We start from the raw sequence: 72,089 nt of genomic DNA, 5'->3' as shown, positions 1-72,089 counted from the left end.
CATCAAATGCTGAAGTGTTAACATATGTGATACGACCATGCAATCAAGTAAGGACCGATTTGTTGACTAATTAAACCAACACAACAAGCTCTTTAGCACCTACAAGTGACAAGTTTAGAGCAGGCAAGTGGAAACTCTCAATTGAGTCCTCTTTTATGAGACTATCATGCCAAATTCAATTCTGACTGAGTAGCGTTTGAATGTACTTGACTTCCACTATGTGCTGACATGCTTACAATAATTCATCATGTGTGACAATAGCCCAATATTAGAGATTTATGATATATACAAAACAGTTACAAATGAAATGTTGTCCTAACATGTGTCTGCTTTGCTTATCTACAGTCTATTGATATTATAATTAATGGTCAATTACTCAAAATGGGTGTGTGAGCACACATACATGATGGTGGGAGAAAACAGTCATTACTGGTTTGAATCATCGACTTCTCTTTCCCGCTCGCAAATTTTGGAAGTTGATAAACTCATTTTGTAACATTTGGCACTTCCTAGACGTAAAGAATCATTTATCACGGCATAAATAAAAAGAGGCAGTTCTGTAAATGTTGCATTGATAACATGGCACGTGAAGCTCAGCTTCTTTTCAGGAGTACAGGATACATTTACCGCTGCTGATTTCTTTCGGGCGAACATGGTGCAAGGGACCCTGCAGAACACTGGTCACTGCCCAGGACGCTAAGTCTGAAGATCTGCAAAACGGCAAGAAGGGTGAGTGAATGGAAGCAAGCTCCTTCTCTGGCTGATGGATGGGACCAAATTGCCCTCCCCCTTTCCATGATGTCATTTCTGAGAGGCAGGAGGAGGAGCCTCCGAGTGGTCCAAGGTTGCCTGACTCAGGGCAGAGAGTTCCCTTCCTAGAGCAGGGTTCCCCACTGAACCAGGCAGAGGGCCTTCTCGGTAGTGGCGCCTGACCTGTGGAACGCCCTCCCATCAGATGTCAAGGAAATAAACAACTATCTGACTTTTAGAAGACATCTGATGGCAGCCCTGTTTAGGGAAGATTTTAATGTTTGATCATATTTTTAATATTCCGTTGGGAGCTGCCCAGAGTCTGGGGAAACCCAGCCAGATGGATGGGGTATAAATAAATTATTATTATTATTATTATTACCCCTTCATGCAGTAATCTGAAGTCCCCCAAGCAGTTTTTTTGTGGTGCAAGGGGGCTCCAATAGGAAGCAGTAGTGCACATCAATTTTCCTCCCCCTGTCTTCCATCTGCAGGAGCCAAGAGCACCTCATTCCAGGAGCTGTGGCTCTCTGGATCCTGAAATCAGTAGGTATAACTTCTCGGCAGTTGCTTTAAAATGTTACAGGAGAAATTGTGGTGGGTAATCAAAACCAGACCTGGAAGAAAGCAAAAGAGTTGTTTCAAGTCAACATGCTTGAAGGAGACAACAGCTGCAGTAGGCAAATGTCCCTCTGATATCTTTCAGTGTCAGATCAAAATTAATTGATTATTAATTCCTTACTAAAGGGAAGTCACTGGAACATTCAGGTAATTGGGCTATAAATATGCATATTCAGTAGCTTTTGAGCCCTTCAAGTATTTGATTACAATGTTGTAAGAATGCTAGCTGAGGCTGGAAAGCCCAAAGGCTCAAATGCCGGCATTGCTTCACTTCAAAGAAAGTGGGAAAGAATCCAGTTCTCAGATTGTAAATTAATTTCACTTCGTTAAATCAAAAGGGGATACATGGTCTCATCTGATGGCAATTGGCCAGTGACACCGACTCCGTGTATATTGTCTGGAATACTCGAGACCAGTGAAGAGACGCAGTTAGATTGCCATTTTGAAGTATTAAATACCTTTTTGGCGAATGACAAATGAATTTGCAGAAGTAGGCGGTGGGGAGACATTTTGATACAGAAACGCATGCCTGAGTTTTCTAAACTATTTTTTTGAAATAAACCTTTGAGGTCAAAACTGGGTGACCATAGGGAAGGCAGGCAAGCAGGTTGATGAATGATCAGAAGAAGGACTATATCATGGCTTGAGTGCCGTCCATCGAAAGCAAGTGCTGATCCCCTCAGGCAAATAATATTGCTCCAACGCAGGGTGGTCCAACCTCTCAGGCCAAGTGGGCCGCAGGAATTCTTTGACACAGAACTTGCAGGCCACGCACTGAAATAAATTGCCATATCCTAAATTAAAGTGTTTGCAACTTTGTTAATATTATTTAATATACACAATTAATATATTTAATTAAATACACAACCAACAATTTAAACATATTTATTTATTAAACGGATCAGAACCATTCATTTCTAAAAAAGAAGTGATCAAAACAGATCCAAAAAGAGAGAAGGAAGCCGCTGGGTGTCAGGGGAGTTGCTGGATGCAGGCAGGACTCTGGGCAGGAAAGAAAAACAGGAGAGGGGGAACGCAAGGGAGTTCTTACCAGCTTTCTGCAGTGCTGGGCAGAATGTCATGGGCCAGGAGTTAGCTGAAGGGGGAGAAAGCAGAATAATTCCAGCTGCAGCTGATCAGTCTTCAAGGACAGAAGTTGTTGTTGTTTAGTCATTTAGTCATGTCCGACTCCGTGACCCCATGGACCAGAGCACGCCAGGCACTCCCATCTTCCACTGCCTCCCGCAGTTTGGTCAAACTCATGTTCGTAGCTTCGAGAACACTGTCCAATCATCTCATCCTCTGTCGTCCCCTTCTCCTTGTGCCCTCCATCTTTCCCAACATCAGGGTCTTTTCCAGGGAGTCTTCTCTTCTCATGAGGTGGCCAAAGTACTGGAGCCTCAGCTTCATGATCTGTCCTTCCAGTGTGAGCACTCAGGGCTGATTTCCTTCAGAATGGAGAGGTTTGATCTTCTTGCAGTCCATGGGACTCCCAAGAGTCTCCTCCAGCACCATTATTCAAAAGCATCAATTCTTCGGTGATCAGCCTTCTTTATGGTCCAGCTCTCATTTCCATACATCACTACTGGGAAAACCATAGCTTTAACTATACGGACCTTTGTTATTATGTGCAAAAGGACTTCAGATTTATTGCTGAATTTTTAAATAAAAACTCATTTACATGTCCCAATGCGTAGATCTCCAAGTGCTATAGCATTTGCCGTGCTTCCATTATACCACATAGATGACCAAAGGGAGGGGAAAAGAATACATCCATTAGTTCTCCCCACCAACTTCACCTCCAACCCACCAGCCACTTTCACAGATTGTGTGGAAAATCAGGACCCATCTTTGCATGCAGTTCACTCCTGATGCCTTCAGTTTGTGATCCACCAAGCTGAACATACTTTGCCAACCATTTGACAGACATACACCCATGACTATTTTTGCAGATCCAGGCAGTCAGAGCCCCTTGAGTCCAATTATTTTAAGATTAATTAACACGCTCATTTCTAACGTGTTAGCCAAGACATGCTAACATATTAAGTATACCTGTTAATTGGTCTTATGATAGCTTGGCCCAACGCAAATCACCATATCCTGAAGGATCTTCAAAAGCAGATTGATGAGGATGTGGTGAATTATGGTCTCAATGACCATTGGACCATTCTGAAAATCAGCTCAACACACACAATATGGGTGGGGTTCAGCTTTTTTGGGGTGGGGTTCAGCTTATTTGGCTCTCAACGCTGATTTTATTACTACATTTCTGTTCCACCTTTCCTTCAAGGAGACGAACATGGTTCTTGTCTCCTTATTTTATCCACACAACAATCCTATATGGCAGGTTAAGCTAAGAAGTCTGTTATTGGCCCAAGGTCACCCAGTGAGCTTCTGGAAATGGGGATTTCAACCCTTGTCTCACTCCAAAATTCTGACCAATGTAAGACACAACTTCATGAACCATCCCTTTCCTTTACTGATTTAGAGACTAAACTGGCTTCAATCCAAGCTCTTGGTTATTAAAGAGAATAGCATTATCACATTATTGTCTCCAGGGTTCACTTAACTTTGTCAAATGGAATCTTGAAGACGGAAACACAACAGCTAATTATGTTGTCAACACAGCAGATATCGAAAAGTGAAATGAAGTTAAAAGCTTTTCACCTCTGAGAGCTTGAGTTGATTTCTTGTTTATATCATGAGTGAAAACAAGTAGTTATGTCTGAACCTGCACACTTTCAGGCTCCCATTACAATTCATCCATCAAATAAACAAATACTTACTTCTAACAGGAAATGCCAGTTAAGTTGTTTAAGGAACACCGTTAACATTACTATAGGGTCAAATCATGTCAAATGTTACACCTGAGTTTCTTACACGGACACTTCAGTGAACATTGAATGCATAATATACCATCAACTGTGTTCACATAGTCACTTTGTACAGCTATATTTCAAAAACACATACTCTCAAGTTGCTAAACTTAAAACTCAAGTAGTTATTATAATAACTGTATAATGATATAGCGTAGTGGCTAAGGTTTATTACATGTTTATCATCTTTCTCCAAGGGGCAAAATAAGATCTACGTAACTCCCTACTCCCTTAGCCTCATAACAGCCCTTTGCTGTAGATAAGGTAGAGAGGGCATGGATTTGAACCTGTTTTTCTCCCTTTCAAATCCCTATGTTGAATATGAATCATATAATGGAGGAGACACATGAAGAAGGGCCTCAGAAGATGATCTCACGGTCCGGGTAGGTTCTTATGGGGAGAGGCAGTCCTTGAGGTATTGTGGTCCTCAGCTGTTTAAGGCTTTATACTTCAAAACTAGCACTTCGAATTGGACTGGGAAACTAATTAGTAGCCAGGATTGGTGTAATACGTTCAAACTGTCTTGCCCCAGTAAGCAACATGGCTGCTGAATTCTGCACTAGCTGAGGTTTCCATTTTCAGAGGCAGCCCTATGTATAACACATTGCAGTAATCTAACTGCAAGTGAGGTTACCAGAGCATAGACAACAGTAGTTATGCTATCCCTGTGCAGATAAAGGTGCAGCTGGGCCACCAGCTGAAGCTGATGAAAGGCACTCCACATCACTGTGACAGCAAAGGACCCAGGCAACCTCCCAGCCATCAGGTCTAGGGAACAGTGCCTCAGTCTTATCTGTGTTGAGTTTCAGTTTGTTGGCTCTCGTCAAGTCCAAAACCAGGAGCTATGTTTGGCTCTTTCCATGTACGTTAAGGAACACACAACCCTGGTGATGAAGAAGTTTGATTTACCACATATCTGAAAATGACAATCTAGCATAGCTTCTAATATCCCATTAGGGTTTAGAGCAAGGAGGCTGCAACCTATGAACATTTTATGTTTTAAAGATAATTGAAATGTTAGCCTCTAAGGAGCTACTATCTGACTAACTCTCCCTTTCTCCATAAGAGTTGTAGCCTTGAGTCCCATTCTCACCTTCACATCAAAATAGATCGAGCACTTGGAGGGGAGACCAAGATTGTGCCCAGTGAGCTCACTTCCTGCCAGAGGCATAGCATGGGGATGTTTCTGAGGTGATGGCTCTACCCGCATTTGGGGGGGAGAGCGCTACTCATGCTACCCTGCCAGTCCTGTGCCACTATGTGATGCTGGGATCTGATCTGAATGATTCTTCGTGAATCATGCAGCTCAGATCCCAGCATTGCAAAGTGGCTCAGGGTTGGTGTCGGTCTGGCAGTGTTGGTGGTGGGGGCTGGGCCATTCACCCTCTATGACCCATGCTTGCCCTGGGTGCCAGCAAACCACGCTATGCTGCTATTTTCTGCTTCCATATTTTCAGTGGAAAAGATGAAGTGATTTCTGAATGCACAGGTGTACATATATGAGTTCTGTTCATGCGTATAACCCTATCTTCAACCTCCAAAGAATGTGCAGAAGACATAGCTGTCAACTTTTCCCTTTTCTTGCGAGGAATCCTATTCGGAATAAGGGAATTTCCCTTTTAAAAAAGGGAAACGTTGACAGCTATGGCAGAAGATATGGGTGGTATTAGCAAGCATTATCGCACCCTCCTAAGTCATGTGTTGAGCCAACATTGTTGTGAAACTGAAACTAGGGATTCTGCTGTGGAGAACTGGAGGTGAATAAGTGTGACCTGATTTAGACTCAGCCGCTAAATTCAACAAAAGATTGAGGTATCCTGTGCTGAAAACTGCAAAAGAAGAAGAAGGGAAAAAAGAATCACAGGCAGTTCTGAAAAAAGCCACATAGGTTCTGATCTTCTCATTAATTTCATATGGGACCAAATCCCTGAAAGTGTTTGGGCAGAGGGCCAGAGGCACACATAATATCATGATGGCAGGGATAGCAAATAACAGAGCAGAAAAAGTTCCTTTTATCATACTTCAACACTGAACAATACCAGGACCAAAACACGGCTGGACAAACAGCTTTAGAGTTTTGTGTCTGTGTGTTTTCTTGGATGGATTTCCAATGTCTGAATAATGTCTGGGTTTGGATGGATTTCCAATGTCTGAATAAATTTGAGGGCAGTACAATTTACAGTGCGAAAAATGCAAAATTTCTTATTTAACTTCACATATTAATGTCGATTCCTATGCATCATCAAGACAGATCTGTAAATGTGAGAATACATCATTGATTTTATGATGGTTTGGGAGGGCGCCTTAAAAAAAAAAAGGTTAACTTTTCAGCTTGATATTATTTTAGTATTTACCAGTCTGCATTGTCTTAGATGTCATCTTGGCAAAGGGCTCCTAAACAACTGCCACTTTTAGCACTGCTGCCAAAAGGCCCCCTTTCACAATAAAGCATGCTGAGCTTTGGCAGGAAATCAATAAAGTGAAAATCTGTTCTCATCATCCATACATTTACCATCACAATCAACAATCAAAGGCAAGACCTGGGTTCTTTATCCACAGGCTCCAGCCTCCCAATTTTCTCCTATGAAAGGCAGCATAAATTAGAACCCTTGGTTCCTGTTAGCTGGGCTTAATGGGTATGATTTATGAACCCATTAAATGAGGTTATGTAAATTGATCCTTAAGCAGAATGCTAGCACACAGGTGACAGGTGCAGTACATATGAATGATGAGTCCACAAGGGTTCTGCACAAATCAAATTTCAGAGACATTCTCTTTTAAGAAGGAGAAATATGTTGTCAACAAGGAAGTGATTTAAATACTGCCCTGGGTTTGACAGCAATTATGCTTTTTATCTTAATTGCGGCAAACCATATAAATTCTAATAGGAAATAAATTAGTCATTTGCCCATTAATGACAAGGGGTGAAGACAAGAATGGCTGCAATCCTTTAAAAGGCATTTTACTGGTAGGATTTAGGCTTCCATCAGGAGTTCACATAGGCAAACAAATACAAACTTTAACTTGAGAGTAGTAAGACTAGATTATAGCAGTGCAGGAGAAAGCCAATTTGTGGTAAAAGAAGCATTTCTGGAAAGGATCAAATAACATTTCCTGAAGGAAATGTGGACATTTTTTTGTTTACTCAACCTTCGTGTTTTGATCTCAGTAGCATGTTCTAAAATGAAGGCAACATTTGGTAGAGCAGTTAGGTGAAAGTTAGACCACTTTAGCAAGATTTAATTGATAATGAAAACCATCCAAATGAATTAAATTGCAGATTGTCTCCACTTCCATTTTTTTTCATGGGGCAGAGTGAGAGAAATAAGAGAAGTGACACAGGTTCCTCTGAAGCAAATTCTGCTTGTGCTGAAGTTTTGATAGCACAGATTTTGATCTCTAGCTGTGAAAACAAAGAGTCACTATTAAATGGTAAATATTAATTATCGGATTCTGAACTGTTTGTTGTAATTCTAGCAGGGGAAGTCTCAATCCTGTTTGCTTATCACATTGGACCCTCTTATTAGTTTTCTGTATACCCACTACAACTGTACAGCATTCTGGGATATTAAAGTTGCAGTCCAGTGTTCTGGAGGGGCAGGACGGCGAGTAGAATAAGAATGCAGCTCCATGACTTTGTTGTTGTTGTTGTTCAGAAACAACGATATAATCTACAGCACTGAAGAGGCATCAGCTTCCCCTTCGGAAAGTGGGTTTGGGAATGAAGACTTCTGCTTGGGAATATTATTTGGAACTGTGAGGATAATGGTGTGGTTGCAATTTATTGCAAAACGGTACGAGACAAAGAGTTGTAAGATGTTAGGAGAATCGTAGCCCATAGTTAGGGAATTGTGGGTGAGAGAAAGAGCAAGTCATTTGGAAGACCTGGTGGTTGAAAAGCAAGATACAAAACAAACATTTGGTCATGCCACCATGATGTGCTGAAAGCAATTAAGAGGAATTTGCTACACCAGAAATATATCATCTGTATAGTTAACCACAGGCTGATAATATGAACTCATCTCTATAATAAATGCCACCTGGAGAAGCAGGTTCTTCCTTTCCTAGATTATAAGCATCTCATCTGCTCAGAATTCTGGAAAGAACTCACAGGGCAAAGGATGGACATTGCTGTTCACCATCATCTCACTACAGGGCTGAATAAATGTTCTCTCTCAAAAAGATTGTCCTTGGAGCTCTTGACTTAGGCTGTATATACATCATTGTTGTTGTTTAGTTGTTCAGTCGTGTCCGACTCTTCGTGACCCCATGGACCAGAGCACGCCAGGCTCTGGTCCATACATCATACTGTACCTTTATAGCACATTCAAAGCACATTTTCCCTGCAAAGAATTCTGGGCACCGTAGTTTACCTAGGATTGCCATATTTCAAACACCGAAAATCTGGACAGAAAAGTTGTTGAGCTTTTTGGCAAAAGAGCCGTTCTTGACCCATTTTTATGGAAAATCAGCAAAAACGACACTGCCGACATGGGTTTACATACATCTGGATTTTCCCAGACATTTCGCCAATTTCCGCCCAGGAAATTCCAGACATATGGCAACCCTAAGTTTACCCCTCACAGAGTTTCAGTTCTCAGCAATCCTTAACAAACTACAGTGTCCAGAATTCTCCTTGGTAGTGGTGCCCTCCCTGTGGAACACCTTCCATTCAGATGTCAAGGAGATGAAGAAATGCACAACTTTTAGAAGACATCTGAAGGCAGCCCTGTATTGGGAGGTTTTAAACCCTTGATGTTTTATGTTTTTAGATATGCTGTAAGCTGCCCAGAGTGGCTGGGGTATAAATAAAATTGTTGTTGTTGTTGTTAGAGAAGAAGAATGTGCTTCAAATGTGGTTTAAAAGTATAATGTGTGCCCTGCATTGCGTGGCAATACCCGCCCCCTCCCACAGGTGTAGAAATAACGACTCAGACACAAGAATTAAGGTTAATGGGCGTAAATGGCCACAACTTTATTGATTACAGGTAAGAGAGGTATTGGCTTTAGGCATTGGCCCTAACATTCTAACCGGTCTAACCGGGAAGGGTTAAGCACCAACAGGGGGGGCCCCCGAGATGCACATCCGTAGGCGCTCCCCCAGGGGTTACCGCTCGGGGGCGCGCTTTAGGCCCTAGCCTCCGTAGGTTTCGGACGAGGCGACGCCCCTCGGAGTCCTTTAACGAACTACCCTTCGTGATGTGGGGGAGGTGATGGCGCTCCTCCCCCCCGTCCTCATATGCATAACAATACCCCTGCCAATGCCTAACCGCCAAAACCAGGGAGTTGTGACGTTTTGCTACGAGGTAGGCGAAAAAACCAAGAGGCTTCGAAATCATAGCCAATTAGCCAAATGGAAAAATTCCTACCAGGCCCCTTGCGGCGACCAGCCGAAGCCCATAGCAAAGTCCGAGGCAAGCCTAAAGGGAGGGTGGGTGGGAAAAGCGAACTGGAGCCGGTGCGAGGGAAAAAGGGGCGAGCCAGGGCAGCCCTGACCTTAAATTGCCCTGGCAGGCCCCGCCCCCTCGCCAGCCGATTGGCTGGCCCGGGGGAGGTGCATAATAATAAGGCTGGGGAATCCCTGACCTTCCCGCGGGGCTTCCCAGCCCCGCGAGACTGTAGTCACGGGACGAGAGCCCGCAACCCCACCCCCTCTCGAGATTGGGAGTGGCTTTATTGTCACATGGTGCAATGCCTGTGACTAAGTTCTCTCTTCGCTTTTTCACCCGTTAAAAAGGAATCCTTCCACTACTCTGGTAAGGGGGGGAGCTCCTAGGTACCTAGTGTACAGCTCAGAGAGAATTTTCAGCTTGCACCAAGCTGTACCAGTTTCGTTTCACATCTGGCCTATGTTAGCTTTACTTGCTATGACCTGCTATGGGGAAGCGTGTGGTGGGAGAATGAGCTTGCAGAATTATATTAGCCCTTCTGTGAGCATCTTTGGCAGTGCATGGTTTAAAGTAAGAGAACCGTGTGATTCCTCTGCCACCTTATGATACTCTTCTTTTGCAGAACAAAATGGCAGATGGGTGAGAAGAAACTTGCTTCCAATAATGCATCTGCCTGCTTTGAGTATGGCACGTGATATTTAGATATTTAGACATTTCAGGGCATCTCACGATATTCTAAAAAGGAGTAAAATGATTGATTCAGTTGCAAGAATGTTCAAAGATGAAAATAGCTAGCCTTTAAGGCAGGTGCGAGCAAACTTTGTTCCTGTCAAAGGTCACATTCTTTGATGGGCCCTCAGGCAAAAGTGGGTAGACAAGCACTCTCTTTCTTTCTTTCTTTCTTTCTTTCTTTCTTTCTTTCTTTCTTTCTTTCTACTCCCTAATGGGAGTAGCCAGGGGGACAGGGGAGCACCTGCCCCCCAAATCAATAGAAATACATAACTAACTGAGGTTCTGCCCCCCCCCCAACAAAAATCCTGGCTACGCCTCTGTACTTCCTTCCTCTGCCACCCTCTTTCCCTCATTTTCCATTCTTTGACATCCACGTGAAAGAAGGCTAACTTGTTGCTGGACTCTGACTCCCATAAGTCCCATACATTCAATGGTCAGGGATGATGGGAGTTGTAGTCCAACAGCATCTGGAAGGCCACAGGTTTCCCACCCTGTTTTAGAGTATTGCAATTTGATGAACACAACATCAAGACGCCCATCAAGTTCTCCATTCCTGAATTAGGCCCAGGGCTGCATGAAGTTCAGCCAGGGCCCACAGTTGCCCGCCTCCGCTTTAAGGTAACACAGCGTATATTGTATAATTATGGAAGTGGAATGGCAAAGAGTCTATGACTCAGGAGTCATGAAATCCTTCTACACAACTCAAGGACTCAAATGAGAATTTTGATAAAGTAAGCTAAACAGGCCTTAGACGTTGTTCCACATTATAAAAAATATGTATCTGTACAGGTTAAAACTTCTTATCTCCTCAACCTGTTCAGCGGCTTTTCATTTCCTGCTTGCACAAAAAAAACAGTTTAACTTTGTTCAAGTATCAGGCATCAATTGCTAATTGAATTAGCCTCTGCTATTGTATTTGAGTTCAATAGCGATTCCCTTCAAGGTTCAGCTACTTGTTTGGGCATTGTTCTCACATGTAGCTCACTGCAGCATTTCCTCCTTCACAGGAGCTGTCATTTTTATTTCTGGGGAGAGGACCAACAAGAGTGGGCCTTGGAGTGCCTACTCTGGTTTGGAAGGACTGGAATGCAAAAGAGAGGCAGTGAGAGAGGGCTGGATGTGCGGTGCTGCTTGAGAGCAAATATTGCTTCTGTTCTATTCTTCAACACAATGAATAGCTTAATATGAATTTACTATAGGAAGAAAAACAGTGGCCATTTCATTTTAAATCTAGGTGCTTTGAGGAGTAGATTATTCTTGTTGATGGGAAAAACTGTAAAACTACTGAAGGAGTGAAATAATACATTGAAAACAGAAGGATCTCAGCCAAACTGCACGTGATCCTAACAGTGAACTCTTATCCGTGGCTACTCAATGACACAGAGTTCTTTCTGTCAGCTTCAGCTGGTGGCCAAGCTGTGCCCCTATCTGGATAGGGATGGCCTAACTTCTGCTATGCTGAAGCCAGCTTGGAAATTGCAGCTGGTGCCCAGTTTGGTGGCCCGATTGTTGACTGGGACAGGACGGTCTGAATATATATATTGGCATGATTGCACTGGCTCCCAATTAGCTTTGGGGCTGAAATCACAGTACTGGTTTTGACCTACAAAGCCATATGCGACTTAGGACATCAGTACTTCAAAGACCGTGTCTCCTCACATGAACCAAACCAGAACCTGTGATCATCATCTGAGTTCCTTCTTTATGGTCTCCCTCCATGGGATGTTTGGAGGCTGGCAACACAAGAACTGGTCTTTTTGGTGTTGGCTCCTGCTTGTGGATTGCCAGGGGGCATGTGTGATGCCATCTTTATCCATTTTCAAGCACCAGGCCAACATTTTTATCTTTACCCCGGCTTTTGGTCCTTAATTTGAAAAGTGGCATTGTGGCTTCTTTTAGTGGGGTGGGACCTGAAGTCCTGCCTTTTACTCATACAGCCGTGCTTTTAGTTTTTTTTATTTTTACTGTTGTTCTTAATGGGTTTTAATGTTTGTTGCTATGGGTTACTCTGTAAGAAAAGTGACTAACAAATATTATTACATCAACCAACCGCGCTGTGAGCAGGAGGGTTCAGTCTTGCTGGGTGCTGCTTTGCAAATCAGAATCCTGCACACGCAACATTGAATCCTCCTGCTCACGAGTAGAGAATTCAATCCTGCTGTGATCTGCTTCCCCAGCTTGTTCCCTGCAGGACAATGCAATGTTCAGGATGAACATCTGTTTCCCCCCACAAAGGCGCCTAAATTTTCAGCAAATGCCCAGTCAAGAAATGGGTAGTCTTGGTTTTGCTTCAGTGCTCTCCCCACAGCCACCAGGCAAGTTTCCACAGTGCTACAAGCCCTCCAGCAGAATTGTGGCATCTCATATGATAACAAGAATGCTCTCCAAAGATACATTATACTCTCTTCAAAACTGTGCATATGCATTTATGTCCCCCCTTTTTTTGTGCCACTGAGTGCATGCTTTAAACCAATTTCCAGATTTCTGAAGACCTTGAAAGACCTTTGCATCAACCCCCATTATTTAAGATAGGGTTTCGTCTTGTTTTATGAAAACTGCATTGGAAGGGCAAGGAATCCACTTAAGGGACTGTGTGTGGCTGCATAGGGGGAGGTTACACCTGTTTGAGCCAAATGGGTTTTGCTCTGTGTGCATTCAGGGGTGTGTATGTGTGTTTCTGCAGTGGGGTCTCGTCCATTGAGGCAAATAGGCAAAGCCCCACCAACATCATCCTGTCTTCAGTCAACCCCCACCTGCCTGCCTTCTTACTTACAGCCGCTCCAGGGGGAGTGGCAAAGCCTGTCAGCTTCCTATTTAATTCCAGGGTGGTCCTTGTGGAACTGAGCAGGGAAGAAGCTGAGAACAAAACTAGAATAAGTTGGTTTTACCTGTCACTTACTGCTGGTCTCTCTGCCTGCTACCCTACCAGTCTCAATGAACACCAGTTAGTTGTTCTGTTGTCTTGCTTTTGGACAGGCATCATGGGAATAGCCGGGGGGGCAGGGAGGGGCAGCTGCCCCCCTAAATCAATAAAAAAAGCAATAAAAATACATAGTTAGCTGAGGTTGTGTTCCCTGCCCCAACAGAAATCCTGGCTACGCCCATGACTGGCATTGTAGTCAATTGTAAAAAGGGAGAGAGTACCTGTATCTTTTTCTTCGAACATGTTTGCTTCTCCTTTCCTTGGCTTACTTGGTGTTCCCATGAGCATTCTGGGTGGGTTGAGGTGCTGAAAAGAGGGCAGCTAATTTTTGGCAACTCTATTTCCCTTTCCCTGGTGACCCAAGTTCAAATCCGTGCTCAGCCGTGAATCTCACTGGGTGATCGATCATGGGGAAGCCACCTCTTCTCTCAACTGAACCTACCTGGGTTATCAATGAGGATCCAGTAGTAAAAAAACCATGTGCATTCCTTGGAGAAATGGCAGGAATAAAATGCAATGCTATTAAATTAGATTATCACTCACAGAGCAGTTTTGAATGAAAATACATGTACATTTGGTGGTTCCCTTGTTTGTTTGTTTGTTTGTTTGTTTGTTTGTTTGTTTTACGTAGTTCCCTAAAATAAATAAATAAACAAGAACAAGCTGAAAGTGGCTATAAAGACGGGTTAACAGTTTCAGCTCAGCCCTACGTAAGATATGTAAGCAGATGAGCTTTCATTTTAGATTCTTATTTCAGAAAATGTAGTCCTCCTTTTCACTGAGCTGATTTAAGTACAGCTTTAAAAGCCCATAATGGATTACTTTATTATCACATGGAATCAAAGCATTAGTACATGATTTGTACTAAGGGATACAAGTCCTGTTATCTTTGAAGCAAATGAAGGGTGCCTTTATTTTTAAACCTCTACCTTCCCCGTTGCAATGTATCAAATGATCGGTTTTACTATCTTTAGGGTTAAGTGCACTCTTGCAATTTAAAATTAAATGATTTTTATTAAGCACTTTCACTAAATATCTACATGCCGCACAATTCCACTGATTAAGGATCATAACGCCTGGTAAAACAGCAACACCAAGAATTAGGGAAGCATTAGTGTAATGCATCTTGCCTTGCGTGTGCAGACCTGTTTTTCAAGGAAACTCAGTGGTGCGTGCTAGGAAATACTCCAATGGAATAAAAAAATATGAGCCCTAGCTAGATTGCATGGTACTACAGGATAAAGTCACCTGTGCTGCTGCATGAAATCCAGCCTGCATTTTCTGCTTGAACATTTGGGTTCTGTGCAGCTGCCACGCAAGTTCTGGTGCAGTTTTTGTGGCTCAAGAGAAAATCAACCTTGGAGAAGTTCACACCTCTGGTGCCATTGTTGTATTCTCATTGGTATTAAAAGGCAGAGGTGGCCCACCCATGAGGCAGGGTGAGGCGAGTGCCTCAAACAGCAGGATCCACAGGGGCAGCAGAGTCATCTTCCAAAGAAGGCATCACCTGCTACGGTGGAGGCCAGAACTGCTGCCTTCTTGGTATCTCCTCCTCCATGAAGTGGCCTTTGGATGAATAGAAGGTGCTGCTCCTCTCCTCCTGATTTTCCTGTTGGCATCTGTCTTTCTTGAGAGACAATGGAAGAGTGTGTCATTGGGAGTAAAGTCAAACTGTTGGAGAGTTACAGCACCTGCTGTGGCTGTAGAGACCAATACAGGTGAGATATGTTTTGTAACGAGTGGGGCAGGTGAAGGCATCCGGTTTCACTGCTGCATATGTACCACAGCATTTCTTCTGTCTGCATTCCTCCCAGTGGCAATTTCTCCTCTGGTCACTGCTGTGGATACAGGACCTGACTGTCTGTCTTTAAGCACTGCAGTCGTCTGCAAGGGATTCTCAAACGGCGGGATTAATGTTGCCAAACTTCACGTCACGTTTTCAGACTTTATGACACAGAATTGGGCCACCAACAGTGGGGTACTTGGTGTTGAGATGTAGTATTCCAACAATAGGATAGGCCATGGGTAGGCAAACTAAGGCCCGGGGGCCAAATCCAGCCCAATCGCATTCTAAATCCGGCCCGTGGATGGTCCGGGAATCAGTGTTTTTACATGATTAGAATGTGTGCTTTTATTTAAAATGCATCTCTGGGCTGCCTGGTGTTTTTACCTGAGTAGAATGTGTGATTTCATTTAAAATGCATCTCTGGGTTATTTGTGGGGCACAGGAATTCGTTCACCCCCCCCCCAATATAGCCCTGCCCTCTCAAGGTCTGAGGGACAGTGGAAGCTGCTGAAAAAGTTTGCTGACCCCTGGGATAGGCTATGTCCCTGCCTTGCAGTAACCCATGACTATTCTCATAATGTTGTTCTTGGACCAGCTCTGTGGTTACTTATCATACTCACAAAGGGAGTAGTAAAATTGGGTCTGCAGTTGTTGAAGTAACAATGCGATGCTTTCTTTTCGCGGGGTCTGATTGGCTGCTTCCTTCAAGGTAGCATGCATCATTCTCTTACTTGGCGATGTATTGATTGTCCCCTACATAAAACAACGGGCCTAGCTTTCTGCAGCAATTTGCAAGTGTTGTTCTTTTTTCCAATCCTCCTGAAAATTCATCAGCATTTTAATGAATAAATTAGCAAATTAGCCGAATATACATATTTTTTCAAAGCAATTTCTCTTAATATGCATTTTGCATGTTATTTTCATGCAAAATTCCTTTAAAGTATGCATTTTTATGCTCGCTTCACCCGAGCACATACATTTTTGTTCACATTACTTGGTTGGAGAACTAGATTGCAAAATTTGGCAATGTGCAAATTTTGAAAAATGGCTATGTTTCAGTAAACATATTGTTTCCCAAAGCAGAAATTTGGTGAGTTTGCCTTTAAATGCTAACTTAATCAAATCCCTCGTATCCCTAGGAGGCAGTGCCAGATTAAAGGCAGTCGAAAGCGCCCCTCACAAATTACCTCCTAATACAATTTTGATTTTACCAAACAACAATTTTAATAAACACACAAAATTATCACACAAAACAAGGATTAAAAATTATGAATGTTATTAAACAAATCAAATCAAAATTATTTTGATCCATTGTTGTGGGGCCCCTAAAAGGCATGGGGCCTATAGGTTGGTATCTACTCTGCCTATCTGGTAATACAGCACTGCTAGGTGGGACTCCCAAATTATGGTATGGTGTCAGATACTGATTTTGCTGTGGTTTCTGCAAATAATTTTACCAGAAGATAGCTGAAGATATATATCTGGATTACCATCAATAGGAACTGAGACTGCATGAGTCTTGAACTGAAGCTAATGCATATTTATGCATTTATTTCATTTACATCCTCCAAGTCGTCTCTCCTATCCTATTATCACAACAATCCTGTGAGGTAGGTAAGTTCAGGTACCTGGCCCAAGGTCACCCAGAGGGTTTCATGGCTGAGTGGAGATTTGAGCCTACATCTTAGTCCCACACTCTAGTCATTGATAAAGCCACTGCTTCAGATTGTCTCGTCTATAAAAGGAGATTGTGGTTCATCGCTCGCCTTCCAGAGCTGCGCTGAAAATTAATTAGATTATGAACACAAAGTGCTTGAAAATCGAAAAGTGCTAACTATTGTTATCATCAGTTGATGAGAAAGATTGGGCCATTCTTCGTTGCTCTTACAAATAAATAAAAACAAAAAAGCCACCATAATAAATGTGAGGCATTTCTCTATGGAAGGGAAAAGTGAGGAATAAAGAGCAATAACGTCTGCTGTTGTTTGCGCGTAGGGTACTGAATAATCTTTACGAAAAGAAACTAATCTTGAGAGAAGCTATCTTCGATAATAGTGCTAAGGTTATTGACAGGTCTGGCTATAAGTGCAGGTTCCATTTAGGTACATCAGGCACCGTGTATTCGCAGTGCATCTCACTGATGATTGCCCACCTGCAGAGACAGTGATAAGGCAAACTATGATTGTAGTAAAATGTAAACAGTTTCAAAAGGAAGAAAGGCAGGCTCAGAAGGGCTTATCCAGATGATCAGTAATAAGGTGCTTTTGACACATTTTTAGTTTTAGCAGGGTCGTTCTGCAAACTCCCAGTCCAAAGGCAACAGCTAAATATCTTGACCATGAGGAGATTACGTTTGCTGCTTTTTAAAACAGGAGAGAGAGAGAGAGAGATGCACAAAAGCATGAGACATGGATGGTGTGCATCTTTTGAGATATTGGATTATTGCAGTGCACTCTGTATGGGGCTTCCTTCACCTCACACTTCACCTGGAAGCTGCAGTTAGAGTAGAATGCCGGAGCGGGACAGTTGCTGACAGGAGAGGGACCCACTGGCAGAGGAAGAGGAGTGGGGGGGGAGTACATCGCCCCCAGTAGCGCGATCCCAGTGGGGTGCCATCATGGCTGCCCCCCCCCCCCGGGTGGCTCACCACACCCCCAGGACACGTGCCCTGCCCCCAGGACGCGCATCAGCCCCACCCCGCCTGGTCTCCGCCCCCTGGTGCCTCAGCATGAAGCTCCGCCACTGGCCTGTATCTAACACTTCTGCTCAGGTTGCCCATTTGCAAAGTTCTAGTTGCTACTCTTTGTATATACAGTGGCACCTCGGGTTAAGAACTTAATTCGTTCTGGAGGTCCGTTCTTAACCTGAAACTGTTCTCAACCTGAGGTACCACTTTAGCTAATGGGGCCTCCTGCTGCCACCACACGTTTTCTGTTCTCATTCTGAAGCAAAGTTCTTAACCCGAGGTACTATTAATGGGTTAGCGGAGTCTGTAACCTGAAGTGTCTGTAACCTGAAGCGTCTGTAACCCAAAGTACCACTGTAAAGTCCTCAACGGCTTGGGACCAGATTATTTATGGGATCACCTTACCCCATAAATGCCCACTCAAGTGCTTCAATTTGTGGAACTGACAGTATTAAAAATATCAAACTCTTTCCATCTATCCTTTAGTTTGGCAGCACCTACACTTTGGAACTCTCTGCCTATTGACACCAGGCAGGCACCTTTACAATATTCTTTTTGGCACCTGCTAAAAACACTTTTGTTTAGGCAAGCCCATTCAAACATGTAGAAATTATATACAGTATGTATTATCTCTTTTTACCTACTGTTGATTTTGATAATCTTTTGAATGTTTTAAAATACCTGCTTTTAACGGATTTCTCTTGAGAATGTTATTTTAATTTTATCTTTTTAGATGGATATAGATTTTGTTAAATAATTATTTTAGAAATCATTTTTTTTTAAATCAACATTTCAAATCAAATCTCCAAACCACAAAATATTAGACAGATCAACTGTGGCATAGGTAATATCCAAGAGCTGCCTCTGAAATTCAAACAACCAAATTTCACAATGTGTTCGCTATCACAATTGAGGGGAAAGATTTCATTTTCCAAACCACAAGTGCTTTGACCGACATACATACTAATATCCCTGTACTAGAGCTGCTGCTTTAGAAAAAGCATGTGGATTCCTTCCAGTAAATGTGTGCATTTGTTGCTCTCCTAAATGTCTTCTGAAATTGCCAAGACTGTCCTACCACATTGTAAAGGGAGAACAATTTCTTGTGTTATTATTGCTACAGAAACGTAAATATTTGGAAGGTGGCTGCTACTGAGTTGGAGCTGAAAAATTTACATAGTTTAATACAGGAATTACCAACGTGGTGCCTGCAGATGCAGAGCCACCGTCTCTGACACTCACAAGGCACCCTATACTGCAATCAGGCTTGAAATAGTCATTCTGGGGAAACCCAGCCAGATGGGTGGGGTATTATTTATATTATATTATTATATTATAATATTATATTATATTATATTATATTATATTATATTATATTATAATTATTGCAGCCAATAGAAGAGGGTGCTGTGTGTGATTGGCTGTGGGCTGTGTGTGGTGCCCACAGAGCTGGCCCACCCATGAGGCTTGGTGAGGCAGTTGCCTCAGGCGGCACCCTTCCAAGGGGTGGCACCCCATTCCACCACACAGTTTTGCTGCTGGTATCCCTGGCCCCTAGGGGCAGAGAGGGACTGACAGCAAAGCTCTGCAGAATTCCTTCCCTCCTGCTGAGTTGGTGAGAGGGGAGGCGGTCCACCTCCAAGCTTTGCTGTTGTGCTGGGGGTAGAGAATCTCCCCTCCATCCGGTGATGTGACAAGGCTTTGCTTCAGCTTGACCTGAAAGGAGGAGCCAATGCAATGCCCCACTGCTGGTTGGGAGGGGGGAACCAGAGAGGACCTTCCAACCACCACCAGATTTTCCATCCCCCCATTGTGGGGGTACCAGCAGGGCATTTCGCCTCAGGTGCTGAAATGCCACAGGCCGCCCATGACTATTTATGTCATTTGGAAATGGGCCAATGACCCCAAAATATTGGTTTGGTACTTTTCATATCCACATTGGGGGAAGTGCACTTTCCTAGTCCAACCAAGGTTCATCATAATCCTGACACAGCAATGGGACTGCCCATAATTCACAACAATCTCCCAATTACATATTCTTATTTATGGACCAGTCATTTGGTCTTTTGGGACACGGGTGGCGCTGTGGGTTAAACCACAGAGCCTAGGACTTGCCGATCAGAAGGTCGGCAGTTCGAATCCCCGTGACGGGGTGAACTCCCGTTGCTCGGTCCCAGCTCCTGCTAATCTAGCAGTTCGAAAGCACGTCAAAATGCAAGTAGATAAATAGGTACCGCTCCAGCGGGATGGTAAACAGCATTTCCGTGTGCTGCTCTGGTTCACCAGAAGCGGCTTAGTCATGCTGGCCACATGACCCGGACAAAATTTATGGTTAGGGATATATTGACTGCACATATAGTTCAGAAAGCTGAAGCCAATGGAAAGGACCATAGGCAGGGGCAAAGGAAAGAGAACCAGCACCCAGTGCGGGGGACGGGGCAAACTGCCCGGTGGCGCACGTGCCATATGTGCGGCAGCGGGATCCCGCCGCCATACGTATGGTGCTCAAGCGGTGCCAGACATGCGCCACCGGGCGGTCTGCTGACGGCGCCACTTCAGCGCCATATGGATGGCGGCGGAGGGTGCAGCCATGACCGGAGGATCCTCCACACATGACTGCGGCGGTGTGATGGCGGTGGTTTGTGCCACCGCGCCAAAGGGTGCGAGTCCCCCGCAGGGTGTCTTCTTGTCACCCCCCTCAGAGATGGCACCCAGGTCGGATCGCCCCCTCCGCCACTGACCATAGGTTAGATCTAGACTAAAGCTGCAATCGTAACCCCACTCACCTCAGAGTAAACACCTTGACTTCTGAGCAGACATGGCTATGATTGCAAAAGTCTCATTGAACTCCACTTAATCTAGATCCATAAAAGTTTGTTAAATCATTTCTCTTCTCTGAAACTATTGGAAAACCCAAAACGAATGGAAGAAGCACGTTTTAATTTTTTTTTATTTTTTATTCTGCAATGGTTTTGTAGCACAGACACATACAATTCTCACTAGTATGGGTAATTTGTGATTAGTTTATCACATCAGAGCACAGACAAAACGTATTTGCCATACAATAGCCTGCCTAATTGGAGATCTCTAAGATGACCATGCTCATTTGATATCTACAAAGATTTCCCACTGTGCATCACATTTGCTCTTAATAATGCCTGATAGCAGCAGATTATAAGCAAAAGAAATTCCAACAAGATAATTAATTTACAGTGGTTCAACAGTCACTACAAGGGAGTCAATAATGTTCATTTATGAGCAGGATGAGTCACCTAATTAGTTAATTGAAATTGGGCCTTATTGCCAGTCTCTTGTTCTTGGTTTAAGACCATGCTCGACAATGAATAAATATATATGAATACCAATTAACTCACATGGAAGGGCAGAAAGTCCAGATTTAACAACAGAGTGTAGTCTATATAGGGTTGGCAACTGGCCACAAAACCCCAGCCAGGCAAGTTTTTATGTTTGGGGGCAAATTGCCTGAAAAACAGAGGCAATGTTCTCTCTGTGTGTGTTTTCCCTTCAGCCATCTCCCGTCCTCATATAATTTAAGCGAATAGTTAGCTTTTGTGCTAGGCTCAGTCACTGGACCTACCAGAAACTAGTGTGCTCTGACCTTCAAGCCACCAAATACTGATGGCCTTCATACCTCAGCTTCGCTCCAGGATAGAGAGAAAGCAAGCCCTGAAGGAGTGGACAGGAAAAAAATCTCCACGCCTGAACTAGGAAGAAACTCTGAAGAAGTGTGCATACACATGAAAGCTCACACCAATAACAAACTTAGGTAGTCTCTAAGGTGCTACTGGAAGGACAACACGCAGACCAACACGGCTACCTACCTGCAACTAGGAAGATACGGGTTTGTGATATAAGGTAAATCAAGTATGTGTACCATAACACACACCATGCAGGAACAAGAAGTGTATATTTCATGAGGTATGTAAACCCATTTGTGCACTGTATCACTCATTCAGTTCCCACCTATGTGTATAGGCAACAATGCAGAATGTCTGGCTGTGTGGAGCTGGGCATGCAGAAGGTATGGAGGACTGTTGCCACAATCACCAACCCCTCTTCCCCATTTACATGCATAGGGCTAACAGTGTAATGTGTAAGTGGAGCTAGATCTGACAGAGCAAAATACTGAAGTGCAATGAGTATGCTGTGATGGCTGTTCCTAATTAGTATTTCAAGTCCCCCAGTGGTGGAGCTATTAACTAGAAGGTTGGGGGTTTGAGTCCACCCAGGGACGGTTGCAGGGGGTTGGACTAGATCAGGCATGTCCAACAGGTCGATCGTAATATTTTTTAAAAAAGAAAGAAGCTCAACAACTTTGGATTTGACCTTCTAAAAAAACTCAACAACTTTCCTTAACAATGCTCAACAACTTTGGTTCATCCTCCAATGACAATGGGTAGATCACTTTTTCTATATACTGTGAGGAGATCGCAGTGCCTTGGGAATTGGACGTGCCTGGACTAGATGACTCTCAGTGTCCCTTCCAACTCTACGGTTCTATGTGTCCAGCCCTCCCTTGTGTTCACTTGCTGTCTGCAGAGATTCCTAGCAGGAACTTTTCTTGGCACATGGACACACATTAAAAATCATTGATTCCCCCTCATGTTAAAATGAATGAAGGTTCTGCAAGGCATAAGCCAGTTTATGAGAAGGCTCTGTATGCACCCAAGGAATAAAATTTCTGTTTGCACCACCATTTCTGTGTGTCCTAGTGTGGGTATCTTCAACAGGACCCACTTTTAACCCAAACATGCACTTGGGGACCAATTTCTCCATCTTTTGCTGTATATTTTCATGGTGGTAGTACTTCTGTTGCGACCCGTGATGGATTAGGCCACAACCCACTAGCAGGTCCCAACCCACCAGCTGACGAACTAGTGTTCCTGAGAACTGCTTTACATTTCATTGCTCCACACTATTTTATGTGCACATGTTCATTACCTACAGCCTAGTCAGAGTTTGAAGAGCAGCATTTTGAAAACACACGAGATCAAATAAAGGAAATACAATTCTTTTTTTAAACAACAACAACAACCTGTGAATACTTTTCAATACATTTTGCAGTATACTTTGAAGAAGCTGCTTTTTATATGGAGCGATATCAATGCTGACAACTTTGAATATATCAGCCATAAGGAGCACATCTCCTGCTAATTTCTGGAAGGTACTTTTTACAGAAACCGTTCGTTTAAAAATTATGTATCTTGCATTATATAACACAGCAGAGTTGAGAACAGCATTCCACAGAACACATCTTGCCAAGCAGCCCACATCTAGGATTGTAGAAGACAGTAGGGGAGAGTTTATCCAAGACTCCGCCGAGGTTTTACAAAGTCACTGCATTCAGGAGTGACCTGATGGCTGGAAAGTGGCCAACCAAATGTCATTATTTAAGATAGGATCTGGGAACACTTCAGGAAATTACAGACCATTTAGTTTTGATTCCTTTGTAGCAGGGGGGAGAGGTCTTAAAAAGCATTTTAGGAGATTAAATGGAGACATTTAGAAAAGCACAGCTTGATTAAGGATGGCCAGCGCAGTCTCGGGAACGGAGGGTCATGCTTCACTAACTTCTGGATTTCTCTAAGGATAAGAATAACAAGGGGAATGAAGTAGATGGCACAGACGTTCAAAAACAAAGCTTCAGAGAGCATTAAGGAGGTCTGGGATAATTGTGCATCTAAAAGCTATGTATGTTGGACAGAGATGTGTTAAGGATTTTATTTTTAAAAATAATAATCAGATATTCTGGAGCAACAGCAATAGAATATATTTTAAAATGGCAATAAGATAATACCAATAATATCAGCAATACTGATTTTATTTTAAGAGTAATGACTGGACTGCGTTATTAATTAGTCATGTGAGTTAAAGGTGCAGCACATTTTATATGAAATCCTTAGCTTTAGCGTGATCTTGGGGTTTGGATATATATTTGGTGTTTATTCAAAGTGTGGTACCCAGTGGACAAGCCCTTCCCAAACAACTTCCAGTAAGAGAACATTTCATCGGAGTTCATGCTGCAATACTCATTCAGCTCAAAGTAAAGGTTATTTACTCCTATAAACTAATGTTGCTGTTAGACTAAATTTGGTTAAGGGATTCATACTTACATTAAGCCACTTTTATTATACAGATGAGCTAGTGGCGAAGTACCAATCACTGTATTTCTGGTTATAATTTTGTTTCTAAGACTTCAGTCTTAACCCCATCTCCCTGGGAATAAGCCCCATTGAATTTAATATGACATATTCCTGAGAGGATATAGTGAAGTTTGCACTGTAACTAACTATAGATATTGATGCTAAGCTCTGAATGTGAAACTCCAATTCAACACACACGAGATTTTTATTTTTTAAGTCTTCTCATGTGGGTTATGCACTTCAGAATTCTATAAAATATAAACAGGTCGTTCCAATGGATTATATTTTAGAATCATAAGCAGCAGCCAGTGTATATATACCCTTAGACAAAAATAACCATTTGCCAGGTGTCAAAAGGATTTTGCACATTCCTCTCCTTCCAGACAGAGGCTTTTTGTCCTCCTTTGGCATTGTTACTTCTTGCTTGAAGATTCCTGCCAAATTAAACAGCTCTGAATACTAGGGGAGCTTCACACCTTGGGACCTGATTTAACATGTTGCTTTACATTTCCACTATGCTTCCAAAGAAACAGGAATATAGGAAGCTGCCTCACACTACCTCAGGCTGTTGGTCCAGGATTTCAGATAGGATGCTCTCCCAGTCCTATCTGAAGGCACCAAGCCTGAGGCCTTTTGCATGCACCACTACTGAGCTCTTATTCTTCTTAAATAGGCTTCTTTGCATAGCCATTGCTGGCCCACCCATGAGGTGGACTGAAGCAACCACCTCGGGTGGTGGAATCCCAAGGGGCAGTGCTGATGTCACATGGTTGATGTCACAGTGTTGCATATGTATGTGAGGCCAGGGAGCATGTTACAGTGGTAAAAGTGCTGAGCCCATCACCTAGAGACGTGAAATCAGGGAAATTCATTTATTCATTGGTTTTACTTATTAGTCACTTCCCATGAAACATTCTGTGGTAACTAACAATAAAAACATACATAAAACAATTTCAAATCCAACACAGAATGGGATGCAAAATTATCCACTTAAAAGCCTTGAGGGAAAAGGAAGGTCTTTGATAGGTACTGTAAAGGCCATCGCGATAATACTGGTCTGATATGTCATGGAGGAGAGTTCCACACTAATGGCCCAATTTTACATAGTATGGATTGGAAGTAACCTCCTGATGAAATGGTATATATGGAGGGATGTGAATAGAGGCTAGGAGAGTATGTATTTATTAGATATTATTCTTCCTTCCTTGTGTTTGTGAGTTCAGCAGAGTGCCATCGCTTTGCAGTTTAAAAGGAAGCTTAGCTAGGCTACAGTAGTTTTAGTCTCTAAGTAATCCAGGACGCTTTCATGCAAACTGGATTCTCCTGGTATTTCTCCCTTTTCTCCCTCTTAAAACAATTCTCGCACTAACAGTCTTGCAAATGGTATACATAACATTTGCTCACTCAGAGTTTTCTGTTGCAGACTAACAGATAACGGTAGCTTTGTTCAGGCAGGCTTAAAATGGTAATTCAGATGGAGCCTGAGCTGTGGCTCAGACCTAGCAGTTGTCCTCACATTTCTGGCTTGGTGATGAGATGAAGAGGGGTGAAGAGAGGCAAAATAAAGAGAGTGTGTCCATGCTGGTAAGGAGAATATATATGGCTATGCTCTCCCCCTGTAAAAGCACATTGGGAGTGTCTCTCAGAGTTCTCGCCAGCAAACTTACAGGAAAACTGTGTGCACTTCAGTGCCTATTGTGTGCCTATCTAGAAAACAATGAATCATTGGTTTGACTCTCTTTTGAATAGCCCACAATATATCTGTACCAGCACCTTGAACTTAGCCTGGTAGCTAATTGGTAGCCTGTGCAATTATTTCAGCAGCAGTGTAACAGGACAGTGAAATCAGGCGAACAGTGGAGCTACTGCATTCTGCACTAGCTGCCATTACCAGAACACCTGGAAAAAGCTCTAAAGTCAGCTCTAAAGTCAGCAGGTCTCCTGGACTCGCTGATGGCCAATGATTAAACTCAGCATCTTGAGGCCACCAGGATGAACCCCTCAAAACCAAAACCTAAGACCTGACATCCTTGCCAGACAGGGCAGGTAGATCTCTTGACAGTTGCTACCTTGTGCATCTGAAATTATCAATTGGGAGAGAGTGAAAACACTCCTTCTGCCTGACCCACACCGTGAGAGGCTTGGGAGCAAACATTTATTCATTTAACAAGATTTATATGCTGCTTAAACAACAAAAATATCTAAACAGGTTGCATAAGTTAATATAAATGGTGCAGGTCAGAGTAGAACCCTTTGAATTTAAGGAACATGACTAACCTGGCTCCATCTCAGTGGGCCTACCCTGAGAAAGAACTTAGCTGGCTACAACCAAAAATATTTACTACAATATTTTCTAAGGATACTGATGAAACAAACATTTAGAATAAGTTGACATGAAATTTATCAGAATAAAAATGTACACAGTAATCTTTAATCACAACAATGACAATCTATTAATAATTTAATAATAATATATTAATAATAATTTATTAACATTAGATGTCTGGGTAGGCTTCTCTAAACAAATAAACAAGCACCAAAATCAGTACAGGTGGCTGTGTAAAACTAGGCAATGGTCTTGCTTGCACCTTTAAACTTTATTTTTTATCAAATGGTCACTGAAGAAGAAATATTATCTCCCCCATCCCTCACCTGAGGAGACAAAGCATCCATGGCAGAGGGATCTCCTCTCCCCCACACAGCAAGGTTTTTAGACGAAGGTACCTTGGGCCAAGCTTTAAATGAGAATCAACAAAATACAGGGTTTCGCTTGAAATGCCACTGTAAACTCTGAGTTTACTCTACCTATGATAGCTTTTAAAACAAAGTGTATGATTGTATATTATTGTGCTCTTGGTCAAAGCAGGGCTAAGCCTGTGCATTTTACACGGTTCACTTAATGAAAATTACTGTGTATTAGGTAGGCAGATATAATTTGTTCAGCAATGAATTCTGATTCTTAAATGCCCTTTAACATAACCTGTAGTAGGTAGGCACTTGGAATGTGGCTTGAACAAGGGGGAAAATAGATGTGCTTCTGTGTTATCACAAAAATAACCTTGAATTTATGGCTCAAATCAGAAAAATATAGCCAATATTTGTTCTTATAAATATGTTCACCAATGTATTCTAGCGACTGATTTTTAAGATCACAGTGGAACATTCTTTCTAAAATATTGACTCCTTTTCTTTCCAAAAGATTTAAGGTGCCATAATAAAAGGCAGAAAAATACTACAGTACTGCTACACACTGATAATAGAATGTAGCCAAAAGATACGGGTGTAGATGTAGTTTTTTGAAGTTCCCATGTTGATGTGATATTTGAGGCAGCAATACAAATCACCTCTGCACTAGGCTGGGGTGTTGGTGGCTTGATTAGGTGACGACGTTCCTTTGCCTAGTCCTGCCACCATCACTCCACCAGTGTGGCACTCACTCTTCCACCTGCCGATGGGCAGAAGTACCACTGGTGGGATCCATACTGGTGGTAGCCCACAGAAAGTTCCTACACATGGTGTTCTTGAAGAAGGATTTGAACTGGCCCTGGATGTGCTGGACTCCAAGCAAAGGCATAGCTAGCTGCTCCGGCCCCAAGCACATGCTGTGCACCCAGGGGCAGCGCTAAGTGCCCGTGGGGGCAGAACTAGGTGCCTGTGCGGGCAGGACTAGGTGCCTGTGGGGGCAGGACTAGCGTCCCAGTAGGGTGTTGCCCACAGCAAGCGGCAAGCATCCCAGGGGGTGCGGCAATGTGGGGTCACTAGGTAAAGGTAAATAGAAATTTGAATTGCTTAATTGTTGCTCTGCTTCCTTAATGTAGTCAATCCTATTCATTAATACGACGGCTCCTCCTTTATCTGCTGGTTTTATAATTAAATTTTTATCAGCGGTAAGTTAGTTCAGGATTAAGCAAGCTTGCTTACTCAAATTGTACTGCCTGCAGCTCCTTATCTTTCTCTCTCTAATGTTTAGGTCACGATGTACTAAATGTTGAACTGTTCTAATAAGGTGATTGTGAGAAACCGGAATGAAGGTAGATTTATGTTTAAAAGGTTCCAGTGTCCAAGGAGTGTTACCAAAAAAGTCTCTTAATTTGATCTGACGAATTACCTTATTTATCTAAGAACACAGCGGGTTATGTCTCATGTGTTTGTTGAGGGTGCTTTACGTGGCCATAGGTTTGTTTGTTGTTGTTTTGTTCCCTCCCTCACCAGCATGAGCACAGTGGCCCTGCCACTCGCTGAAGCACCACTACTGTCTCAAACAAACCTTTTATCAATTCCATGACCATGGCACCCCTGTCTTGCATTTGAAGCTTTCTACAGTTGTGCAGAGGGAAGGGTTTCATCTTTAAGGACAGCATTCTGCCAACATTCCTCAGTTGAAAATAGGGACATTTATCACTCCCCACAACTGACCTTCCCCGATCCACCATTTTGTCCCCTCCCCCTCCCCACTGAGCATTTCTTCCACCACTACACCAACCAGACACAGCACACACACACCCTCCACTAGCCCGAGAAATTTTAGAAAGGAGCAAGATTAGACACACACATGCAAAGCATTTAAAAAAAACAAAAAAAAACCAAGACTCCTTGTGCTCTGCTCCACTCCTCCTTCCTTTCCGCACAGAGCAGCCCTGCCCTTTGCCTGCACCTCAGAGCCAGTGTGCTGGCAGCCTCTCCTCCTCCTTACCTGCTCTCAAGCAGCCACCACGAGCTGTCCAAGGGGAGAGGCCGGCCGTGGCAGCCATGGAAAGACACTGGGGTGCTTCCTTGAAGTCACCACTGCTCAGAACAGGGGCCAGCTTATCCTCCTAACCAAGTTTGGCAGTGGTGGCACTGGCAGGGGAAATAGGGGCATTCTGGGATCAAAGCAGAAGCCGAGATGGCTTTCATAATTCTGGTACTGTCCCTGAAAAATAAGGACACTTGGATGGTATGTGACAGCTGTATCAAGGCACCTTCTACGCAGTGAAAGCTGTTCATTGGATCCAGTACAGTAATTTTGCCACAGTCCCCCAAATGCTAGCTGAAGGAATTGCTCATTCATAACATGGTACTGGGAGACAGCAGGGCTGGAATCTGAAAAGTGTAAAGATCATGAAATTGCTCACTTTCATCAGGAAGCCACACATTCAGCAAACACATTTTCTTTCAGCTTTGAAAACCTACTGGCGACTGTGCCAGCTCTAATACCAGAAAAGTAGCAAATATGAAACAGAAAGCGGTAATACTCAAGTTAGCTTCAGTAGCACTTCTGTCATTTGGTAGGCAATCGATTGAACTGGGTGCAGAACCTTAAAACATCAACACTCCAGGTAATTGAGGAACCTAACGCAGTGATTGCAAAACACAAAACTGCCCCATCACCCACTTGCTCCACAGCAGCAGAGCATGAGCCTGGACTTCGAATCCTCCGCTAGTTTTGTCCGCACATAATTGTGGCAAACAAACACAGTGAGAGAGAATGTGGCTCCCTTTTCCCCCTTCCTTAGTACAGGGGTAGCCTACATGATGCTTACTGGATTTTGCTGGACTACAACTCCCATTAACCCCAATCAGTATGGCTAGTAGTCAGAGCTGATGGGAGTTGGAGTTCAGCAGCATCTGGAGACCACCACACTGGTTATACCTGTACAAGTAGTTTTGCTCTGCACATGTGAGCTGGATGGAAGGTAAGGAAATGAGCTGGTTGTTATTTCTTAGCCTAACCTACACCACAGGGATGTTATGAAGATAAAACGGGAGGCAGGGAAGAACATGTCTAGAACTTATTGGAAGGAAGGTGGTGGGATATAAAAGCAATTATAGAAATCCACTTGTGCAAGATTCTTCCAAATAATTTCATGCAAGTCCCAAACGCCACCACAGCACTGGACACATGACCCTCTGAAGATGTGTTTTCAAGCATAGAGTGTTGTATGGAGGAGGACAGATGGGGAAAGATCTGGTCCACACACATACCTTTGACTTGTGCAACATTAGATGCAATCCATAACGTCTAGAAAGAGAGATGCCTTCTAAGCCTTGCTTCTTAACTTCCAAATATGTGGCGACAGGCTGCATTTGCACAGTGGCTAAAGAGCAGCATACCACAAATGAGAAAGGGGCACTGGCAAAGACGGACAGGGCGATGTGGTTAAAGCACAAGAGGCAGGGCTAGAACACCAACAGTTCCCACAAGAGATTTTCCCTCCTTCTGATGCTGTTCATTTACTTTTTTGCCTGTCCCAAACCCATGCATAATAAAATACATGGAAGTACAAGAAACTACCATTTTTCGTCTTAGCCAACCTATCTGCCAATAAGTTGTTTGGAGAGGCTACCACTAGACTGGTGCAGCTTTGAGGCCGACCAGCTTCTGTCCTGACTGTTACCAAACTACAGCTACTATCAGTAGTGGCAAATTCAGAAGTGCAGGGTCCCTTCTAAGATTATGCAATAACCTTTTAATTGGACAATAATAATAAAAAAGGTTGCATATGTCTAAAGCACATATGTACATGATCTGGAGTTCTCCATTATTTTCTTTCAGAGTTCCTTAAGCTGTGTTTTCGATGAAGCTCCATTGTACAGAACAGAACTTGCATCCCATTCTCCTGAAACTGGAGCACCTTGTGTTTTCAGTGCTCCTAAATGCTCAGCTTTAGAGCATACAGTGGCTGCACAGCACCCCTTTCATGCTGATTGGGCAGCTCTAGGATGCTGGAGAAGGGACTCTGCTTCAGAAAAAGTCTCCAACCCCCTGTGACCCCGGCCACGCCACACCGCTGACTACTATACAGCTTTAATGAGTGATTGTGAATTTGGTAACAGGTGCTTGCCAAGCCTCTCAGCCATCTTCAGGATCTGCCTCTGCGCTGTGGCAGATCTAGGAATGGTTTTCTGCACAGAAAGGTAGATCTGAAGGAAATGCAGAGATCTCCCACTACCATCTCTTCAGATGTCGTCAAGTGAGCTGGAATGTTGCTCAGGCTCCTTCTCCAAACCTGCCCGTCATCTAAAATTATTTACATAAGACTCTCCGCATTATATTCTAACCTCTGCGATGCTAGTATTAACTACTGACATCTGCGAAGTCTGACTAGCAAGTGCTTTGCAGTGTCAATTCATCCGAAAGCAAAATGCATTTCTGAGTGCTGCGGGGTCCTCGTTATTGCCAAGGAGAAGTATCAACGCTCATATGACACCTAGCAGAAATTAGTACTCACATTCAGAGAAAAGCTTTTGTCATTTTTTCTCCCCTGAGTATTATGTGGACTTTATTGAGATGACTGCATCTGACACCTGCTGTAATATAAATGCAGCTATAATTAGCCAACTGATGCTCACTGCAGTTTAGGTCGAATCCCTTCTGTGGGAATTATGCTTTAAAATATTCAGAACTCCAAGTGGCTCTCATTACATTTAATTTTTACTTAGAATTAGGTGGTCCAGGGGAAAAAAATTTAGGATTGTAATAGCCCCCTGCTGAATGCCACACAGCAAAGTGAAAACCCATAGATTTTTTCCCTCTCCTACAAACGAAAAAAATAGGAACAGCAGACTACACTACAGCCTTCAATTGAAGTCTGGCTTTGCTTAATTGTACTTTTTGCACTCATCAGTCTCTCCTCTTCAGAGCAAGCTACAAAAATTGCCTGAATAGCCAAAGAAAAGTTTCCCACAGTCACTGGCCACAGAAAAACACCATTGTCCTTCCTCACAGTTTGATGGACAACATTTCTATAAATGGGTAGTCAGTCCGTCAATGGCACCCTTGCTGAAAAGGCAAGAGAAGAGAAGAGATTCTGCCAATATCTGACAAAGCATGTTAACACATAATCAGGCATTCACTAACCAGGCAGCTGCCCCTGGGACCTTCATAACACAGGTGCCTTTAAGCCATTTCCTATTCACAGACAAAGGAAACAAGCAGGCGATACCTGGGAAAGGAGCAGTCTATTATGGCCTGTCAGATGTCCATCTTTTGGGCTGCATGCAGAAAAATAGAAAGGACATAAAGGAAACTTCAAATTGAATGGTTAAACTAGAAATGCAGTATGGTATTTCCAAACCCGGTCATAATGTCAACTTTAATAATAATAATAATAATAATAATAATAATAATAATGCAGTACTAGACTCTCATATGAAGGCTAATTCACACAATACTTTTTTAAAATGTTGAACTTACGCCCCATCTGCTTGAACTGCAGATAGTTCAACAGTGTCCAGATTGTACCCTATTCTCTCCTGATTAAACCCACTAAAAGCAGCAGAAAAGATTCAGATGGAACATTACAAAGATCTGAAACTTTCACAAGATCAGTTTGATGCATATAAGTCAAATAAAAATGTCAACTTGAAATGATTGGCTTGTGTAAAAAAAGAGAGACCATTTTCACTGTGCAGGTGCTTGATATTCTTCTGCATTCCTCCTAAATTGAATTGGGATCATAAAAGTTTGGATTCCCTCATTGGAAAGTCTGTAAATGTTGCTGGAGCGCAGTAGAACCATCCTATAACAAATCGTGGCTGTGGGAAGTTTCAAAAGCAGTTTGCAATATGGCATGGAGTCAGCTCTTCTAATTCACTGGTGGGACCACATTATATGAGCCTAAGTAGCTTTTTGGATCCCAGCCAATAGCTACAACCTGGGCAGAACTCAGCAAGTCAAGGAGCTGAACATAAGCAGAGGGATTTTGTTCCTCCTCTCCCACCAAAGCAGTCTCCTACACCACATACTACTGTATATTGCTTTTGAAACTCTCCTAGGTTTCAAGGGTGACTTACATTCTAGGATGGGGCTGCTGAATCAAGTAACTAACGCTCTGCATGGACATCTGTTATCAGCAATGTAACATGAAAACTGCAACAAGCAAGTCCAAAACATGTTTAATTTGTCTCCAGCTTGCTTAGGCTGCTGTTCTGTACACACATACCTGGGAGTTCGTTCCATTGAAAGCAGCAGAGGTAACCTCTTAATAGAAGTGCATAGACTTTCACTGCTAGTTCCTAGTAAATTGCTCTGGAACTGCACAGCAGATGAGTCAGAGAAGCACACTCTGGCCTCTATCCCTGCAGTCAGCAGACAAAATTAAGGTTACCAGACGTCCCCGTTTCCTGAGGACAGTCCCCAGATTTACAAATCAGTCCCCATACAAAATCCATTGAAGTTGAAAAGTGTCCCTGGATTCATTGGGAAAAAATCTGGTAACCTTAGACAAAATGCCACTGGGGGGTGTAGCAAGAACATCACAACTAGGGGAAGACCAGAGTAGAAGGTCTATCAAAGCAGTTGCCATAAGCTTGCTCCCACCCCATCACCTGCCAGAAAAGACACTTGGTTTTCACTACCAGTTGTCTTCAGACTTCAGAACAAAAGGGAATGGCACACTTATCTCTGCCAGTATCCAGAGGAACAAGGGCAGTTGGGTCACTTGCAGTAGCTCTGTTTGAGAAAGACCACCAGCAAGGGAGGATCAGCCTGACCCCAACAGGATATAAATGCCTGTTTTACAGCTCAACACATTGTTCGCCATCCTTGTCCCCACTGACCTCCCTCTTCTTCTCCCTTCCATTCCCCATGCTGTGCTTTGTCCTTTTAAAAGTTTATATGCCTCTTTGTTGCTGGGCAAGTCACTTTGGGAGACAGTATTTGTCTGAAAAGTGGGATTAAATGTGGAATATGAGAAATAAGTCAGGGAGCATAGGCATCGCAACTCCTAAGGTTTTTTTTTCAATTTATATTTTGAGGATCTGTCTTGTGAGTGGGATTTTATTCCCTACTCTCATTTGCATTTGCTTCTCTTAGGAGGGTAAAAAGCAGAGTCATCCATTTATCACTACACATGCCTGAAAGTGCAGCAGACAGACAATAACCAGGGCCAACAAAAAACATCCAGTTTTGTTATTTTAAGAAAGAACATCTTCTGAATGTCAGCTATCCACATCTCAATGCAACATTGCTACCACTGAACAGTTAGATCTTCTCAAGAGCTTAATGTAAAAAGCCCTCTAGCCAGATCATAAACGCCACTTCACAGCAGAGCATAGGATCCAGTAATCGATTCCCAGTATCAGGGAGAGAAGCCTCAGCCCTTTGACCCAAGGCTGAGACCTCGCCATTACCGCTGCACTGAAACTGAGGGCCATTTCGGCCTATTTCCAGGGAAGCTCTTGCATCATGGAGGTGTGTCACAACAAAGAACAGTAGGAGACCAGGAAGGTGCACAAAAGCAGGCCAAGTAATTGACAACCCTGCATTCCTCATCCCAAGGGTTCCTGGTCTAGTTCTAGGGGTATTGCACAGCTCCCAAATATTTTCCTAAGTGCACAGTGTGTTTATGGATGGATAATAAATTACTTTTGGGACCTTTGGACTGCAATAAAGAATTGATTGATTGGTAATGAATTCAGGGGGAATTGAAATGGGGCATAATCTAGGTTACTAATCTGGGTTAATAGGTGAGTGAGGAAGATTAATATGCTGTTATCCAGAGATGCTTTCATAGAATCATAGAATCATAGAGTTGGAAGAGACCACAAGGGCCATCGAGTCCAACCCCCTGCCAAGCAGGAAACACCATCAGAGCACTCCTGACATATGGTTGTCAAGCCTCTGCTTAAAGACCTCCAAAGAAGGAGACTCCACCACACTCCTTGGCAGCAAATTCCACTGTCGAACAGCTCTTACTGTCAGGAAGTTCTTCCTAATGTTTAGGTGGAATCTTCTTTCTTGTAGTTTGCATCCATTGCTCCGTGTCCGCTTCTCTGGAGCAGCAGAAAACAACCTTTCTCCCTCCTCTATGTGACATCCTTTTATATATTTGAACATGGCTATCATATCCCCCCTTAACCTCCTCTTCTCCAGGCTAAACATGCCCAGCTCCCTTAGCCGTTCCTCATAAGGCATCGTTTCCAGGCCTTTGACCATTTTGGTTGCCCTCCTCTGGACACGTTCCAGTTTGTCAGTGTCCTTCTTGAACTGTGGTGCCCAGAACTGGACACAGTACTCCAGGTGAGGTCTGACCAGAGCAGAATACAGTGGCACTATAACTTCCCTTGATCTAGATGCTATACTCCTATTGATGCAGCCCAGAATTGCATTGGCTTTTTTAGCTGCCGCGTCACACTGTTGGCTCATGTTAAGTTTGTGGTCAACCAAGACTCCTAGATCCTTTTCACATGTACTGCTCTCAAGCCAGGTGTCACCCATCTTGTATTTGTGCCTCTCATTTTTTTTGCCCAAGTGCAATACTTTACATTTCTCCCTGTTAAAATTCATCTTGTTTGTTTTGGCCCAGTTCTCTAATCTGTCAAGGTCGTTTTGAAGTGTGATCCTGTCCTCTGGGGTGTTAGCCACCCCTCCCAGTTTGGTGTCATCTGCAAATTTGATCAGGATGCCCTTGAGTCCATCATCCAAGTCGTTGATAAAGATGTTGAATAAGACCGGGCCCAAGACAGAACCCTGTGGCACCCCACTAGTCACTCTTCTCCAGGATGAAGAGGAACCATTGATGAGCACCCTTTGGTTCCGATCAGTCAGCCAGTTACAAATCCACTGAGTGGTAGCATAGTCAAGACCGCATTTTACCAGCTTCTTTACAAGAATATCATGGGGCACCTTGTCAAATGCCTTGCTGAAATCAAGGTAGGCTACATCCACTGCGTTCCCTTCATCTACCAGGCTTGTAATTCTGTCAAAAAACGAGATCAGGTTAGTCTGACATGACTTATTTTTCAGAAATCCATGCTGACTATTGGTGATCACATCATTCCTTTCTAGGTGCTCACAGATTGTTTGCTTGATGATCTGCTCCAGAATCTTCCCTGGTATTGATGTCAGACTGACTGGGCGGTAATTATTTGGGTCCTCTCTTTTCCCCTTTTTGAAAATAGGGACAACATTTGCCCTCCTCCAGTCTGCTGGGAGTTCGCCTGTTCTCCAGGAATTCTCAAAGATGATTGCCAGTGGTTCTGAGATCACATCTGCCAGTTCTTTTAATACTCTTGGATGCAGTTCATCTGGCCCTGGAGACTTGAATACATCTAAACTAGCCAAGTATTCTTGTACTATCTCCTTAGTTATTCTGGGCTGTGTTTTCTCTACTGAATCATTTGCTCCAAATTCTTCAGGTCGGGCATTGTTTTCTTTATCGGAGAAGACTGAGGCAAAGAAGGCATTGAGGAGTTCAGCCCTTTCTGTGTCCCCTGTTTGCATTTCACCATCTTCTCCTCTGAGTGACCCCACTGTTTCTTTGTTCTTCCTTTTGCTACGAACATACCCATAAAAGCCTTTTTTGTTGCTTTTAACCTCTCTAGCAAGCCTGAGTTCATTCTGTGCTTTAGCTTTTCTGACTTTGTGTCTACACGTGCTGGCTATTTGTTTGAATTCCTCTTTGGTGGTTTCCCCCCTTTTCCATTTTTTGTACACATCCTTTTTTAATCTTAACTCAGTTAAAAGTTCTTTAGATAGCCACCCTGGCTTCTTTAGGCACCTTCCATGTTTCCGTCTCATTGGTATTGCCTGAAGTTGTGCTTTTACTATCTCCCTCTTAACAAACTCCCAGCCATCATGAACTCCCTTTCCTTTTAGTATTACTGTCCATGGGATCTCACCCAGCACTTCCCTAAGTTTTATGAAGTCGACTTTCTTAAAGTCAAGAAATTGAGTCCTAGTATGCTTGGCTGCTCCTTTCCGTTGTATAGTAAACTTCAGAAGAGCATGATCACTTGCGCCTAATGATCCTTCCACTTCTACCCCACTAACCAGGTCATCGACATTGGTTAGGACCAGATCTAAAATGGCTGTTCCTCTTGTTGCTTCTCCCACTTTCTGGACAATGAAGTTGTCTGCAAGGCCAGTGAGGAATCTGTTTGACCTTATGCTCTTGGCTGAGTTTGACATCCAACAAATATCCGGGTAATTGAAGTCCCCCATTACTACTATCTCCCTTCCTTTTGCATGCTTGGCCATCTGTTCCAGGAAGGCATCATCTATGTCCTCCGTTTGGCTTGGGGATCTATAGTAAACTCCCACAATGAGGTCTCTGTTATTCTTCTCTCCCTGAATTTTGACCCAAATGCTCTCACTTTGGCTTTGAGGTTCTAAATCTTGGATCTCTTCACAGGTATACACATCCCTGACATATAACGCCACTCCTCCTCCTTTCTTGTCTGGTCTGTTTCTCTGAAATAGATTGTATCCCTCCATTTTTACATTCCAATCGTGGGACTTATCCCACCAGGTTTCAGTGATGCCTATTATGTCATATTTAGTTTGCTGTACCAAGAGCTCAAGCTCATCTTGTTTATTTCCCATGCTTTGTGCATTAGTGTACAGACATTGAAGTCCATTAGTCATTCCCCCGTGTCTCTTATTTAAGGATTTTTTCCTCCCACCACTAGGTCTGCTTGCTGTTTGCTCCATTTGGTCTATGACATTTAGATGATCATCTTCATCAATTGATAGACTCCTACCTTCAGGAGCACTGTCTCCCTCCCCCACATTAGTCAGTTTAAAGCCCTCCTGATGAGGTTTCTGAGTTTTTTGGCAAAAACATTCCTCCCAACCGTTGTGAGGTGCAGCCCATCGCTTGCCAGAAGTCCATCTTCAAGAAACTGCTTTGGGAGTAAACAAAGGGAAACTGAATTGATTTAGAGAGCAAGACCTGTTGCAGTAAATGAGCTGGAGGGGAGCTGATTTTGGATGTTCTAGGCAGGAGTGCAAACTAACTGAAGAATTTATCTGCGAGATTTGGATGGGAAATGAGTTGGTTTTCATTCTGTGAGATTTAAATTTAAAACTTGAGTCCACAACTTAGCATATGCAAATTTGTGTCTATGGGTCCACGCTTTCAACTCCTTTTAAGTACAAGACAACACCTCTGACCAGCCTTCTCATGCCAGGGTTCCATGATGGAAGAATGGTGTAATATAAATGGGGGGAATAATAATCTAGCGAGACAGATACACTTTTCTGAAAAGAAACAAGTGGGCAGCAGTGTAAAATTTGCAGTTGTGATGTTCTGGGAGTAGAATCTCTTGACCCTGACATACAAGAGCAAAAACTTTTGTGTTGAGAAGTAAGTCTAAGGACTTATTTTTCATTTTTACATGATGCAGGATAAAAATGCCCATTATTTATATAACCTTTTCTCAAAGTTCAAAACACTTCATAGATGTAGTGCTTAATGGCATGTTTTTATATATAATGTAAATGGCACTGGAGTTGAAGCTTGAAGTGAGAGGAGGAGTTTAATGTGTTCACTTCCTGCTAGGATCCCAATTTTAATCACTTCTCCAAAGCTACTACCATACTTGCATTTCCTTTTTTTAAAAAAATAATTTTTATTAACAGGCCAATCACATCACATTATCCAAATCACATTAGTTCCAAATTATACAGCCAAATTTTAAATTTTGTTGGGGGTACCCATACATCAAGCTCCGAACAAGTTCAAAACTCTGAACGAGTCCAAACATCACTTATATTACTGCTTTAATTAGACAGTTCTATCCAGTTCAATCCAGATAGTCCTTTATTACTTTCTTCATCTTCTTGTTATCGTATATTCCTTTCTTTGCGATCTCTGATAATTTTCACAAGCAGATTGAAAACAGGCATCCTCTGTGTGGGTTTTGTACTCTCCAAAGATCATATCCCTCAGGGACAGCCTCTGTTCAACGCTTCCATAAAAAAAATTAATCTTCGGTCTGTCCTTTACTTTTCTCAGGCTTGCCAAATAAATCAGGAGGCTCTGTCAGGTCAAAATTGCGTTCCAACATTCCTTCTCTTTCCAATGGTCCTGATTCTTCTCCCCCTGTCCTTCTTTCTCCAGCAAGCCTGTCTTGGCGAGACGCCATTTTTTAACTGCGTCATAAAAATTTTCCTCTTTCTCACCGTTCACCAATCCTCTCTCCTGTTATAATCCATCCCACACAGTTCTTGAATTCCTGCTTGTGATTAGTAAAAATGTAACGATCTTATTTCTATCTGGGGTGAAGGGTTATTAATATCACATCGTGCAAAGAAAAAAAAAGTTTTTTCCTCCACCCCCCTTCATTCCAAACATACAGTCTCTTAATGGTGATTCATCAGAAGATTTACTTATCCGTCCGTCACTCCTGGTCACAGAGATCCATTAATCAGCAGTCTTCTGTCTCGAATGTTACTTGATGTATGTGCTTCAGCTTCATTCCAATCGTATGTTTCCAATTATAATTCCGAGCTGAAGCTAACCAGCACGCGCTGATTGGAATCGGCATCAGGAAGATCTGACTTCATCGAGGGCTTGTGCCAAGTGTTCGGCACCCCCATCTCTCGGATCAGGGGGTGCATTGTGAACACCGCTGGCAAGGCAGCCCCCCCATCTCCTGGGGGGGGGGTAGGAAGACTGCATACTTCCCATAACAGCCCCTTAATTACCTTGTATGGGTCAGAGAGATGTTATTGTCAGCCATCTTCCAACACGCCACCTGGTGGCCCCCCCATACTTGCATTTCCAAAGAAGTTCCCACTGGCACCAGTAGAGGCTTCCCTTGAAAAAACAGCTACAAACTGTGGGTTGGAAAGAGTTAAACATCCTTTCCTCACCCTACCCTCCAGTCCCAAGGCTGTTATTTACATTTTAAAAAATGTTATACAACATATAACCTTTATTTAAAACCAACTGTGTGCTAGGCACTATATAAATCTAGGTGTCTCTGTCCACACATTTCAAAGGGCTGCTTTGTGTAGTGTTTGGGGCTTAATTCTCCCTCTGCATGGCAAGAAGCCTGCTAGAGAGAGACATGCGTGAAGGGGAAGTCCACGCATATACAGCTGGGGCTCAAGCTAAAGACTGTACCTCCCTGCATCAGCCTTCTTCTGGGAAGGCCTTTCTCATGGTCCTGACACCTTCACAGGCCTGCTTGGTGAGCACACAAGGGCCTTCTTGGTGGCTGCTCCCAGATTGTCAAACTCAACTCCTTTCTGCTTTCCTTTTGCCAGCAGGCAAAGACCTCTTTGTTGCGACAAACTGGCAGCAACTTCCGAGGGTGGGTGTTGTGCTATCTTTGCATGTGTTTTTAAATGTTTATACAGTAAAAGGATTATTGCTGTTTTTTAATATTTGTATTTATTCTCTCTCTCTCCCTCTGTGTGTGTGTTAAAGTAAAGGTAACTCCCTGACTATTAGGTCCAGTTGTGGCCGACTCTGGGGTTGCGGCACTCATCTTGCTTTATTGGCTGAGGGAGCAGACGTACAGCTTCTGGGTCATGTGACCAGCATAACTAAGCCACTTCTGGAGAACCAGAGCAGCGCATGAAAACGCCGTTTACCTTTCTGCCAGAGCGGTACCTATTTATCTACTTGCACTTTTACGTGCTTTTGAACTGCTAGGTTGGCAGGAGCTGGGACAAAGAAATAGGCGCTCACCCCGTTGCAGGGATTCTAACCGCCGACCTTCTGATCGGCAAGTCCTAGGCTCTGTGGTTTAACCCACAGCGCCACCCGCATCCCTTGCCTTTAACATTTAAAACGAACAGCAAATCATATTTGCATAGTATTCAACTTGAGTTCTTTATGAAAGGCTTACATTTAGTCATCTGCTTAAGGCATGAACCTTATCACTCTGCCCTTATTCTGACTTTGCTAGAGCGGAATGTCGTGTAGCAGGCACTGAACACACGCACTCTTCTTTTCACACAGCTGCTGTCCCCAGGCGAATCCCTGGATTGTAAGATGCTCAGGGCTGGGTCTTGTCCTACATACATATACACACATACAATCGCTTCACCGGATAGCTCAGTCGGCAGCGCACGAGACTCTAAATCCCAGGGTCGTGGGTTCTAAACCCCCGCTGGGTGAAAGATTCCTGCATTGCATGAGGTTGGACTAGATAACCCAACTCTACAATTCAAACATCTCCTTTCCCAGATGCTTCCACGTTGGGCAACGATCAAAGCGGCTGCTCCGCCCCTCAAACAGCAGCTGGTGGGGAGCAAAGGCGCTCCCCTTGAGAAGGACCGCGTTTACACGGAGAACGGCAGGACATAGCGCGTCTCAGCAGCCCCGCAGCTGCGTCTTTCCCTCTACCCATCGGTCACGTGAGTGGGCGGGGCCCTGAAGCCGCTCCGGAGGCGAGCCTTCCTCCGTCATCCCCATGCGACGAGGCGCGAGGGGCGGAGGGAGGGGGAGGCATGGCCCCCGCCGCCGTGCCTGGGGCTGTTTGTTGTGGGCGGCTGTTATGGCCTCCGTCGCGGGAGAGGCCGGCTCCATCCCGCCCGAGGTCTCCGCCCCGCTAGGGGACTCCTCCGAGGAGGCAGCCGGAGAGGTCTTGAGAGGCGCCCTGCGCTCGCTGCCGGCGCTGGTGGGGCAGGTTAGTTTGGCTTGGGAGGGAGCCAGCGCAGCAGCCGCGCTTGGCGGCGGAGGCAGGAGGGATGAGGGGCAGTTGCCGCCGTGGAAACATCCTCGAAAGGGGGGGGGGCTTGTCTACAAGGGGAAAAATAAAAGGTCGGCCCCGACACCCAGCTCCTATCTCGCTGCGCAAGTTTCCCGAAAGACGTGTATCTGCACGAGACAATCGTGTTAAAATAGTTCTTAAGGAATCTCTCCAAGGAAAAGAGGCTTATGATTAAGCCTAGCATAGTGCTTCAGGGCTCCCTTCCCACGTTTTCTCCGTCACGCTTCGCGTATCTGAGCCTCGAACCGAGCTTACCAAACCTAAGCTTGCTACTACTTGGAAGCAACTGCTATTGATTTCCGCAGGAACCTCTTGCCACCCTCGGTGATTGTTGTTGCTGACATGCATGCCCCACAGAAATCAATAGGATTACAAGGGACGTTTTAATCCTCACGTTTTTCCTAGTGGGGGGTTGCTTTCATATATTTCATTTAGCTTTTCCAGGCTAGTTTTTCGTTGATGCATTTGGTACATCGCGCTTCCCAACCTCAACCCCCCACCACTCACGAGTGTGTAATATAAATCTGCAAATTTGGGAACCTATTTTGTATATGGCTCTTCCTCTTCTTCCACTCTTTTTTTTATTATAATAACCTTCATTATTTCGACTTGTGTGACACTGGCACATGGGTGGCCAACACACATTTGTTCTGCAGTGAACAAATGTAAGTAGCTGAAGAACTGAGTTCAAATTGTGGTTTACATATTGTAAGGAAGGGGAGCACAAATTCCCATGTGAAACTCAGCATTCTGTAATTGCTTTTTTGCCACCTTTTTAAATGCCTACACACACACATTTTACAGCCTGCCTTTCTAAAGGATAGAAATCTCTTTAAGGCTTGTGGTACAATGACTCTTAAAAAACCTCTGCTATTAACCAAGGTAAAATGTAACAAATACAGGCCTGTCCTCAAAATCTTCTCTTGCATCCTTGAGCATTTACATGCATTTCAATTAAACAGAAGCACATATTGATTGAGGAGTAGATAAATGGTTTATTTCTATCTGCATTGATGGTAAGATGGCTGCTGGAGTGTAGTATCACTTCTAGTGTCCAAACTTTTTTAAAAAAAAGTGAGTTGAAAGTGGGAGAGGATGAAGAGAGGAGCCATAAGAATTCTTTACAATGAGGAAAGGATCTATTACAGAGACAGATAATTAAAAGATTCAATAGCTATAGTTTCAAGAAGTGGTTTGATCAAAGAACTTTAAGGAGGAAATAGAAATTGATCAGAGTCAATAAACAGTGTCATGTTATGTCTTTTGTTAAACTACATGAAGTGGGTGGAAATTAGTTAGATGGAAACTAGTTTTCTGGCTTTTTGAAAGTGGCGTTTTCTCCAATGGATAAAAAGGGTTAGATTTAGATCTGGGAAATATGGGCTCAAGTCTTCATTGCTGTTTTGGATTTATTTTGTAGCCTTGGCCATATATCATCATCAGTTCCCCTTATCCTAAGATGGTATTACAAAAATATTGTTTCATTTGCAATGAAGATTGTAAACAATTTTCAACATCGGTAGTTTAATCCTAAACATATCTGCTCAGAAGTAAGTCCCATTGAAATTGGTGGGTTTTAACTCAGCTTACAGCAATCTTAAGTGTAGAGAAAAGCAATGTGGTGGATCTGTTGTTGCATCCCAAGCCCTGCTGCTTTGGCAGACAACTGGGGGACTGGTTTCTGTCACTTTTATTTATGCACAGTGAAGTCTGGGTTGGCACTGCTGAAGGTCCTGAGAATTAGTCCCTCAGGGAATATACAGAGCTTTGGATCCATCCCATCAAAAACTGCCCAGTAATACTGTGTTAGGGCTTTCCCATTTCTACTGCTGGTAGAAGCCAGCAGAGGGACTTGTATGTGCCATCCTAACACATTGCCCATCCAGTCATCATAGGAACACTGGAAGGTACCCGATACTAAGTCAGATCATTGGTCTATCTAGCTCAATATTGTCTACATTGACTGACAGCAGCTCCCCAGGGTTTTGGACCTATTTGGAGTTTCCAGGAATTGAACCAGGGTCCTTCTGGGTGCAAAGCAGATGCTCTGCCACTGAATTATGGCCTTTCTCCATGCTGTTCAACATGGGGCGGAGGAGGGATAGGAGTTCACTTAAAGTGTCTATAGAATTACAACCTAAAAGTGCTAAATAAAGTAATGCCTGCGGAAGGAAACCAGTGTAAATCATTTGGTAAAAATCTTCCTCCCACTTTTTGTAGCCTCAGTTGAAATTAAAATTTTCAGTGAAATGTTTTCACATAGGATACACACACACACAGTATACTGAAGTGTATCATTATTTTAAAATAGAAAATAGCCACCATTAGTACTGAGCTTATCCCCATATTTTGAGAACATCTTCTGAACTCCCAAGGGCATCCATGGGAGAAGCAGAACATATGAGAAAAGTTGCACAAGGCATGAGTGCAGGGAAAGTGAAAATGAGAGCATCAACTACTTCCACATCTTTTATTTTAAAAGCTAGTAATATTCAAATATATATAGGCCGAGGGCCTTCTGGCGGTTCCCTCACTGAGAGAAGTGAGGTTACAGGGAACCAGATAGAGGGCCTTCTCGGTAGTGGCGCCTGCCCTGTGGAACGCCCTCCCATCAGACCTCTGAAGGCAGCCCTGTTTAGGGAAGTTTTTAATGTTTGAAGTTTTATTCTGTTTTTAGTATTCTGTTGGGAGCCGCCCAGAGTGGCTGGGGAAACTCAGCCGGATGGGCAGGGTATGAATAATAAAATTATTATTAGTATTATTATTATTATTCTACAGCACAAAAATTATGACTACTTAAAATATGAGACTGAAACCATCAACATATGCAAGATTATATCCAAGAATTTTGCACATCATTCCTGCTACCTAATGAGTGCACAATTACGCCATAGCAGAACATTTCAATATATACCGTATTTTTCGCTCTATAAGACGCACCTAATTTTTGGAGGAGGAAAACAAGAAAAAAAATATTCTGAATCTTAGAAGCCAGAACAACAAGAGGGATCGCTACGCAGCGAAAGCAGCAATCCCTCTTGCTGTTCTGGCTTCTGGGATAGCTGCACAGCCTGCATTCGCTCCATAAGACACACACACATTTCCCCTTACTTTTTAGGAGGGAAAAAGTGAGTCTTATAGAGCAAAAAATACGGTATATGTTTCAGTCCTCTGAAAAACAAATATCTTTTATATGTTGAAAAAAGTGGCATATTTCCCCCTGGGCTTGGAAATAATCTGTTAAATGGCTCCTGGTTTCCTAGGCTGCTTATGCCTTCCCCGCTGTTGCTCATAATATTGGAGTACCCTTCACCCCAAAGTGCTCAGAGTGCACTAAATATTTCAGTTGAGGGAAAACACTAGTGGAAACCACCAATAATGTGTCCCAAATTGTTAAACTCCTGGCCCAGTTCCACCTCTGTATTTACATACAGCATAAATAGGGCATGTCTGAAGTAAGAATATTGAAAAATCCTCAAAAGCAATGATGTTCAGGAACAGGGGGTTAAGCTTCTAGACTCAAAATGGCAGTAATTTTTAGCAGAAAAAATAAAACTACAGTAACTAATTGAAATCTATGCAGTTAACTATCACATGTGCTCCATTAGAATGTCACCTCAGAACATGATTGTTTTAAAACTTGAGTTGATTAACCTGCAGATTCCTCTGTCATTAGAAGTGAGAATGACAACTAGCTTAGACAGTAATAGATTTATTCTCTATAAATTTTCCTGAGGACTAGGAACATAGTTCAGAAGCGTTATCCCACAGAGTAGCAGTTGCCAGGAAGCAACAGCAGGAGATGACTTGTATTGAAGGCCTGCTTGTTTGCTTTCCATAAGCATCTGCTTGGTCAGTGTGGGAAGCAGGCTGCCAGACTTGGGAGTAGGCCATGGGCCTGATTCAGTCTGTTCTTGATGCTTTCGACTGATGTGAAATTCCCGTTTAACTCTTAGGCTGTTTGTGGTTGGAAGGGCTGTTGTGTTGAAGCCCTCTTGTGACATGATTTGTTTCACTTTTGAAGCTTAATATTGGAGAAGATGTGGTGAAAATTAACATCGACTGGAGCAAGCTTCAAAGTACATCACCCGCGTTGCTCTTTACTGCTCTGCAGCAGCATATATCAGGTTTACAGGTAATTTTTTTCCCCTTGGAACTTTAAAAACTCAGCTCTCTCAGAGTAATCCTTAAATGCAGAACCTCAGCTCAGCAGTTAGGGCTGCTGTGTAAGGAAATGGAGCGTCTTACTGTATTGTACACCTGAGGTTCCACGGTGCTTTCTAAAAGATTTAAACCTGTTACCTTAAAACAATTACCAGAAGGATTGTGGGAATAGCATTGCAAGCTACTGTGGATAAGTAGATTGCGCAAATGCAGTCCTGTTGATTTCTACACTTCCATTGTAAATGCAGTACATTTCCATCTGTGGTGGGTTATAATTAAGCAATAACACGGCAGGTGTGTGTCATGCTATGATAATGATTCCATGCGTTGGGTGAGTTCTGCGGTTCGTAGAGTGCTTTCAGTGGATCAAGAAGTGGCATTATCCCAGCATGATGCATCCTGGTGTGTGTGTCTGCAATTAACCATATTTCCAGCACAGATTTTTTCCCCCCAAAGTAACTTCTTAGATATTTAATCTTTCATCTTGTCAAGTAACCAGTTGCTCGGTGTTATCCTATTCATTTGACATTTTAAAACCATTATTAATGTGAAGTTGCACTATTTGCCTTGCTCCTTGTTTTTGGATGTCATTTTTGATTGCATGCTAGCACAGTTCATGTGGTGTCTGTGTGATGCCACAATGAGAATATATTCAACTGAGGTGTGGCCTGTCACAACATCTCCTTTGCAACTTCTCTTGGGAATAAAACAGAATGATGTTGGTTCATTTCCTGTCTGTCTTTGTGAGGGGGCTTGTATAGCAGAAATTTCCCGATGATTGTGCCATCATTCTAAATAATGTATATATCAAAAGCTTTTAAAAAAGAAAAGAACTTGCAGGGCAGTGAGCACAACAAGTGCTCTCATGCAATTGTTTCTTAGTATGAGAACTAATAACCTTGTAAGTGGATGTTATTATTTTGTTACTGTTTTTTCAAGCCATTTGATAGTGTCAACCGAAGTATTTCTATTAATAGCATTGGTGTAAAATCCTAATTTTGTATCTCCAAATAAGGAATAAACATGAAGCTCAATTAAATGGAAGTGGGGGGATTGCTGATGTTCTAAATCACTTCATAGTTTTTGATTGTTCGCATGATTTGCAAGTGCTGTTTTTTGCTGAGTTGCTGTCTAGCCCTTTTATTGCAGGTTCTTTAAAAGTGTAACAGAAGAATGGATGAGCTAACTTGTATTTGGGTTTATTTTGTTGTATGACTTTGCACAGAAAATGCAAAGGATATAAATAGGGCTTTTTTTTAATGATGAGAAAAATAAGGTGCATTTATTTTGCTTCTCTGGTTATTGGCTGCGTTGGGAGATGCATGAGCCTTTAGTACAATGTTTGTATTCTCCCATGCATTTTGGGTGGCTGCGTTTCAAGTGGAGATGCTGCCAGTGATGTAGTGTTAAAGCAAGAGCTTTAGCAGAATGAGAGTCTTGGCTCTCATGTTAAGGAGGAAAAATACTTAAGCCTTAATGTTCTGGGTAAGCATTTGAATGGCATGTAAATTAAGTGGCATTGGTGCCGAAGGGTGCTGCTTTGATTTGGTACAAAACAGATGAGTAACAGGGAGATTTTCTCAGATAGTCTGGACCCTCCAGAGGTTGATTTTTTTTCAAATACGCAGATTAGTACAAGGCACCGATCGAAAGGGCAGTGACACTTAGGGATGTTGTATTTTAATTCTAGTTTGATTGAATTATGTACACAAAGGTGATGGCATATGGCCTCTACAATTATTTTAAGAAGCTTGTTTTAGAGATTCCAGTTAAGAAAAAGTGTTCTGTCAGTTTGAATCCCATCTCTCCCCCCCCCTTTCTCCTTTCTTTTGCTTTAGCCATTTATAGAAAAACTCCAGTCTTTGATTAAAGAAGAAAGCACTGTACCCGCTGATGATTCCAGTAAGACAGAAGGTGGAAAGTGTGAGACTAATTCAAATGTAATAGAAAAAGACTTGCAGATGGAAGTGACACATGCAGCTTTTGGTTCTGCAAGCCTGAAAGAGGCTCATGTTGATTTTGACCCAGAAGTAGTCCAAATAAAAGCTAGGAAAGCTGAAGTGAGTGAGTCTTGGGCCACTTTTTTCTTTTTCTTTTCTAAACTAGACCATTTCCCCCCTATTTTGAATGGAAATAATGAAATCTAAATACAAGTTGTCCCTGTCACCTGCAGATTGAAAGACGAATATCAGCCTTCATTGAAAGGAAGCAAGCTGAGATCAATGAAAACAATGTCAGAGAATTTTGCAACGTTATCGATTGTAATCAAGGTAGCTGTCCACTTGCGGTTTAATTTTCTTACCCTTTTAAGTGTGATCTCTTGCCCTATTATTTGAACAGCTCCTTAAAAAAATTATTGAAAAAAGGGCAATGTTACATAGTTAACCATGTAAAAGGCATTGGTTAGACAAAACGTAAAGGGAGTCTTAGTTTACAACACCCTGATTTGTACTCATTTATAATTCGGTCCCAGTGACTTCAATAAACTTATTTCCAGTGTAATCTAATTCTTATTCTAGGGTATTCTCAATAACTGTAGTGGCATACAAAAGTGTACATGATTTCTAGACTGCACCCTTAACTAAGAATATGGCTTTTCTAAAAATATTTTGGGGGAAGCTATATGGGGTATGAATGGAGTCCCCTTCCTTACTATAAATCAATCTGAGCAAGTCTGTGTTTACTGGGTTTTTTTTAACCTGTTCTCGTCTTACTAATTGCATTTTAGTGCGAGTAACTGTGCACAGAAATGTATCACAGAAGTGTGATAATAATGTGCACTAATAATGATTCTTAAAACGTGAGGAGAAAAGTATGCTCTTAATGAAGTATAACTTCTGGATTTCATCATTTAGATGTACTGAAGAAGATAAGCATGGTTGTTAAGCTCCTTTAGCTTGTCATTGATATTTCCATTTTATACATGGCCATCACTTGTCCAACAAACCACATCCCTCAGAAACTACATTTCTCTCTTTCTGTACCAGTGACCAAGATCATACCACTGCCCGAGTCATCTTTCATCATCAGTATCATCAGTGGTATTGCTTTCTGGGTATTAAAAGGCACAACTCTGAAGGTGAACATTTTTCCACCTGTGCTTTTAAATTATTATTAAAATAGATGAGAAAAATGGAATACAGCAATCACACAAATTATGTCATGAATAAAATCAAAATCAAACAATAATACATATGTGTGATATGCCTGCAACACAAGTTCCATAGTCTTATAAACAGAGCAAGATTCCTCAGTATCTTAAGAAAGGCAAATAACCATTTCAGTATTTTGATCATATTGTCTTTTCCAAAAGGTGACACATACAATTGGTAAAGATGTTCTTTTCACTTCTTAAACCTTATGAAATGTGTAAGCTTCACCACCAATAAGTGCTTGCCTTCCAGTGCAACCATATCCATGTATACTCAAAAGTCTCCTTTAAGTTCAGTGGGCTTGCTTCCAGAGAAGTGTTTATACGATTGTAGCCTTAATCATTCTTCAGTAGGTTTTTTTCTGTTCTCTACTTGGAAACATTTTCAGTTTTTCCAGTATTTAACACGTTAGTTACCACTTTTCTCTATTCGTATATTACATAATTTTTATATAACCTGGTGCATTATAACTTGGCCCTCTTATTTCCTTAATCATAGCAAAAAGTCTGACCCCAAATAAAACATTTTGGCAAAAACAAAAAACAAACCACCAATTATCAAAGTCATCAGCAGAACTGACAGCATCTCCAGCGCCTATCGTCTTGTATTAAATGCATCTGTCTCAATTTACCTTGTGCTGTATACCACCTGCACATGATTTTAAAGTGATTTCCCCTTAAATTAGTTGATATAGAATACTTGATTTCTTGTGTAAATACATACTCACATGAATATTCTATAATATCACTCCTTAAATATTTTCCCAGTCTAGTCTAAATTTATGTTCAGTGGGAACTTATGTTTTGAGGAAATGATAATGTTCAGAAAATAAACCTTTGGTTTTTACCAGATTTTTTTTATATCTATATCCATAGTGTGTGTGTGTATAATTTCAAAACTTGTTTAATTTTAACCAAGTGTTTACTAATCCATTCTATTACAAAAGCATTTAACAGAAAACATGATATAATTCCTCTCACACATGACTTTAGAAAGTATCCATCTTTAAAATAAGAATAAAAATAAATTATTTAAATGAGTGCCTTGCCCAAACAATTAAAGTAGCCATAAATTCACTCCGTTTAAGAGTATCATTATAAAAACAAGTCTAATTGGAAAGCAAATCATCTTATCCTTATCCTAAATATTTGACACAGGAGTATTGCCAATATTTCTTTCTCTCTCTCTCTAAGCTGCACACTCGGAACATATAAGATTGTACATTTCCTGTACGGGATTCTGACATATGTTCTGGATCTTTTAATATTGAAAGCTGGGCGCTTCTGGAAATTGGCATTTGTTAAGTGTTAATGGGGTTTTTACTTTTTAAAATATTAATAGAGCAGTATAGTTAATAGCTGCTAAACATGAAGACCCTAAAATGTGGATATTATTATTGTCCCTAGAAAAAGTAATCTCAGTAATCTGTATATCTGTAATCTGGCCTACAGTAAGTAAAACCAAGTTTGAACATCAGCACTGAGTGTTCTGTGCTTTTAGGTTGAAATCCAATTTTAGTCATTTTTGGGGTAGATAGACTGAAATCAGTAACTTAAGTCTATTGATTTCAGTGGGTCTACTCAGAATCTGACATAATTGGATACTGCATCTTATTTAGGTATGCTAGCTGGCTCTGTTAAGCCTCTGGAGCGAAGTGTGGGCTTTTTAAATGACTGCACTAATGATCACTTATTAAAAACTCTCTTAGAAAACAGTTGTGCAAGGACTGATGCAGTGTTCACACCTTACCCAGGATTCAAAAGTCATGTTAAGGGTAAGTACTATTTATCATTATCTGTCAGTGTATTTAATGAGGGATTTTGTCCTCTAAAGTAACCCTTTGAAAAAATACAATTAATATAGGCAAGAGGGAACTTGGTCAGTTTCTCTACGCTCTTGAACTAGACATTCACTTGATAACGGAAGATCTCTCTCTTTCTAAGATGAGACATCAATTGAGGCGATATACCTAGTCCACTGTACGTTTATTCAGGAAAAAAAAGTTCCCAACTGAGTTGTGGGATTACAGCATATGTTCATTTTCCAAGCCAATGAGAGACACTTTGTTCAGCTGCATTAGAAATGTTTGTCATTTTATATTAAATTTAGCTTTTCAGAAACAAGTGCTAGAAACTTGGGTTGGGGAGATGATTTTTTTATTACTGTTATTTAAAAAAATTATCCAGCTGTGATTTTAAGCACACCTATTAGGAAACAAATCCCATTGAACTCAGCAGGGCTTGTTTTGAAGTAAGTATGCTTGTGATCAGACTGTCAGCATTCTACAAAAGACTGTGGCTACTGTGGTAGCAAATGGCTTTTGGATGAAAGTTGCCTTGCATTATTATATCACTGATTCTCTAATTGCCTTTGTAGAATGGTCAAAAGCTTTATTCTTTAGGAAAGCTTTTGGACCATAAATGGTTGTTTCGCTTTTAAAGTGGTTTTAATTGCTGTGATTAAATTATTTTTTCATAGTTTTGTTCTCCCTCCTTCACCCCCTCCTGTTTTAGTGAGTTATTGCTGCTTTATTGCCATTTATTGTCATTTTTTTAAAAAAATGCTAGGTTATTTAACTTGGTGGTGCTAAACACATTGGGCTTGTTGAGGAAAAGTGGGATATAAATGTTGTAAATAAAGAAACAAATCAATGGCTAGCTTTAAAAAAAAAAAGATGTCAGTGTGAAAAGTTCAAGGAGTAATTCTCTAGAATAGTTGTCTGGAGCCAAGGTGGGGAACTGGTTTGACTCCAATCTCCCATCACCCTCTGCCTCAGCCAGCATGGTCAATGGTCAGGAATGACCATTGCTGTTAATTCAGCAATGTCCGGAGAATCAAATGATATTGCTCCCTCTTTCTCTCTTTTGTGGAGCGTTTATTGTGGGAGTCGGGAACTCCTGCTAATTGTATTCTTGGGGGGGCGGGGTGAAGATCAGGTGAGTCATTTCTATTAAGCTGAGCACCACATAATCTTTAGTACTTAATAGTTGCTAGTTTACCATATTGAAAGTAAGCTCTGCCATGCAGTTTCTAATTGGAGGTGTTTTAAGTTAGTGTAGAATCACAGTGCAGTAGTGCACATGACAAGAACAATTCAAAGCACATGGGATAGTCGTATTTATTTTTCCCAGCATGAGGTGTACAAACAGCAGGGGTATTTGAGTCAGTAAGGAAGAGTAATTGAAGAATTCAGAAGTTAGATGTCTTGTGCAGTTTAGCCACCACCAGAGTAGAATGCGGAACATTACAGTTTAAGTTAAGGACAAATGCAAATTGAGATTGGCTAGAATTATATTCTCTTAACTAAGGAAGCAGCCCTGGGAGTAGTCCTATTAAACACAGTGGGGCTTGCTTTTCTAGCGAAATTAATGAAATTGCACTGTCAAAGGTATTCTCCTTGCAGATAATCCTTGCTCGTTCCTTCCATGTGTGTAAAATATTCATCTTCTACTTCTTGAACCTAGTTTCTCGAGTTGTAAACACCTACGGACCCCAGACTAGAAGTGACAGTGCTCATGGCTCCACTCATAAGGCGAACTCCCTTTCTCGGGATTGTGGGAATCAGGCTGTAGAAGAGAGACTGCAGAACATTGAAGCACATTTAAGGTTGCAAACAGGTTTGTAGAAAGCTTGTTATCTGCGTATGCAAATCATTTGTATTTGTGCCCTCAGTTGTGAGTCATTCAGTGCAGCAGAAACCATCAGAAGTATAAATTCAAAGTGTAACTATAGAGAAAGCTACCCTTTTATCCCTGGTGTCCTAGTTCTTACTTTTGGACTTCAAAATTTGGGAGTGCCCTGGCTGAAGAATGTTGGGACAAGGATTAGAATTGTTCATGTAAAAGCACTATGCATTGCACTGCCTTCTCTCTTTTTGTCCCCTCCCACAAAAAAAAATCTGTAGGAATTACTTGTGCAGGTGTTCAGTCTAGTTGGATACACTACTCAGTGGCTGGTGGTCTTTGACATGTTTACCACTGTCAGGCAGCTTGCTGGGCAGCCTAGCATGTTCATTACTAGCCTCTTCCATATAAGGAATGGAAAGAAAAACTCACTAAGTTCTTGTAAAGATCCAAGAGAGGAATTATACTCTGGGAGATATATGTAGTCTGCAAATCCAAATGTGTGCATTTTATTTTTCATGCCAGTCATGTTTCACTTCCACTACAGTACATCCACAAAATTTTGAAGTAGAAGTGTAAGGACTCTGGCATATGGTTCTTGAGATGGAAAAATGTCACAACTCACAACAATAAGTGTAGTCAAGGTCTCTCTGCAGAAATCCTGATCAGTGGTTTCATTAACTCTGCATTGATGGAGCATAATGGACAGAGTTATATTTTCAAAGAACAAGAAGTAAAATACAAGATGAGATTTATTTTTTTTAAACAAAGCAAAATATTAAACCTATGTCTTTTTTGCAATTGCATTCAGAGCTCTGGATCACCACATGTATATAAGCAATGCACTTCCCAAACCCAACCTTGGAATCCTGCCTTGCTAGGATTCAGCAGGTCTTGGCACCGGAGTATTGCTCTTTAATGTATGTTTTCCCTCCTATGCACCCTTTGTTATGTTCACATCTTGATTGAGAGATTAATCTTAAAGGCTATAGTGAAGTTTTCTTTTTTCTTCTTTTTCTTTTTCTTGAACGCTTCTAGTCACGCTAGCTTTTCATATCTATCTATCATCCATCTATCTATCTATCTCCCATAATACAGGTGGACCAGTGCCAAAAGACATCTATCAAAGAATAAAAAAGCTGGAAGATAAGATTCTTGAATTGGAAGGAATGTCTCCCGAATATTTTCAATCTGTGGTAAGTCTAACTCTGTTGCGCTTAATAAGGTGCACAAAGCAAAGTATGTGGAGGTTTTCTATAGTAAAAAAAGAAGAAAAAGTTACTTCAGTCTAGCCATTTTGTTCCAGGCACAGAGTTTTCTGCTGTACTTTCCCAGCTCCACAGTCTGTCTTGTTCATTTCTCTGGAAGGGACAACTCTTCATGATGCTCTCTACTGAGGACAGCTAGGCTACCAGCAAATATGTTCTGTGTACACACTGGAGAATTCTTGAGACGCTGTTTTGGGAAGATGTACTAGTTTTTTAAAACTGTACAGAGTATTTTCCTCTTACAAAGGTGAAAATGTTTTCTCAAGAGCTAATTTACTCATTTGGATTTAAACACACACACACACACACACACACACACACAGACGTATTCCAGGACTCAGGATACAGAAAATTAGGGATGAAGCCTGACTACAGTCCTCTGTGGTTTGCTTGCCTTTTTCCAGCAGGTTTTCCAGTCTAAAAAAGCACACACACACAGCTGCTAGGGTTGCTTAAAAACTCACTGGGCAACTGTTTGGGGAAGTAGTAAATCGAGCACCCACTCGTACCAGCTGGTCAGCAGGATTTAATATCCATGTGTGAAACCTCAGCGGTTGGATGAAAAAGGGAAGCCACATGTTGATAGTCCATCAATGCATGTGGTTCCCCATCTTTTTGCACATAACGTGCTCCTAGCAGTATTAGAATAAGCAAATTTTATATAGGAGAGGATTCAGGTGCTCACATTTCTCTTCAATAGAAAATGGAAGCCCTGTGTGTAGGATTGGCTCTAGGTTGGTGCCTCTTTCATTATGATGAGGGAAAAAAATATTGTCCTTTCTTGTTTTTGTAATACAAAAGCACCATAGTAGAGAATGCTTTACTTATATTTGGACTTTTGGGTTGGTCTTTTTTTTCAGAATTTGTCGGGCAAGAGAAGGAAAACCCAACAAAACCAAGTGAGTTGTGCTAACCTGTGTGTTTCTTGCAATTAAAAATTCAGAGGTTTATAACCTTTGGTATTCCTCTACTCTCAGCTTGCTTAAGCTAGAATAGACACACCAGAAAGCCCTCCGCAACACATGCATTTTCTTTGTCTCTGTTAACTTAGCATATATTTTAGCACTGTTAAATATTTCACTGTTTCATAAACTTAAAGATAGGATGGACTCATATGGCACAGTGGCCCCAGCCAAAAAAAACCTTCTCCAGGCACCTTGGGGAGTGCTTAAATCTGCTTCGCAGTTCAGTCTGCTGGATTGCATGGGAAACAGTAACATCTCACATCTCTGGGGACCTACATCTCACATAGTCCAGCCAATCCTCATGGGAATCAGAATCCAGTGTTCCCATAGGAGTATGGAGCTCCAAACATGGCATTCCACAAACATTTGAATCTGTCCTAATCCCGGATTTAATTCTTTTTTAAAAAATCAAAGCATCAGCCCTTCTAAGTTCTCTAGCAGCACAATCCTGTGTGTGTTCACTCAGTCCCCTTGTACACTGTGAAATTTACAACTAACTCCGAAGGAAATGTGCATAGGGTTACACTGGATCTCAATTCTCAATATGAGAAATCATCTTGGTAGTTTATAGATAGCAAATTAAATTCACCGCGACTTTTTCCTCTCTCTCTCTCAGATTATTCTTATTCTAGCTAAAAAAACGTTAGGAGTTTTCATCATAATTACCACCATAGTCACTGGGGAAATTCAGATGTATAGTAAATCATGATTTATTAAGCCAGTGATAAGCATCCTACACAAAGAGACTTCCCTTACATGCCAACTTTGGTGCTTGTTTTATGGTTTCTTTAACTGCAATTTCCTATTACATCAGAAATGGAAAACTGTGGTCTAACTTTGGACTCCAGACATCAATATGAAAGCAGTCTTCATACTGTGATCTGTGGTCCAGCATTAAACCACAGTTTAGGATTTTTTTAGCACCCTCAGAAGCCATACCATATGTGATGTAAAGTGAAACTGGTTTATGTAACCTCGATGAAAGTGGTGAAATTGGCAAATACAATGAGAAGAGTGGGTTGAACATGAATAAGATGCTGATTTTCTGGATTCTATCATGAAAAGTAGCACGGAGTAATCCTGAAAAAGGCACTCAATCTCTTTTCATACACAACCGCCACAACTAGAGTAGTATATGCAAAAAAAATGGAAAGAAAAGGAGATACCCACAAAATAAATATGGCAAAAAAAATTGATAGAATACACAGAATTAGTAACTATGACCACGAAATGAGTGGAAGTGTTTTGAAGAATATCTCAGAGGATATAATAGTCAGTTTAACCTACAAGTAGGAATGAACATAGGAACAGCAGATCACATTAAATAAAGGAATATTTGAGACGAAGATGGGTGGAATAATAGAATATGCAGCCGAGAAAAGACTGCCTAGAATGCCATGGGGAGATGGACTGGGAAGGATAAGAGATAATGGGGATAAGAGGGATAAGATTCATCATTATCTCTTATCTGAGGATAAGAGATAATGATGAATCTTGTATGGTGTATATATATGTTGTAAAAGTGCATAAACAAAAAGAAAAGCAGCACACGGTCTTTTTTTATAAAAACGGGGGGGGGGGGAGAGACTAGAATGTTTCAAATGTTTATGCAACAAATCCAAGATGTTAACCTCTTTTCTTCTGAATGGCAGAACTATTCTTTGGCTGAACTTGATGAGAAGATCAATGCACTTAAGCAAACACTGCTGAGAAAAACAAATGAAGGGAGGCCCAAGGTTGTTGATCAGCTTCTTTGAGTACAGTGATGTGACTTCATCGTGCTTTCATGTGTACTTAACTCCAGACTGCCCAAGTACTGTTTATCTAGGCACTCTGTGGAAATGAAACATTACATATGAACCAGTCAAATTCTTATTGGAAACCTAGGTCAAGTGAACTTTTTTTCTTCAAAATGAAGAATGCTTTTAAACGTCGCATTGTAAATGTCTCTTCCCTTCTGATGGAAAGGAGGGTCTGTAGAAACGATAAAAAGAAAACCATACTTCTTGTATGTGATGCCTGTGAATCAGAATGCCTCTTTAAATATAGTTTTATCCAAAGACTATAGTGCGAAACGTGATTGTTCATATAATTCGTATAGCTTTGTGAAATAAAGAGTTATATGTAGAAAAATTAAGCCAGCTTGCTGTGGTCTGGGTATCATTGGGAATTTCATGGTGCATTTAATGGGATGAGGGATTTCTTGATGTAGGAAGGTTAACTGACATACATCGCTAGGTGATACTGTTATGAGTGATACTGTTCATTCATGAGTTAATACTGAATGCTTATGGAAGTGAAATCCTTAGGACTTATTTCAAAAGAAGAAGAAAAGCAATTGTGTTACACTGAAGTAACTCCACACGAGTTACCTTCACATAGGCTTTTTGAACTCTGTGTGATGTCTGTCTTGTCTTAGAATCATAGAATCCTAGAGAGTTGGAAGAGACCACAAGGGCCATCGAGTCCAACCCCCTGCCAAGCAGGAACCACCATCAGAGCACTCCTGACATATGGTTGTCAAGCCTCTGCTTAAAGACCTCCAAAGAAGGAGACTCCACCACACTCCTTGGCAGCAAATTCCACTGTCGAACACCTCTTACTGTCAGGAAGTTCTTCCTAATGTTTAGGTGGAATCTTCTTTCTTGTAGTTTGGATCATAGACTCATAAGAGTCACTAGTGACCTAAAAGATCATCTCATCCAACCCTCTTTTAGTATGGGAAAGCCACTACTGCAGCATCCCTGATTGGTTGCCATCCAGCCTCTGCTTTAAGACCTCTAAAGAGAAGAATGGAAACATTTTCCCAAAGTGTCATGATCAATACTACTGCTGTGGTAATGAGCACTAACAGCAAGTGTGTTGTAGTAGGGAAAGTGTTGGTTGTTGTGGACTAGGCAAATCTTGGTTAAAGGCCTGTCTTAGCCACAAAGCTCAATGGGGTGCACTTGAATAGGGTTGCCATACGTCCAGAATTACCCAGACATATCCAGAATACTGCAGTCGGAAATAGTGTCCGGGTGGAAATCACACAAAAAATGTCTGGGGAACCCATGTTGGCTGCGCCATTTTTGGCAATTTCCCCTCATAATAGCTTAAAAGCTTCATATATTTTTTTGCGAATTTGCTAGAAAAGCTGAACAGCTTTTTCTGTCTGGATTTTCACTGTTTGACAAGCCTACTCATGAACAGTTCTCTAGTTTCTTAGCCTAATTGAGCTGATGAGTTTATTGGAGGACTACAAATACTTCATCATTACAAACTTTTATTATCTGCCTTGCAAAGTTAAATGTTACATGGCTAATAGAACTTCAAATAAAATGGGATAGTAATTCATCATGGAATCACTTTTCACTGCAGAATAGAAGTAGACCTACAGCTTAGTTTTCCTTATTTGTCACCTGCACATCGGTAAACAATGTCCCCGCATTTATACCACATACCTACTTGCAGATGCCTTTTTATTTAGTTATCATTCTGTAACAAAAATATCCCAAGAAACCCAACTGAATTCTACAAATAGGGTGCTTTTTAACCCCAGGCAATGTTAATATTGGGGGAAGGGCATTTTTTAAAAGCAAAAATCAAGCAAGGGAGGTAGATACCGTCTGATAGAATACATATGGTTCTGTTTTAGCACCCCAGACACATGTGAGTTGGTTTGGGGTAGAAAAATACCACACCTGTATATGTCAGTTTTATACTACCCCATGTCAATCTCACTACATTAGAATTTGGGAGCGTAGGAAAATACTCAATAAAACTGGCTGTGTCTAATTGAAAGCGGCTAAATTTAGGCATAGGGACTAAGTACAGTGGTACCTCGAGTTACATACGCTTCAGGTTACAGACTCAGCTAACCCAGAAATAGTACCTCAGGTCAGTGGCGTAGCGTGGAGGGTGCAGGGGGGGCCGGCCGCACCGGGCGCAACATCTGGGGGGTAGGGTTAGGGGGTGCAAATTACTTGCCTTGCCCCGGGTGCTGACAACCTACGCTACGCCACTGCCTCAGGTTAAGAACTTTGCTTCAGGATGAGAACAGATATCGTGCTCCAGCAGCACAGTGGCAGCAGGAGGCCCCATTACCTAAAGTGGTGCTTCAGGTTAAGAACAGTTTCAGGTTAAGAACAGACCTCCAGAATGAATTAAGTACTTAACCTGAGGTACCACTGTACTCTACAACTTTACCTGGAATTTTCTAAAGGCAACAAAGTAACCAAACATTTACAGACAATACAAAGACATTTGGAAACAATCATAATTTATTTGTATGCTACCTTTCCATAGTTAAAAGTTACAAACTGCAAAGGTAGTCCTAAACAATAAATTGAACACATCAAAAAGTACACAACCATAATTGAACAATTTGCACATAAAGCGTTATAAGAACTTCTTCAAACATTGCATAGCTAAACTGAAATTTGTTTCCACAAAATCTGATGATGGTCATCAGCTTAGGCATGAGACAGAGCGTCTTCTCCCAGACTCCAGAACCAGGGGAAGCTAGTCCGGCTCCTTCCTAGCTTTCCTTCCAAGAGGATTTTGTAAACTTAGTGCTTCAAATGAGCGGGCTGGTGGTGTTCTGTTTTTATTGTAATTATTATGTTTTAAACATTTTATATGTGTATATAGTTTTCATTCTATCAGCGTTTCATTGTTTTTTAATGATTGTTTCTTTGTTTTTAGAAATTCCAGTTTTTATCCGTAATAATAGGGAATTGGGGGGGGGGGAATCAATGGAAGTTAAGACTATCGTATTCAGCAATGGCAGAATCTGGGGCAGCAGCATGCTATAGAACAGCAACAGGAAAGGGCTAGTACTGTAACATCCTCTTTCTGTAAAAAGAGATTTGTTGCCACTATTCAGCAGGCCCTTGTAACCTCTCAGTTTGACTGCTGTAATAATACACAGGGCTGCCTGTGAAACTTCAGTTGATCAAAGACGCTGAAGTCAGAATGAAAGATGGATGTTAACTTCCAAGAGCCAATTACTGGTTAGCAGTTTGTTTCCTGGCTAATTTAAAGACCCTGCTTTTTATCCTTAAACTCTTATCTGAATGTGGTGCACTTGTGAATGGTATGGGTGTGTGAATCTGTGTGTTTGTGTGTGTGCTTCACTTTGGGATTGGGCCCTAGCCATTGCTGGTATGTAGACCCATCATGCATCTCACAGGGCAGGTTGGGGTGTTGCGAACTCTGCTTTGAAGCCCACATCAAGAATACCCAAGAGAGTACCTTTTCCCACATGTATCACACCAACCATGGAGATTCTGTCACTCCTCTCTGCTGCAAAGTGCTACCTTTGGAGGCTAGATTGCATTCGGCAATTTTTATTCTTGTCTATAAAAATATTCACATACCACTATATTGTAAAAAGTTGTTTACAATAACATGAAGCATACGCGGTTGCTATGCAATGTTTATGGAACCATTACAGCTTGAGATTTGCCTCATTCAAGAGCTTAGCCCACTTAGTGCTATTAGGACTAAGGGGGCTTTTAACTTCCAAGTTGGACAGAGATTAGTTTAGTTTGTATTATTTTTCCTATTGTCAAGGTGATGCTGTTGGTTGCAGCCTTTCTCAACCTTGGGTCCCCAGATGTTTTTAGCCTACAACTCCCATTGTCCCTGACCACTGGTCCTGTGAGCTAGGGATCATGGGAGTTGTAGGCCAAAAACATTGGGGGACCCAAGGTTGAGAAAGGCTAGTCCATCTTTTCTTGGATTTTAAAAATACAGTTGGAGTGGCAATTTAATGTTGCTTGCTGCTTTGGGAATTTGAGTCGCAAAGCAGATTTATAAGCCCTTAAATAAATACAAAACAGATAAATAAAAGGCATAAAAACAACGATGATCAGAAATTGATAGAAAATAACTGTACTGCAAGCAAGGCCAGGTCTTTGTAATAATTCAGAAAGTGTATAAGATGATACTGCAAAATCACTGATAAGTTAATGGGAAACCGATTAACCTGTTTTATAAATTAACCTATGAGTGTATAAATTCAAACAACATATATCACACCTGACAACCATTTCTATAGTAAAGCCACAAAGTGTTTTGCACCTAGAATGGTATAATCTAATCAGACCTGCAGACTTCTTCCACTCCCATTTTCAGACTATTCAACACTACAGACTCTGATACTTTTTCTGATAGTACCTATAAACAGGTCTCTTCCTAGAAGCATCTCTCTGAACTAGAGTGAATTAAAAAGTTATTCACTCTGGACACAAGAGCATCCTCTGTTTGAATCTACACAAGTGAGTCAGTGCTTGTAGGGGAAAAAAGGGGGGGAGGGAGAGAAAAGGATAATTACTTATTCCCTCTTCAAGTGGGAATAACGCTTTGATGCCTGAAAAAGGAAGGGGTAGTTCTGATCTCTGAAAGAGAATAGCAAGAACGCTGTAGAATTTCACATCTTGAACTACAAGACTACAGAACATTTCACATACAAGTCAGGTGTTTCTGATGTACGGCAGTTACCTGGTACGGACAGTTTAAAAGACCATTCATTCCCTGTTCCTGTTCGGTCATGATGCCACTATTTACAATAGCTCTGGTTCATGTTAACATAACTCTGTAACATTGCACAACCGCCTAAAATTAACAGATACTTTATAAAAGCCATTCCATGAGAACCGCCCTTTTCCTGCCTGGAAAAGAAGACTCGATGCTATACTCAGATACAGGCAATGTAACACATTAGTTGGTCTTCTATTATTGTCTGATTCTGGAATGTCTGCTTTTGCTGCAAGTTCTTCTGCGAAAGGAGCGATTCATCTCTAGGAGGCTAATTTCTTATAGCCAAGTGCAGGATTTTAATAAACAAACCAAAAAGTGAAGTGCCTTTTTGAACAGCCCTCACATCAGCAGGAAATATGAGTGGTTCGGGAAGCTTGAACTGTTCACTATTCTCTCCAACATTGTTTAGAACAGTAATAGATTTTTTTTGTTTTACCCTTAATAAATCATAAGTGATCTCTTTGTTTGGTTTTAATTATGGAATTGCGCTACCACTGAGGAGTTTTCCCTCTTAAACACTAAGCAAATAATCTGGCATAAAAACTAAAGAGGAAAGCAGGTTGGCAATAATTTTGAAAGAGAGTTTTTTTAAAAGCACTTGCAAATTATCAGCTTGCGCCTGATGGTCAGGCAGACCAACAGCTGTGCAGGCAGACCACATCCTAGAACGTGAAAAGTGTTGGACATCACTAAACCAGAACTCTGGCAAAGGGGCTAAGATACCATCATTTGCTGCCATGGTAGCTTGTTGGGGGAGATTGATCTTTGCTGCGCTATTGCTGGCCAGAAGATGGTGATGTAACCAGCTCCAAAGGAATCAGATAATAAAAAGGAACCAATAGGATTGTACTATTTAACCAGCAGGCTATGGTTTTCTGCCCCAACCTGCTCAAATTCCGGCTGGGTTGCTAGATGGTAACTTCAGACATGGAATTTTCATGAACAAGATTCCATACCAGCTCAAGAATCCACACAGCCTTTGTGCCAGGAATAAATTCCCTGCCTTTTATGAAGACTCTTCTTCAGCGGTTATGATATGAAGACGTGTAGTGGCCACCATTAAACTTAATGTGTAGCCAGAATCGGCCTACCCATGAGGCAGGGTGAAGTGTGTGTGGCATTATAGCTCATCAGGAGCCAGTGTGGTGTAGTGGTTAAGAGCAGTAGTCTCGTAATCTGGTGAACTGGGTTCGATTCCCCACTCCTCCACATGCAGCTGCTGGGTGACCTTGGGCTAGTCACACTTCTCTGAAGTCTCTCAGCCCCACTCACCTCACAGAGTGTTTGTTGTAGGGGAAGAAGGGAAAGGAGATGCTTAGCCGCTTTGAGACTCCTTCGGGTCGTGATAAAGCGGGATATCAAATCCAAACTCTTCTTCTTCTCTTCTTAATGTTTGATGTTTTACTGTGCTTTTAATATTCGGATGGGAGCCGCCCAGAGTGACTAGGGGAAACCCAGCAAGATGGGTGGGGTATAAATTATTATTATTATTGCTATTGTTATTGTTATTATTGTTATTGTTATTATATCTGATTGGCCAACATAGGAACTGGATGCTGGACCAGTTGGGCTGATCCAATGGTGCTCATGTTCTTATGTTGTTTGAGGAGCCAATGAAAGCTACATTGTTGAACCTGATCCCTTACATTGCAGGTCATTTCCAGAAAGAGTATTGCAACTGGGAAATAAAATTCACCTTCATGCTTTATAAAGGCAAAATTATCCTTTTCTAGCGAGAGCTGGCCCAAGAGTCGTTAGCAAAACGACTTGTTTGCAGAAAGAAAAGAAAAGAAGAAGTCTTTTATCTCTCTCCAGTGCAACAACTAAGCAGAATATTTGAATGTCGCTTCTCAATACTGTTTTCAGGGCTGCCCGAGTTTTACTCCCCAGATAGATAGATGTGGGTTTGGCATAAAATAATTAGCAAGGGAAAAAGAGCCAGACTTAGGTAATCACCTTTGTAAATCTTCAAATGAAACAGCGCTTTGTCATGAACAAAACACTTAGAGCTACAATGAAGAGAACAGGCTTTGTTTAAAACCTATTATTTAGAAATCATCTAATTTTTAAAGGTTAATTAGTGTAATTTACCCATCTCGGATTATTGAAAAGGTCTGTATGTGAACAACAAACATCAGCATTCAGTCCGTTTCGCGTCCCCCCCCCCGGTGATTCATCCACATCTGTTTTGCTTTTTATGATCACCTAATTGAGGCACGGATTTCTGTCCAATACAGATGGTCTACTGTTGATAACTATTTGCATGCCGTTTATACTATTATTGTACTGATTTTTATTCATTGCCAAACCGCGAGGAACACAACAATGGGACGAACAATTCATTTGGCTGGGAGATTAAAATAGATTTGTGCAGAAAATTCACAATGAAGACAAGTAAATTATTTATCAATATATTTGCCTACCAATTGTTCTTCTTCTTTACAGTCTATTTACCCCGTTCCACAATGTGCCCCTCTTATTTGGGAATCTTCAACTAGCAGCCAGGCTAAATCAGCTGCTACAAACCCATTTCTGTTGAAAATGAGAATTATACCCTTCTCTGCGCATGTAGGCAACAATGGGCGAGATCTGGGCTCTGGTGAGGTCAAGTGCTTTGTCATTCATTTCAGGATTTCACCGTGACTCCAGAGCTCAGATGACTTGGAATCAGGTCTTCCTGTCCCCCACAACTGTTTGTGATGCCCCTGTTATCCCAGAAAACTACAGAGGAGGTTGTGATTTCACTCCCCCCCCCCCCCCGGTCTCCATTCAGGGCCTTTTGATCCCCCCTCCCCGAGTCTGAATCTCTGCACCATGCTCCTCTTTGACAATCTGCCTGGCTGAGGGAGGCAGTCTGGTCTCCAGATCTGCATTGCTTTGTTTTCTCAGGCTGTCTATTCCTGATCTGTCTGTGTTCAGTGCTTGAAGGAAGGAAGGAGAGGCGCGGAGCAGAGAGGGCTCATCACCTTATCTTCTGTCAATGCCCCCAAACCTGTAATTTTTTTTTTTTTTTTTAAATAAGCTGCTGTGGGAAATGATTTAAGATTGGGAGGAATTCTGAGTGGGTCTTGTGGGTTTCGTTCAGGCCTTTTCCCAGCATAGTTCAAGCACCGTTTGAACCCAGCGTTAAGAAATGATCATAAGGATCAGCTGCATAGCCAATGGGCACGATCCAGAGTATTTCCTTCTCTAAATTGAAGTGTCTCTTCCCTTTACTGGGATGCTGGATGGGAGATAATACTTACCAAATTCCCTTCCATCTGCAACACCTCTCACACTCTTCCAGAGGGTCTCCCAACCTTACACAGTACCTTTTCAGGGGGTGCTAGGAGCTCCAGGGAGAAGGAGAAGTCAGCGGAAATTGCACCCCACTTTCCTTTACTGGCAGTAACCCATCAGCAGAATTCCATTCATGGTTCCAACCGCTTGTGTCTGGTCCATTTGGAGGCAGATGTGAACCAGGCTCCCCAACTACATCAATGTGCTCCTCCAAGCCTCTCTGAACTGCCTGGAGATGCAGATAGGAATGTAGCTGCCTAATTGTGCATGACTAGAATTGTATTAGTGGGACGCGGGTGGCGCTGTGGGTAAAACCTCAGTGCCTAGGACTTGCCGATCGCATGGTCGGCGGTTCGAATCCCCGCGGCGGGGTGCGCTCCCGTCATTCGGTCCCAGCGCCTGCCAGCCTAGCAGTTTGAAAGCACCCCCGGGTGCAAGTAGATAAATAGGGACCGCTTACCAGTGGGAAGGTAAACAGCGTTCCGTGTGCTGCGCTGGCTCTCCAGATGCAGCTTGTCACGCTGGCCACGTGACCGGAAAGTGTCTCCGGACAGCGCTGGCTGCCGGCCTATAGAGTGAGATGAGCGCACAACCCTAGAGTCTGGCAAGACTGGCCCGTACGGGCAGGGGTACCTTTACCTTTACCTAGAATTGTATTGGGGTTTCTCTCTTGATAATCCAAATCCTTACCACCATTCCCCAATCCATCTACTGACATGGAGTAGTATGGACACACTGATGTCTAAGCAGTTGTCTGAGCAAGCATCGCACTGTCACCACCAACATCTCCATACAGGTATTTAGCTGAAACGTGCACAGACATTATATGTCAAGGTCTCTGTTCTTTTTTTAATTTTTTTTTAAATTTTTATTATTAAAATAATTCAACATTAATACATACATGTTACGAATATACAAACATACATTTCATAAAATTCTTAAAAATATTCATACATACCCACACTCAGTCCCACAGATACTTCCTTTTCCCACCACCATCCCTCACCCCTCACCTCACCCTTGTGTTAGACTTCCAATCTACTCAATTGCAATTTCTTTCCACTTCTATTACTTTCTTTCACACATTTTTAAACCAATTTTCTACTTCTTTTTCTGTTACCCATTGTTATCCATCTTATTTAGTATTTCAGTATTTATAACGGAACTTGTTTATTCTAATAGGAGTTCTGATTTTTCAATATAATTTGGCAAGTATCCTTTAAACACCTTCCAGTCCTTGTCTATCTTCTCTTTTGAGATCCTTCCAATTTCTCCCATTGTTTTGGATATATTGTAATACTCCAATAATTTGGCAAGCCACTCTGTTTTTGTCGGTATAATACCACTTTTCCAATTTTTCGCAATCAATAGCCTTGCAGCTACTGTTGCGTATACCGGTAAATATAATGTCTTGTCTTTTTCCTTTAGACTTCCTGGTGCTATTCCCAATAGGAAACCTTCTGATGTTTTCCTAAATGTCTGAACATTTTTTTTTCATTTCATTGTATATAGTTTCCCAAAATTGTTTGATGTTTAAACAAGGTCTCTGTTCAAGCCTCATCCCTTTCCCATATCTAAAGGATTTCTCCCCTTCATATAGAGGAAGTGGAAGCAATTCTTCCATAGTATAGCAGAACTTGATTTATAAAGTTATGGTCAGAGCAAAGCAGCAGTCTGGCTTCCCTTCTCTACTCAATCATTTCTTAGTAACTTTTAGGTAAAGGTAAAGGGACCCCTGACCATTAGGTCCAGTCGTAGCCGACTCTGGGGTTGCGGCGTTCATCTCGCTTTATTGGCCAAGGGAGCCGGCGTACAGCTTCTGGGTCATGTGGCCAGCATGACTAAGCCGCTTCTGGCGAACCAGAGCAGCACACGGAAACGTCGTTTACCTTCCCACCAGAGCGGTTCCTATTTATCTACTTGCACTGGCGTGCTTTCAAACTGCTAGGTTGGCAGGAGCAGGGACTGAGCAACGGGAGCTCACCCCATCGCAGGGATTCGAACCGCTGACCTTCTGATCGGCAAGTCCTAGGCTCTGTGGTTTAACCCGCAGAGTAGCTTTTACTAGCATGCAAATTTCAAAACAATGTTGAGGCTTCAGACCAGAACTAGCCAGTCTCTCAAACACATTATTCTTCACAGCTGAACATTATCAGATGAGAGTATAGGTGTTGCCAAATTTCAAAAATTGCTTCATTCATGCAGTAAGCTAAATATTACTGCATTTGTATAGTGCCTGCTGCCTCCGCCTGACTCATGAAGCAGAGTGTGATTTTTTTTGTCAAAATGTGCAACAGATTTGCCCAGCTCATGAAACAAACAGTATGAATTGAACAAATTCTCTGTCTAATTCATGAAATCAATAATGTCTTTGCATAATTCATGAAATAAGCAAAGCCTCTCATGAACCTGGCAGAAGCTTTTCATCATTTCATGACTTTGGCAAAAGCAAAGGCTTATTGCCACCCCCTCCCCTTTACAGTTTATGCAGTTGCTTAAAATTAGGCGAAGCTCTAGCTTAATTCATTGTTCAGGGGAAATTGTTCATAAAAATTAGCCATTATTTCAATGAGTCAAAGACCAGAACATTTCCATAACTTAAACATTAATGTATAGTCCTTAAATATAATAATATGATACATAAATAAGCTTACGTATTTATTTTACAGCATTTATATCAGGCCATCCCAGAACATAGTTCTGTTGTCAGCCCACAAATATTGAAAAATACAATACAATTTAAAATATTATTAAAAAGACAGCTTCCAACAGGAAAAGATCCAAACCTAAATTGACATATAACTAAAAATAAACAACATACAAGCAGCGGGATAAAAGTTCATATTTTAAAAGCTAGTGAGAACTGAAAATCCCGCAACTTCACATAGTGCTGAAAAGATCTATGAAAAGGTGCCAAATGGGGTGCCACCACCAAGAAGGCTCTTTTTTCCAGCAGCCACCTGCTTGCTGGGAGCACTCACAGCAAGGCGTCTGTTGAAGATTCTAAAGTTCGGGTAAGCATATGACCTTTCACTTTATGAAAGCTCAGGCAAGCATGTGATCTTTCACGGCAGGAGAAGGATAAGAAGGAGCTAGCTGCTGGAGACATGCTGCACTCGGCTCCAGAGGCGTAGCTTGGGGGGCGCTGTGGGTGCCGTGGCCCTGGACACAATGTTGAGAGGGGGCGCAAATAGGCGCCCCCACAGCAGGCTTCTTCATCAAAGCCTGGCTCCAGGCCAGAAGGTTGTGGCGCTTGTGCCTGGTGTAACTCTGCCCCCAGGTCAGGCCTGACCCAAGGGAGGAGAATATGCAAGTTCTCCTTGGCTGTGTGGCGCATAGCACCTGGCCCAGCCTGGTGGCAGAGAGCACCCCTACTTGGCCACAGTGAGGTGTGTCCAGCTGCAGCAGCTCTGCCTCCGCTGCGGGGTCAGGCCTGACCCTGCGGCGGAGAACAGGAAGAGAGTGGAGAGCAGCTTCCCTGCCCCTCTCCCACCCTGAACTGTGCTGTGTAGGAGGGCGGACTCTGGGCCCCACCCCGGGCATCATGGCCATACACTCCGCCGCTGCTTGGCTCCAGTCTTCAGCTCCATGCTTTTGGGCATAGTGGGGTCCTGGCTCCTACCCCCCAAAATATAGGGGGAATCAAATGGGCTTGGCCCCTAGGAGCCGACGCCCTTGTTCTGGACTGTTTCAACAGTTCAACGTCTAAATGGGTATTATTATTATTATTATTATTATTATTATTATTATTATATGAATTTATACACCACCCTGCACCTACAGGTATATATATTCACAGGAAGACAAAATCGTGATTATAAACTTATGAGCTCATCTTTCTGAGAGGCGTCTTTTGTGACCAGGGAGACACCGCAAATGTTGCTGGAAGACTGGCTCCTCCTCTTATTTCTTTTCTCCGAGAGCAAAATCTGTGAGTCATGGTTGAGTTACTGCCATGTCCTTAGACACCACAGCTGAGGTGCAAAGAGCTACTTAGGCCTAGCCAAGGGTCTTGTGCTTTTTGTTCCTTAACTCCTTTTTGCACTGAAGAGCTGAATCACCCTTCCTCGATGCCATATCGCAATCTGTTTTAATTTCAAGAGCCTTGCGAAATGGGGCTGGCGAAGGGTCTACTGCTTAGAAGTACAAGCTGAAACTCCCTTGCAGAACTAGTGGCGAGCTTTTCCAGATCCCAGCACACAGGCATTGTATCTATGTCTGTCTGTTTGTCTGCAGTAGCCTCAGAGGAAGGTATGGAGCCAGGGTTGGCACCAACAGCTGGAATCCCCAGGTAGAGCCAGAGGGTCTGCTGCTGGGACAGCTGAGAATAGAATCTATAGGTTGATGCAAATGCACACACACACACACACACACACTCCTAAGGCAAGCCAGGGATGCCAGAAGAGGTAACCTCCTCTTTCTCTTGAAAAAAGTTCACACAGTTACTAAAGGCTAAAGGCCTTGATTTCCATTCAAACAGTATTTTCTTTGGCAGCTGCCATAGCTCCATATCTCATGTTTCTATTCACACTAACAAATTTTTGAGGCAGCATGGCTATGTGCCCTAAAGGTTTATAGTGCTACGAGAGCATATGCTCTGCCCAGGTCCTGGTTGGTTGGGCTGGCACCATTACTGAGGAAATAGTATATAGCATTGTTCATTTGCTTATTTCAGTAGCATTGTCACTGCTATGTCACTGAAGTGTATTGTTACTGAATTGCTTTGTGATATTTTCCTTTTGAATGTAGTATGGTTTGGGGGGGTTGTATTATTTATTTCTGTTTTGAATGAACTGTGTTTTGATGTAGTTGCTGTGAGCACAAACTTTCTTGTGGAAAGGTGGCATGTGAATCTTCAATCAATCAATCAAATAAATAGGTCATATTTATCCCACAAGCAGAAAATCCACACACAAAACACTACTTATGTCAGTAAATTAAATTCTGATTCATGGTCACTTTTTTATGAGACTGAGGCTACTGAAATCTTTCATATACTTACCTGCAAGAAAGACCCCCTAAACTCGGTGGGACTTACTTCTGCCGTTAACTTGCATAGGATAGGGCTGCACGATCCCTGTAACAAGGTACTTTCTCTACTTTTAAAAATCTAACAAACAAGTATCAGATTCCAGCCTCCCACTCCTTGCCGCGCGAAGTTCATAATTACTGTTTAAATAATGGGCCCTCCCAAAGGAGGCTGCATGAATGGCTCAAGTCACAATGCCCAAGTATATTTTCGGAGCTTCAGGAGCTGTCAGTGTGACACCAAATCGTCTTTGCAACTTCATTAGGCCAGAATTAAATACTTACTTTTGGGGGGAAATATCGGGAAAGAAACTCCATCCTTTGTCAAATATTCTTTTGTTATCCTAGACTTCGCTACATTTGCAACATGTCAAAACGGGTACTTTCCTCGGCCATTTAAGAACCAAGAGTGGCTACTCATTGTTAAATGGCTCGTTTCCGCTAGCCTGTGACAAAACAGCTAGCTGGCTAGTCAGCCTCAGTCAGTGTCTATTTATGGCAAAATGTCAAAAAAGAATGTCCTGCATTTGTGGCTCAACAATAATGAACATGGTTAAATCTGAAAATTCACAAAAGGAAGTGAACAGCTTTTTACATTCTGAAGAACATTAGATTCTGGTGTCCTTTTTGTTCCAATTGTTGTGGCTTAACACTATGAAAAGACCACCTGTTGGGCTGCCATTTTGTGATTGTATTAAATGCAGTGATTGCATAAAAGAACACTTTCCAAAATAACCTAGTATTATTATTCACTTATTTCACAGTAAATGTGCATTCAAGACCTGCCATAAAGTCCCCCTCCTTCATTGAAGTTTCAAGATGGATGTGCTCACTAAATGCACACTTACTGCAGATGTATGATGTTATAGTCCCAGACATGATACTTAGAAATGAGCTCATATAAACCTGATGAGACAATTAAGCCTCCTGTAACATAAAGCTAAACTTCTGTAAACAGTGAGCAAGAACCAGTGATGAAATGTTTCCAGACTCATTGATGAATTCTAATTTGGGTAATAAAGGTACAATTACATGACAATATATAGGTTTTGTGTCTTGTTAAAAAAAACAAAACCAACCACCAGGCATATTAATGCTGTTCTTATTAGCAGGACAGCATCGACTGCCCTGAAAAATAGCTGTCTAATTATATGCAATATGCACCTATCAAAATCAATAGGAGTTTTACATGGGCTCTATAAAGCCTCAGACTTTCAAAATTACAAAAATCCAGTTGAAGTCTATACAATCTACTCAAACTATCACAAATAAAACAGATCCTGACCATGCACACTTCAACCAAAAGTTTGCTTTTTAATCTGTTTTTCCCTTCCCCTTTGCTTATGCAGACTGCTGTTAGGGAAGGGAGCTTCAAAGCTGAAGACCACAACAAAAATTACTTTGCTCTGAGCCTCTGCAGGTTTAACTTTCCAACCAGATGCAAGGGCTGACTATCTGATCCTAAAGAACATGGGGATTCATTCTTTATCACCCATATCACCGATTCCACAGCTGGTGTAAATAATCACACTACTTTTGATTCTCTGCAGAGGATGTTTTGATCCATAGCAAACAGAGTTCTGGCCTCAAAACATTTGCTGATATTACATGCGTTTCAGTGTGAAGTAAATTTTACAAATGTTTGGCAGATCATATTGTTGTACACCAGCAATCTGTTGTACCAATATGGCCTGTACCTCAGCAGTAGGGCACATGCTATACATGCAGAAGGTTCCAGGCTGAGTCTCCAGCTTCAGCAGTCACACCCTCCAACACTTTGAAGCCAAAGTCCGGGACGCCATCTTCCCAAATGCCATTTTCCCGTTTTTTATTGTGAGAGCTTGGCGGCCAATTCGGTTGCGGTGATCTCATGCGATTTCGTGCTGTGGTTCCTCCCCAAAAGTTCTTTTTTTTAGTATAATTTTTTATTAGTTTTTTTTTAGCATATCATTTTCAACAGTAATTAAACATACTTTTACATCTTATTCAAATTTTTGACTTCCCTCAACCCTTTCTGAACATTTTCAAATCTAATCTCTCAGTATGCATTTCTTATCTTCCCTATTACATTTCAAACTCATAACCAATATCTCTATCTTTTTCTACTTTGTAACACTTCGTATATTTCTCCTTACAGAACTTCTTGTAGTCTAGCATAATTTGTTGATTACAGTTGCTCTTCAAATAATTCATATACTTCTTCCAATCTTCTGTAAATCTCTGGTCTCGCAGGTTTCGAACCCTTCCTGTCATTTTGTCTGATTCTGCATAGTCCATTAATTTCATCTGCCATTCTTCTTTCATCAGAATTTCTTCTTGTTTCCATTTCTGGGCTAACAATACTCTTGACGTCCCCAAAAGTTCTTTTTTCAGGCATGGCACCCCAAAACATGAATTTTGGGGCTCTGCACAAGTTCGTTGTCCCAAAAAAGCATTTTTTTCCACCAGGAAAAAATGACGCTGTGAAGTTGTGCAAGATCATAGCAACTCAAACGACTGCCATGCTCCTGCAAAAAAAAAAAAAAAAGGACGGATTTCCTGTTTTTTTTCTGGGACATTTGCAGGGGTATGCAGAAAGTAGGGTAGCAGAAGCGAATAATTTGATTCGTTGGATTGCAAGATGTGTTGTTATCCAGCATGGCTTCCCTGCTTAGAAACAGACTCCAGGCACTTCTGGTATACTCATATGCAACAGCTTTAGGTAAGCACAGTGGTACCTTGGTTCTC

At 42.0% G+C, this 72,089-nt stretch overlaps 1 protein-coding gene across 2 annotated transcripts; it reads left to right on the top strand.

Moving 5' to 3' along the window:
• The first annotated feature begins 41,060 nt into the window (after positions 1–41,060).
• Positions 41,061–56,667, top strand: MBIP (MAP3K12 binding inhibitory protein 1). Of its 2 annotated transcripts, XM_083453198.1 has the most exons (9): positions 41,061–41,274; positions 45,383–45,493; positions 47,361–47,582; positions 47,696–47,792; positions 50,383–50,448; positions 52,139–52,291; positions 53,396–53,493; positions 54,426–54,464; positions 56,183–56,667. In XM_083453198.1, the coding sequence occupies exons 1-9, from the start codon at positions 41,143–41,145 to the stop codon at positions 56,285–56,287; spliced, it is 1,023 nt and encodes a 340-aa protein (XP_083309324.1). In that variant the 5' UTR covers positions 41,061–41,142; the 3' UTR covers positions 56,288–56,667. The 2 variants fall into 2 exon arrangements, with proteins under 2 accessions (XP_083309324.1, XP_083309325.1); XM_083453199.1 differs by lacking the exon at positions 45,383–45,493 and having other exon boundaries at positions 41,065–41,274.
• The last annotated feature ends 15,422 nt before the right edge of the window (positions 56,668–72,089 follow it).

Source organism: Podarcis tiliguerta (assembly GCF_965153285.1).
Source record: "Podarcis tiliguerta genome assembly, chromosome: 1".
Classification (NCBI taxonomy): Eukaryota; Metazoa; Chordata; class Lepidosauria; order Squamata; family Lacertidae; genus Podarcis; species Podarcis tiliguerta.
The sequence above is the reverse complement of the archived record's forward strand: the minus strand, read 5'-3'. Positions and strand labels throughout refer to the sequence as shown.

Coding starts and splice junctions, on each gene's coding strand:
- MBIP (XM_083453198.1), top strand. CDS start 41,143: ATGGCCTCCGTCGCGGGAGAGGCCGGCTCCATCCCGCCCGAGGTCTCC. Junction 45,494..47,360: donor AGCATATATCAGGTTTACAG/GTAATTTTTTTC, acceptor CTTTTGCTTTAG/CCATTTATAGAAAAACTCCA. Junction 47,793..50,382: donor CGTTATCGATTGTAATCAAG/GTAGCTGTCCAC, acceptor AAACTCTCTTAG/AAAACAGTTGTGCAAGGACT.